The sequence below is a fragment of the Quercus robur genome, chromosome 7 (assembly GCF_932294415.1).
Source record: "Quercus robur chromosome 7, dhQueRobu3.1, whole genome shotgun sequence".
Classification (NCBI taxonomy): Eukaryota; Viridiplantae; Streptophyta; class Magnoliopsida; order Fagales; family Fagaceae; genus Quercus; species Quercus robur.
In genome coordinates, this window is record NC_065540.1 from 41,311,635 (window position 1) to 41,383,097 (window position 71,463).

The following is a 71,463-nucleotide window of genomic DNA, read 5'->3' on the forward strand; positions in this document are numbered from 1 at the left end:
GTCGGAAGTCAACCTGGAAATTTGGAAGGAATAGATACACCGAAAGGCTTTAGATGGTTGGGATACCAAAAAAAAAAAAAAATGTAATACCAACCAACAAATATCATATTAGATCGCAACCCATTATAGAAAATCCACAAAATCAACCATTTAAACCAGAGAAAAAGGAAGTCATGAAGTGAATTTCTTGCAGATTAAGTTCGACCAAAGAAAGAATACTCTAAATCTTTTGGGAATGAAGACCAAATATAAGTATAAAAGACCTCAACTCAGTTGAAGTGAATTCAGACAGAGGAACCTCTGAATCTTTTGGGCATGAAGAAGCATCAAATAGGAGCATTACTAATGAAAAAATGAGATACAAAACCCAACTACAAAAATAACTAGAACCCCAAACCCAAAAATAAACACATATTTCTATCTTCAACTAAACAAATCTCAAAAACCCAATGAAATTTTGAAACTGAGCCAATGTAATTGATAAAAGAAATAAAGCCTGGAAAAAAAAAAAAAGTACCTGAAAGCATTAATTAGATCTCAAATCGGTAAAAATAAAGCTCTAATTGCCAAGTAAGAATCAAACCTAATCATAAAAAATGAAAAATTAAATAATGCCTAAATCAATGAACAAAATTTAGAAGAAATCCCTGTGAAAATCAAAATGTAAACAAAGAAAAATGCAGATCAATAAGAGTGGTGGATTGGGTTCCAATAACTTTCTTTTTGGGGCTTTGAATTTGAAGCAAAGAAATAGAAAGAAAATGTGCAATGCAACTGTTAGAGAGAAAAGGGTAAGAGATATATTGTTTTCTACCAGAGATGGTGGCTAGAGATTAATAAGTGTTAGAGATAGTGAAATTGAATGTTACAATCTGAAGTGGATGTTGGCCAGAGATGGTGGCCAGATATTAAGTTGTGGGGAAATGTAATTCTATAATCACAAGTTTGAGAATTCTCTAATGCTATTTATGTCACTTTGATTCCAAAAAAAAACTAATAAAGTGGTGGTGTCAGTATTAATGATTTTTACCATATTACCTTGGTGCTTATGGCAAAGATGTTGGCTAATCTCTTTACTTAACCATAAAAAAAAGTGTTCATGGATCACTTAAATGTTGAAGATTGGCAAATCCCTTATTTGGTGTTTATTACCAATGAATGTCTTGATAGCAAACTTGATAGCAGCGTTTTTGGAGTAATTGCCTAATTGGTAAGCTAGGCACAGAAATGTTATATGATCATTTTAACCATGGATATTTCATATATCTATTAGAAAGACGTGATTTTGGTGAAAATGGAGGAAGTGGATTTGGATTTCTATTAGGAAAATATGGTACTCTATCAAGGTTAACAAAAGCAAGTTGAAGGAGGAAGGATCACTCTTATCAAAAATACATTATCTAGACTACCAATGTATTTCTTTAAAAAAATAAAAAATAAAAAATTATGTATTTCTTTCAAATTTTTTTATTATAAGTATATTTTATTTCAATTTTGATGATCCCTATTCATGTTGCTAATAGATCAAAAATTAATAAGACAACTTAAGGGGGCTTGGATGAACCTAACAACTTTCATTTAGTGGACTATGGATTGGTGTGTTCCTTATTAAACTTGGGAGGATTGTGCTGCATAAGTTTAGTACATTTAATCAACCTCTTCTAGGGAAATGATTGTAGGTTTTGAATATAGAGGGATTGAGGCATCTCATTAAGCAAAATATGGAAATCATTCAGAGGGGGCAATAGATGCAGCCAGGGAGTCACATTGGGTGGCAGAGTACTAATGGATGTTGGAATATTTTTCTCAATATAGCTATTTTTTTATCAGTATTGTATGTGCAATGGTAGCTTTTGAATTAGTTGACCATCTTATAATTCCGATTTCAGCACTTACAATCTCTTTTAACAGATTATTAAACAATCCAATACCCATACCACCCATGCACTTCCGAGCTTTAATAGGAATTCTATCAAACCACATAACTTTTCTGTTTTTCATCATCTTCCTTAACGTGTCCTTCAACTGTCCCAATTCTTCATTCGAACCTATGATTTCAATAGAATTAATAAGTTCTCCCTAATTTCTTGCATGAATTAAATAAAAAATATTGTCAAAATAGCTTCTTCAAAATAGTTTTCTTTAAGGAGGTGTTACCACATAGGAAAAAATGCCCATCTAACTTTTAGCCATGTTGTTCAAACATAGAACAAAATGAGATAAATCAAAAAAGAGGGAGATAGAAATCTGAAGGTCAGCCCCTCTGTCAAGCCAGCTTCCTGCCAACGTCTACCCTCCCACCACTGACTAGCCAAGACTACTAACAGTAAGTTGTCCTCTTTATTTTTAAATTTCTGCATTAAATATGATCTTTTTTTCCCCTATAATAGTTGGATAGATCTTTGGGTTATATGTAGCTTTGATAAGGTATTTGCATTATTTTTTTTTTGAGAAACCAAGGTATTTGCATTATGATGGTGGTATATTGGTTAAAACATATAGGAATAGAATTGAAGTCGGTGTTGTGACTAGCAAAAGAAACAAGATACGCTCCACACCCCTTAGCGGCAGCGCATCCCAAGTGGCAACTACATCAGGTCTCTTTGACTCACAGAATCCACCCCCTCATCAAAGCCCTGCTGACTGCAATGCTGAATGGAGAATGTTTTTGGCTGAAGTCCTGTATGTCTTCTTTCCTTGGTTTGGATGAAATCAGAATTTTTTTAATTTTTTAATTTTTTATAAATTTGATAGGAATTACAGACTCCTTTAGACAAAGATACATATATTTATTGAAGTTAGTACAATCTTCGGTTATGGTTATAACTCCTATTTTGGTTGTTAACTTGGGACTGTTTTCAATTGACAAGTAGGACATTAACAAATATGTTATTTGTTCTTTATGAGATGTATATGTGTTGATAGTGATTTTAATGTTGCAGAAGCCATTGAGAGTAGGAAATAATCCTTAAAATTGCTTCTAATATTGCTGCATTTGGATTATTTAAAAGTCATATAGGCATGGCTTTATGCATAAATTTGTGATGTTTCTTTTGCTGCTTTTACGTGTTTGAGCTTTTGACATCTTAATTTTAGATTAAATGATCTATGAGATTTTTCTCTTTCGTGTATGTGTGTGTTTTAATGTGCTATAATTCTTTCTAAGGATGCTTATCGCATGGTACAATTCAAGGGTTGTAGGCCTTTGACAAGGTAAGGGATTAATGTAGGCACCGGCAATTCTGAGCAACTGAAAGATTTCATTATCAAAATCTAACCCAATAAGAGATTTATCAATGAAATTGCACATCAAAGAAGAGCAAGTCAAAAGACAAGTAATCCAATCAATGTAACTCCCATCCAAATGGTTTGAATAATTATTTTTATTTGAATGGGTTCCTTTCCTGTAATTAGCTCAAGAAGCAGAATGTCAATATCATAGACATCCTTTTTGAAAAAATCCAACTCCGTAACTCCACTGCCATCAAGAAATCTATTGCTCAAGTCATTGTCACTTGAGTTCACAAACATTAGTCCTCCTGGTTCACATAATAGTTAAATCCATTACTCAAAACTCATCTACAGGCTTTAGTAATAATGGTCAAGATTTGTGTGATCCTCTCATTGGGTTGAGACTTGAGACCCTTTCTTGGGGTGGCTCCTTCTTTAGAACCTACAATTGTCCCTCTTCTTTGGGACCGTCCTTTATTAATTGGCACTTAGCTATATTAGTGAGTTATCTAATCACAAATGCCAAAGGGGGGTTTGAAAGGCATCAAAGTGTTAACTGTTAAACTATATTATTAATTTTTTGATGGAAAAAAAAAAAAAAAACTATATATATATTTATATAAAATTTCTATATTTTAGTCATTCTATTATTATTTTTTATATAAAAAATACGTTTGTATTAAATGTCAAACTCAACTATTCTCAAAATAAAGAATGAGTATATCCATCATAATTTTGTAATAAACAAACTTGAAAATGGAACTTTCCATGAAGCAATGGATATTTAAAATTATGATAAAGAGAGGGATTAAGCCTGATATATTTAATTACATACACCACCCTTTTGTTTGGATTTGACAAAGATGGGAAGGATAAGTCTGCTTTGAAGGTTTTTGAGGAGATGAGTATTGTTGGTTACAAAACAAATATTTGCACCTTTAATGCCCTAAGACGCATGGTAACTGTGGAAACCAAAAATCAGTCGAATAATTTCTTTTGCTGCACCATATATCACAGTAAAAGCTAAGCAAAACTTCATAAGAAAGTGCAAAAATAAAGCAATATCTCATATTCAAGCATATTAGAAATGAATTTTATTGATTATTCCATTGCATCTTGACAACATCTCAGAACGTTTTGTTTCAGATTACAATGCGTTGACAGCTATTTTCATGTTCTTTGCGCAATGCCCCGGAAAACCGCAAATGAAATAGTTTCCTCCTTGCACAAGCTTGATCTGATCACTTCCAGATTGAAATGTTTGCCCTGATGATGCCGTGCATGTATCATAACCATTTTTACCTACACCAACCACATTGTGGAATGCTGGGTTGTAGTTGAACACTGTAACATGAAAACAAGAAAAATAATAAACCTTAATAGAAAATCGTCAAACATTATGATAGAGAGTGGATACTGTTGGATGTGAAAACAATCTATACCCATAATTATAATGTTAAAGAAAATGATAAAAAAAAAACTGGTCAGAGATTTACCAAAAAAAAAATGGTGATTGAAAAAGATTGAAGTTATATATATATTCATATTTACCGAGTACATCCCCAGCCCTAAAGGTCTTTCCATTAGGCCAACCCACAACATTGAAGGTCCATCCACCAGCATCTCCAACAGTATAGGTTGCTGCCAAAACGTTACCACAGTGAAGGAGCATACCCAATAGCAGAATTGAGACAACAATTGCACTACCTCTTCCCTGGGGTGCCATCTTAATAAAAAAAAAATTCCCAACGAAGAGAAATACTCAAAGATAAGATAGAGTCAAGAATGGAGGATACCTTGACCCTATAGAAATGTGCGTTTTATAGAGTTTTTGCGATTAACTTTTTTGTTGTTTTAGGGATCAGTCACCAAATATGGTAATGAAGGTGACAATCAGAGTAACATAGAGATAAGGATGGATCTATAGAAATGTGCATTTCATTGAGTTTTAAAACTTTTTTAAGGGACCAATCACCAGATGTGGTAACAAATTGAAGGTTTACTTTATATTTGGTTGCTTATTGTATCATGTCACAAATGGATAGTTGAGATATGAGGGATTTGAACTGTGGATGATTGCTTTATAGAGTTTTTGCCACCAACTTTTTTGTTGTTTTAGGGATCAATCACCAAATATGATAATGAAGGTGACAATTAGAGTAACATATAGATAAGGATGGATCTATAGAAATGTGCATTTCATTGAGTTTTTTAAATTTTTTAAGGGACCAATCACCAAATGTGGTAACGAATTGAAGGTTTACTTTATATTTGGTTTTTTATTGTATCATGTCACAAATGGATAGTTGAGATATGAGGAATTTGAACTCTAGATGATTACATTGAAAAGGATGAGAAGTACCAACCATTTTAGCTATAAGACTTTTGGTTGATATCATATAATATGTAATCTAATAATAATAATAATAAATGATATAATAAAAGTTGAGTTACACATTGTATGACATGTTTCTATACATGGACAGTTTCAAAAAATCCTCCCTCCTTGTATTTTTTGTTAAAAAATAATAACAATTTTGGACAAATTTGATGCATCCATTATAGGTGTACCTATAACAATAGTTTTAAAACCGCCCCTACAGGGTATTTAGGAAAATAGAAATACATCCTATACTAGCGGTTTTAAACTATTGTAATACGTACTGTCTATGCCTGCGCTTTTAAAACCACCGATATAAGTCATTTAAGAATATAGAAATAAGCCCTATACCAACGTTTTTAAAACGCCGTAATAGGCCCTTCTTGTACCAGCAGTTTCTAAAACGCCACTACAGGGTATTTAGGGAAATGGAAATTCATCCTATACCAGTGGTTCTAAACCGTTGTAATAAGTGTTGCCCATGCCTGCACTTTCAAAACTGCCGATATAGGGCATTTAAGGATATAGAAATAAGCCATATACCAATGTTTTTAAAACGTCATAAAATACCTTACCTACAATTAATTCTTTAAAATACCGTACGGTGCGTTTGGAAGACTCACTTTCATCAAAGGTATTTCTATAAAAAACACCAAGCCGCTTATCCACACACACACACACACACACACACACACACACACAAAAAAAAAACACATACACACACACACACACAAACCCTAAAACGCAAACGCCATATTTCCCGATCGAAATTTCAGACTCACTCTGACTTCCACTTCTTCGCTGCAACTCCATAGACACACAAATCAGAATACCGTGTTCCAAACCAACAAGCATATGAAAAAAGGAAATCCAAAAGGAAGCAAAAAAAAAAAAAAAAAATTTGTTCGTCTTCTGTAACAATGAAAATTGAGAAACTTTGTTCATCCTCTGCAACAACAGGCGATTCAAAAGCAATTTAGAAAATAATTCAAAAGGTAGGGATTTTTTTCCTCTTTTTTTGTTTTCTATTCAATTACCATTTGTAGGGTTTTGAAAAGGCTACCTTTTTCCTTAATTTCCAATCTATTTTTACAATTCCTTGAGTTCTGTTTGTTCAATTGTTGTATTTTGTTTGGTAGTTTTTTGTTATGTTTGTGCTTTTTTTGGTTCACCCCTAAAATTTGAATTAATTTATGCTTTGTGCAAATCTATGTTTTGTTGAATCGTTCGAGAGAGAGAGAGAGAGAGAGAGAGAGAGAGAGAGAGAAACAAACAAAAACAAAAAAACATTGAACTATTAATTACCTTTCAAATGGAAACAACCCTTGATCTTAATAGTGATATTTCTAACATGGATGGTTTAAAATCTGAATGTTTGGAGAATACAATCGCCTTTGTTGGATTTAGTTAAATATTGTCTTGCCGCACTACTCAATTTAGGTTTAAGGTCTGACTACCTTTTTCCTTAATTTCCGATTTATTTTTACAATTTCTTGAGTTATGTTTGTTCGCTTGTTGTATTGATTAAATTTTATTTTTGTTTGGAAATTTTTTGTAATGTTTGTACTTTTTCTGGATCACCCCTAAAATTTGAATTAATTTATGTTTTGTGTAGATCTATGTTTACCCTTGACTTTAATAGTGATATTTCTAACATGGATGGTTTAAAATCTAGATGCTTGGAGAATACAATCGCCTTTATTGTTTTCCTTTTTGATATTTAATTTTATTATTATTTCTCTACTGATATATGTCTCTATTGATATTTATTTTCATCTTTTTATTTAAGAGAAAGTAGGAACTGCTTTAATTTTTTTAACCCTATTTCCAGTAGCCTTATAGAAGGTTGGAAATCTCCTCAAATTTTTGTTCACTATGCTTTCTAATCAATTTCACTTGTTTGTGTTTGTGTTTGTGTTGGTGGATTTTTGAGTCATTTTACTTTGTAATAGTGAGGGTTGTATAATTGCTGATTACAATTTCAAACCATATGTGCATGCACCCAACCTTTGGTGAGGGTCGTCCCTAGCATAAAGTGTTTCATGTATAGTAGCTGTTGATTTTTATAATTCACAAAATTTATCATATGTGCATGCACCCAACCTTTGGTGTTAGTTTTCGAGTTTTTATTGAAAATTTAGTTTTGCGATTCAATGAACTGCTCAAATGTATTTTTTTATTGAGAACCATCGAGGAGTGTACCAATTGTAGGTTTCACAATAGTAACTTTTTGTAATACAATTTCTAGAATTTCGAATCCTAACTAAATTTTAATGGTTGGTTATCTTTTAAACTTAATAATTACATTATAATTTTTGAGTTTTTTATTTTCTCTCTTACCAATTCTGTTATTTGTAAGGGGGAGTGAAATTTTGGAATTTTGAATATTTGCTCAAGGTCATTTTTTGTTTTCCATGAAGAGTTTGTTAATGACCATATTTATGAGACAGATTCTTTAAGTGACATGCATGGTTTGTGTGAAGGGAGTATTTTCCTGCAATTGCATTCTTCATATCTGCTTGGTTCTTTAATCTTCTTCTTCAACTATTTTTTTAAAATTATTATTATATTTAGGGATTCTAATCATAGTATACTTTTGACAGTTCTATTATTGTTATGAACTTTAGTATGTGTGTAACTAACTTTATCCTATTTTTTGGTTCCTAAGTTATTTGCTCTCATTTTTATTTTCTTTTTAAAAATTTTAATATGTAGTGTAGCCTATGTCCTACTTCTTTACATTTATTTTCCTCAACTTTCTATTCCAAATTTCTATAATCAAATATTTTCTTTTATCCCCTTCTGAGTCTAAATGGCCTTTTGTATTAAAAAGAAGGCAACTTCTAGTGTCTATTTACTTTTTTGAATCTATAATTTTTTTTTATGTCTCTGTTTCTCCATTGCTTTCTTTGGGGCTTGATTTAATTTTTATTTGATTTAAAGTTTGGTTGAGTGGGCTGTTAGGATATGAGTTGCATTACTACATAATGCTTATCAATTTAAACTCTGCTCCTGCAATATGCCTTAATGGCTATTCTTTTTTTCTTTTCTTTTTTTAAAGTAGAATTACTTCATGCTTCCTGAATTTCATACGAAGAAATTTAATGACTAATTGATATTACTTGAAATTGATTTACTTAATATTAGATTTCTTCCCTTTAAAATTCGTATGGTTTTTATTTTAGACTTGCTTGAATTAGTGTAGGATAATTGTGGCTATCAGTACATGAGGTGAGATTAGCCAAATAGGCAGTTTGCTTAGCTACAAGTTATTTGATTAGTATGAACTTTAAGAAAATTGGAATCATCACTGTAATGGATGGGCATTTGCATGGGAAATTATAGGTGAGACATCATCAATACTTCGAAGCATAATAGAAATTATTATACATGGGGGAATATTACTATAAAACTAGTGGAAGCAGATGGTAGATTAGTGTTATGTTTTATTTCAGTCTTCCTTTTTTACATTTTTTTCTCATAAACTATTTTTAAAAATACCATTTAGAGGAAAGAAAAGAAGAGTTCTCTTGCCGTTAGAGACCGAGAGGGAGATTGAAGAAGTTTGATATTTTTAATTTGATTTTGATTGTCAATTTGTCACTACTACAATTATTGTTTCTTTATGTCTTATTGTTATTTCCTTTTATGTATGTTTTGATCTCAAATTGGATTAAAATTATAGGAATAAATAATTGTGTTACCCGTGTTCGTAACATTCAACACCCATTGGCTCTTCTTGCACCGGCACGGAAAGCTTCTCGGTTTAGTTCTGCTGAGTCGGTATCTCCTCTGCCCTTGACTGAGAATCTTGTTCGGCCTTGTTGTTCACCTTCCTCGCGGAAAAGTACCCTGGCACCGTGACTGTTTTCTTCTTCGAAGCCATAGAGTTTGATTGAATTTCCACTACACAACCTATAAAAACAGTTTCCCAAAACCCTTGAACAAAAACCCCACAAGCCAAGGAATACACGTGGTATCCCCAGGAACCTAACATCACCTTCACAAGAAGGGACGAAACTAACAGCATAGACAAACTCTCCTTCAGACAGAAGGGACAAACACTTCTACTGTCCAAGGGAAGACCCGGCTTCCAGAGAGACAGAGGGACTTTTGTTCACTTAAACTTTTTGATATTTCTTAATTACTTGCATAGTGGATTCTTTTTTTTTTTTTTTTTTTTTTTGATAGTTACGACATATAAAAGATTTAAATTCTAAATATATTCATTGAATATAATAGAAGATGCTAATAAAAGGTGAATTTTATTTTTATGACATAGTGACTCAAAACTATGTAATGTTCACAAAATAAAACAATAATAATAAAGACACCATGATACTAATCATGAAAATAGAGAGAATTTTGATTGTATTAAATTTTCTTTCTTTTTGATATAATTGATTTGTAAGATAGAGAATGATTAAGTATCTTAAAACTGAAATAATAATAATAATGAAATGAAATGAAAACTCAATAGAAAAATAATGGAATAAAAAATTAAAAAATTAATTTTTATATAGGAGAAATCAAGAAATTATTTGAATTGTTATGTTGTTGTAAGTTGTAACATAATCCCTATAATTAAAATGACTTTTATTCGAATGGTAGATCATGGAAAATTCAACTATAATGTTTGATTTCTTCATAAGGAAAAAAAAAAAACAAGCTAATTTGTTCACAACCTCTAGTGTTTGATGCCCTGGTATCTGAAAATCCTCAAACAAAATTTTGAAAAATCACCACCAATGAAATTAGTATTTGTTAATTGTAGTGTGATCCCAGATTGTGTCCACGAATATGAGATTGTGGTGTTACTTAATGTGATGAAATTCAATGAGCTTAAATTAAACTTGGCCTATTCATGAAAAGAAAAGCTTGGCCCAGCCCCCATGTTGGAATCCTGGCTCCAGTCATCTTTGTCAATACCAATTCAAAGTGGTTTCTTTACTTTCATCCAATTTTCCATCACTTCCTCACATAAATAGGTAAAAAAATCCAATGGTCAAATTGATATATATACAAGTATACAAGTATAAAAGCAGCAACAAGTTTATTGACAAATTGTTTTACAACTATCGACATTGCATGTGATTGGTACACAACAAAAGAGGACTTCTATTTAAACCAGATTTAGAACAAAGTCCATCATAATACAAACCCAAGTTGTCATAGAAAAGCAAATTAAAGTCCTATTGCATTCCAGCCCTTTTCCTAGCCAGGGCGTTTGCACACTGGTTAACTGCTTGGAAGCAATGATTTTATTCTTCACCATAGTATCTGACTAAGGAGGTTCCTGCAATTCGCAGTAAGAGATACATGAGAAATACTATTGCAAGGAGGCCCACCAACACATTCCACAACCACTTTTAGCATCAATCTCAACTTCTATTAGCCAACAAATTTAAGTTAAGACCCATAACTCCATATCTACATTAGAAGCTACAACAATAGCTAGTGTGTACCCTACAATGAACAATGAACAATGAACAATCCATTTATCAAACAAGAAATTCAGAGAGCTATTAGATCCATCCATTTATTTAGTCCCCTTAATGAATACACTTTAACCCTTTCTTGATGGCAGTCCATGTTCCAGAAAAAGTTGATTGGGGTTCCTATAATTACCACTAAGAAGTAAGAACCATGGCCCAAAATTTATCCTTTTGAACCTTTAATTTCCAATTTAACTTTAGCTAACAAGGATAAATTTTTTGGTTTCAGTGCTTGGAGGCGTAAAATCCCCTCATTCTTAGGCCTAGTGATTTTTTTCTAAAAGACAAGATGTAACTTGAGTTTCTCCTCAGTTGATCACCAAACAAATTGCTACTAATTCTATCCAAGGAATCAAGATCCTCCGTTGGTGGTAGGACACATTATATCACATAGGTAGGCACAACATCAAGGTCTATTCTACTAGCAAAGGAAAGTAGATGACCTTTCCAACCAGTAAGTCTACCTTGAACTTTCTTGATCATAAAATAAAAATCTTACTTCATGGATCCCCAGAGTTTCAAGGGGAATCCTTTTCCCAGATTTGGTCTAGAATGAAAGTTTAGACAGCTTCAAAACTCTTCCCTCCTTATAACAAGAACATTTTTTTTATTTATTTTGATAAGATATAACAAGAACATTTTAAGAGGAATAAAATCTAGACTTCCCTTGATTCACCTTCTGCCCAGAGAGATCACAGAACACATCTAATACTTCTTTTAGACCCTGACAATTTTTCCGATAGGCTTTGGCGAACAAATCCAAATCACTTGCGAAGAATAAATAGCTTCAATCAAAATTTGCTACCTAGCAAGTTGTGAAAAAGGTTACTCAAATTTTTGACCTTATTATCATTTATGTAAAAGTCTGTCCGCAATCCAACAATCAATCAATCAATTCAATTCAATATCTAATTTAATACTATATATAAAAGCAAAAGCCTTTTCTTGCAATTAAGAAGGTGTTGCCACGTTAGGAAAAATGCCCACTTAAAAAACAACCACGTTTACAATTAAAAAGCAATAAATTATATTGGTTGGCAACGTTAACACACCGTGTGATAACCTCTCACTCTCTCAGTATAAAAATGAAAAATAACCAGTCAGAATACAATTAAGTGAGCGTTTCGATACTCCCTACATTTGGCGCTTTTTGCATTTCCAGTTTTTTTTTTTTACCAGCGCTTGGTGCATTGTTCATGTCCCATGAACAGTGCACCAAGGCATATGAATAGTAATCACAGAGTGAACAATAACTTTTTTTTTAATATTTTTTTCAGTTTTTAGTTTTCAGCAAAATAAGCAGTATCCAAATAGACCCTAAAAGGCTTGCAATACTCCCAAAAAATAAAAAACGCATATACATAGAGAGAAGGCGAGAGCTTGTAAGCCATCAACCGTTCCATCTCCAGACTTAGAGCACTGGAACTTCAACCACATGGAGAAAGAAAAATCTATACGCATCAACACCGTTAGGCTATATATCTACCACCATCAGATCGACGGAACGGGCTCTGATACGTTTTTCTCCATTTTTTAAGATTTGGGTATGGTATATTACTTTTTATTGAGTTTTTTTGTTGGATACGTTTAGATTTGATCTTCGTTTTGATTCTTTTTTGCTTTGGGTTTTTGGGTTCTCCATGAAAATGTTTGTTTTCTCAAAAAAATTTTTCCCTATTTTGGTTTGATTTTTGTTTTGTACTTACCATGCATACTCTCTCTTAGTCGGAAGTCAACCTGGAAATTTGGAAGGAATAGATACACCGATAGTCTTTAGATGGTTGGGATACACAAGAAGAAAAAAAAATAATTAAAAAAATAATTAAAAAACCTAAGTAATACCAACAAATATATTAGATCGCAACCCATTATAGAAAATCCACAAAATCAACCATTTAAACCAGAGAAAAAGGAAGTCATGAAGTGAATTTCTTGCAGATTAAATTCGACCAAAGAAAGAATACTCTAAATCTTTTGGGAATGAAGACCAAATATAAGTATAAAAGACCTCAATTCGGTTGAAGTGAATTCAGACAGAGGAACCTCTGAATCTTTTGGGCATGAAGAAGCATCAAATAGGAGCATTACTAATGAAAAAATGAGATACAAAACCCAAATACAAAAATAACTAGAACCCCAAACCCAAAAATAAACACATATTTCTATCTTCAACTAAACAAATCTCAAAAACCCAATGAAATTTTGAAACTGAGCCAATGTAATTGATAAAAGAAATAAAGCCTGGAAAAAAAAAAAAAAAAAGTACCTGAAAGCATTAATTAGATCTCAAATCGGTAAAAATAAAGCTCTAATTGCCAAGTAAGAATCAAACCTAATCATAAAAAATGAAAAATAAAATAATGCCTAAATCAATGAACAAAATTTAGAAGAAATCCCTGTGAAAATCAAAATGTAAACAAAGAAAAATGCAGATCAATAAGAGTGGTGGATTGGGTTCCAATAACTTTCTTTTTGGGGATTTGAATTTGAAGCAAAGAAATAGAAAGAAAATGTGCAATGCAACTGTTAGAGAGAAAAGGGTAAGAGATATATTGTTTTCTACCAGAGATGGTGGCTAGAGATTAATAAGTGTTAGAGATAGTGAAATTGAATGTTACAATACTGAAGTGGATGTTGGCCAGAGATGGTGGCCAGATATTAAGTTGTGGGGAAATGTAATTCTATAATCACAAGTTTGAGAACTCTCTAATGCTATTTATGTCACTTTGATTGCAAAAAAAAACTAAAAAAGTGGTGGTGTCAGTATTAATGATTTTTACCATATTACCTTGGTGCTTATGGCAAAGATGTTGGCTAATCTCTTTACTTAACCATAAAAAAAAGTGTTCATGGATCACTTAAATGTTGAAGATTGGCAAATCCCTTATTTGGTGTTTATTGCCAATGAATGTCTTGATAGCAAACTTGATAGCAGCGTTTTTGGAGTAATTGCCTAATTGGTAAGCTAGGCACAGAAATGTTATATGATCATTTTAACCATGGATATTTCATATATCTATTAGAAAGACGTGATTTTGGTGAAAATGGAGGAAGTGGATTTGGATTTCTATTAGGAAAATATGGTACTCTATCAAGGTTAACAAAAGCAAGTTGAAGGAGGAAGGATCACTCTTATCAAAAATACATTATCTAGACTACCAATGTATTTCTTAAAAAAAAAAATTATGTATTTCTTTCAAAATTTTTTATTATAAGTATATTTTATTTCAATTTTGATGATCCCTATTCATGTTGCTAATAGATCAAAAATTAATAAGACAACTTAAGGGGGCTTGGATGAACCTAACAACTTTCATTTAGTGGACTATGGATTGGTGTGTTCCTTATTAAACTTGGGAGGATTGTGCTGCATAAGTTTAGTACATTTAATCAAACACTTGAAGGGAAATGATTGTAGGTTTTGAATATAGAGAGATTGAGGCATCTCATTAAGCAAAATATGGAAATCATTCAGAGGGGGCAATAGATGCAGCCAGGGAGTCACATTGGGTGGCAGAGTACTAATGGATGTTGGAATATTTTTCTCAATATATCTATTTTTTTTATCAGTATTGTATGTGCAATGGTAGCTTTTGAATTAGTTGACCATCTTATAATTCCGATTTCAGCACTTACAATCTCTTTTAACAGATTATTAAACAATCCAATACCCATACCACCCATGCACTTCCGAGCTTTAATAGGAATTCTATCAAACCACATAACTTTTCTGTTTTTCATCATCTTCCTTAACGTGTCCTTCAACTGTCCCAATTCTTCATTCGAACCTATGATTTCAATAGAATTAATAAGTTCTCCCCAATTTCTTGCATGAATTAAATAAAAAATATTGTCAAAATAGCTTCTTCAAAATAGTTTTCTTTAAGGAGGTGTTACCACATAGGAAAAAATGCCCATCTAACTTTTAGCCATGTTGTTCAAACATAGAACAAAATGAGATAAATGAAGAGAGAGGGAGATAGAAATCTGTAGGTCAGCCCCTCTGTCAAGCCAGCTTCCTGCCAACGTCTACCCTTCCACCACTGACTCGCCAAGACTACTAACAGTAAGTTTTCCTCTTTATTTTTAAATTTCTGCATTAAATATGATCTTTTTTTCCCCTATAATAGTTGGATAGATCTTTGGGTTATATGTAGCTTTGATAAGGTATTTGCATTATTTTTTTTTTTGAGAAACCAAGGTATTTGCATTATGATGGTGGTATATTGGTTAAAACACATAGGAATGGAATTGAAGTCGGTGTTGTGACTAGCAAAAGAAACAAGATACGCTCCACACACCTTAGCGGCAGCGCATCCCAAGTGGCAACTACATCAGTTCTCTTTGACTCACAGAATCCACCCCTCATCAAAGCCCTGCTGACTGCAATGCTGAATGGAGAATGTTTTTGGCTGAAGTCCTGTATGTCTTCTTTCCTTGGTTTGGATGAAATCAGATTTTTTATTTTTTTTATAATTTGATAGGAATTACAGACTCCTTTAGACAAAGATTCATATATTTATTGAAGTTAGTACAATCTTCGGTTATGGTTATAACTCCTATTTTGGTTGTTAACTTGGGACTGTTTTCAATTGACAAGTAGAACATTAACAAATATGTTATTTGTTCTTTATGAGATGTATATGTGTTGATTGTGAATTTTATGTTGCAGAAGCCATTGAGAGTAGGAAATAATCCTTAAAATTGCTTCTAATATTGCTGCATTTGGATTATTTAAAAGTCATATAGGCATGACTTTATGCATAAATTTGTGAAGTTTCTTTTGCTGCTTTTACGTGTTTGAGCTTTTGACATCTTAATTTTAGATTAAATGATCTATGAGATTTTTCTCCTTCGTGTATGTGTGTTTTAATGTGCTATAATTCTTTCTAAGGATGCTTATCGCCTGGTACAGTTCAAGGGTTGTAGGCCTTTGACAAGGTAAGGGCTTAATGTAGGCACCGGCAATTCTGAGCAACTGAAAGATTTCATTATCAAAATCTAACCCAATAAGAGATTTATCAATGAAATTGCACATCAAAGAAGAGCAACTCAAAAGACAAGTAATCCAATCAATGTTACTCCCATCCAAATGGTTTGAATAATTATTTTTATTTGAATGGGTTCCTTTCCTGTAATTAGCTCAAGAAGCAGAATGTCAATATCATAGACATCCTTTTTGAAAAAATCCAACTCCGTAACTCCACTGCCATCAAGAAATCTATTGCTCAACTCATTGTCACTTGAGTTCACAAACATTAGTCCTCCTGGTTCACATAATAGTTAAATCCATTCCTCAAATAAAACTCATCTACAGGCTTTAGTAATAGTGGTCAAGATTTGTGTGATCCTCTCATTGGGTTGAGACTTGAGACCCTTTCTTGGTGTGGCTCCTTCTTTAGAACCTACAATTGTCCCTCTTCTTTGGGACCGTCCTTTATTAATTAGCACTTAGCTATAGTAGTGAGTTATCTAATCACAAATGCCAAAGGGGGTTTGAAATGCATCAAAGTGTTAACTGTTAAACTATATTATTAATTTTTTGATGGAAAAAAAAAAAATATATATATATATATATATTTATATAAAATTTCTATATTTTAGTCATTCTATTATTATTTTTTACATAAAAAATACGCTTGTATTAAATGTCAAACTCAACTATTCTCAAAATAAAGAATGAGTATATCCATCACAATTTTGTAATAAACAAACTTGAAAATGGAACTTTCCATGAAGCAATGGATATTTAAAATCATGATAAAGAGAGGGATTAAGCCTGATATATTTAATTACATACACCACCCTTTTGTTTGGATTTGACAAAGATGGGAAGGATAAATCTGCTTTGAAGGTTTTTGAGGAGATGAGAATTGTTGGTTACAAAACAAATATTTGCACCTTTAATGCCCTAAGACGCATGGTAACTGTGGAAACCAAAAATCAGTCGAAAAATTTCTTTTGCTGCACCATATATCACAGTAAAAGCTAAGCAAAACTTCATAAGAAAGTGCAAAAATAAAGCAATATCTCATATTCAAGCATATTAGAAATGAATTTTATTGATTATTCCATTGCATCTTGACAGCATCTCAGAACGTTTTGTTTCAGATTACAATGCGTTGACAGCTATTTTCATGTTCTTTGCGCAATGCCCCGGAAAACCGCAAATGAAATAGTTTCCTCCTTGCACAAGCTTGATCTGATCACTTCCAGATTGAAATGTTTGCCCTGATGATGCCGTGCATGTATCATAACCATTTTTACCTACACCAACCACATTGTGGAATGCTGGGTTGTAGTTGAACACTGTAACATGAAAACAAGAAAAATAATAAACCTTAATAGAAAATCGTCAAACATTATGATAGAGAGTAGATACTGTTGGATGTGAAAACAATCTATACCCATCATTATAATGTTAAAGAAAATGATAAAAAAAAACTGGTCAGAGATTTACCAAAAAAAAAAAAAATGGTGATTGAAAAAGAATGAAGTTATATATATATATATATATATATATATAGAAAATAATGATTCATATTTACCGAGTACATCCCCAGCCCTAAAGGTCTTTCCATTAGGCCAACCCACAACATTGAAGGTCCATCCACCAGCATCTCCAACAGTATAGGTTGCTGCCAAAACGTTACCACAGTCAAGGAGCATACCCAATAGCAGAATTGAGACAACAATTGCACTACCTCTTCCCTGGGGTGCCATCTTAGTAAAAAAAAATTCTCAACGAAGAGAAATACTTAAAGATAAGATAGAGTCAAGAATGGAGGATACCTTGACCCTATAGAAATGTGCGTTTTATAGAGTTTTTTCCATTAACTTTTTTGTTGTTTTAGGGATCAGTCACCAAATATGGTAATGAAGGTGACAATCAGAGTAACATAGAGATAAGGATGGATCTATAGAAATGTGCATTTCATTGAGTTTTAAAACTTTTTTAAGGGACCAATCACCAAATGTGGTAACAAATTGAAGGTTTACTTTATATTTGGTTTGCTTATTGTATCATGTCACAAATGGATAGTTGAGATATGAGGGATTTGAACTCTGGATGATTACTTTATAGAGTTTTTGCCACCAACTTTTTTGTTGTTTTAGGGACCAGTCACCAAATATGATAATGAAGGTGGCAATTAGAGTAACATATAGATAAGGATGGATCTATAGAAATGTGCATTTCATTGAGTTTTTGAAATTTTTTAAGGGACCAATCACCAAATGTGGTAACGAATTGAAGGTTTACTTTATATTTGGTTTTTTATTGTATCATGTCACAAATGGATAGTTGAGATATGAGGAATTTGAACTCTAGATGATTGCATTGAAAAAAATGAGAAGTACCAACCATTTTAGCTATAAGACTTTCAGTTAATATCATATAATATGTAATCTAATAATAATAAAACAAAAATGATATAATAAAAGTTGAGTTACACATTGTATGACATGTTTCTATACATGGACGGTTTCAAAAAATCCTCCCTCCTTCTCGTATTTTTTGTAAAAAAATAATAACAATAATAATTTTGGACAAATTTGATGCATCCATTATAGGTGTACCTATAACAGTAGTTTTAAAATCGCCCCTACAGGTTATTTAGGAAAATAGAAATACATCCTATACCAGCGGTTTTAAACTACTGTAATACGTACTATCTATGCTTGTGCTTTTAAAACCACCGATATAAGTCATTTAAGAATATATAAATAAGCCCTATACCAACGTTTTTAAAACGCCGTAATAGGTCCTTCTGATACCAGTAGTTTCTAAAATGCCACTATAGGGTATTTAGGGAAATGGAAATTCATCCTATACCAGTGGTTCTAAACCGCTGTAATAAGTGTTGCCTATGCCTGCGCTTTCAAAATTGCCGATATAGGGCATTTAAGGATATAGAAATAAGCCATATACCAATGTTTTTAAAACTTCGTAAAAGACCTTACCTACAATTAATTCTTTAAAATACTGTACAGTGTGTTTGGAAGACTCACTTTCATCAAAGGTATTTCTATAAAAAAACACCAAGCTGCTTATCCACACACACACACACACACACACACACACACATAAACCCTAAAACACAAACGCCATATTTCTCAATCGAAATTTCAGACTCACTCTGACTTCCACTTCTTCGCTGCAACTCCATAGACACACAAATCAGAATACCATGTTCCAGACCAACAAGCATACGAGAGAAAAAAAAAAAAAAAAAAAAAAAAAAAAAAAAAAAAAAAAAAAAAAAAACACTTTGTTCGTCTTCTGCAACAATGAAAACTGAGAAACTTTGTTCATACTCTGCAACAACAGGCGATTCAGAAGCAATTTAGAAAATGATTCAAATGGTAGGGATTTTTTCCTCTTTTTTTGTTTTCTATTCAATTACCATTTGTAGGGTTTTGAAAAGGCTACCTTTTTCCTTAATTTCCAATCTATTTTTACAATTCCTTGAGTTTTGTTTGTTCAATTGTTGTATTTTGTTTGGTAGTTTTTTGTTATGTTTGTGCTTTTTTTTGGTTCACCCCTAAAATTTGAATTAATTTATGCTTTGTGCAGATCTATGTTTTGTTGAATCGTTCTCAAGAGAGAGGAAAAAAAAAAAAAAAAACAAACAAAACAAAAAACATTGAACTGTTAATTACCTTTCAAATGGAAACAACCCTTGATCTTAATAGTGATATTTCTAACATGGATGGTTTAAAATCTGAATGTTTGGAGAATACAATCGCCTTTGTTGGATTTAGTTAAATATTGTCTTGCCGCACTACTCAATTTAGGTTTAAGGTCTGACTACCTTTTTCCTTAATTTCCGATTTATTTTTACAATTTCTTGAGTTATGTTTGTTCAATTGTTGTATTGATTAAATTTTGTTTTTGTTTGGAAATTTTTTGTAATGTTTGTGCTTTTTCTAGATCACCCCTAAAATTTGAATTAATTTATGTTTTGTGCAGATCTATGTTTACCCTTGATTTTAATAGTGATATTTCTAACATGGATGGTTTAAAATCTAGATGCTTGGAGAATACAATCACCTTTGTTGTTTTCCTTTTTTATATTTAATTTTATTATTATTTCTCTATTGATATATGTCTCTATTGATATTTATTTTCATCTTTTTATTTAAGAGAAAGTAGGAACTGCTTTAATTTTTTTAACCCTATTTCCAGTAGCCTTATAGAAGGTTGGAAATCTCCTCAAATTTTTGTTCACTATGCTTTCTAATCAATTTCACTTGTTTGTGTTTGTGTTGGTTGATTTTTGAGACATTTTACTTTGTAATAGTGAGGGTTGTATAATTGCTAATTACAATTTCAAGCCAATTTTGTATATTTAGTTTGTGATCCCTAGCATAAAGTGTTTCATGTACAGTAGCTATTGATTTTTATAATTCACAAAATTTATCATATGTGCATGCACCCATCCATTGGTGTTAGTTTTCGAGTTTTTATTGAAAATTTAGTTTTGCAATTCAATGAACTGCTCAAATGTTTTTTTTTTTTTTTATTTATTTATTTATTGAGAACCATTGAGGAGTGTACCAACTGTAGGTTTCACAATAGTAAATTTTTGTAATACAATTTCTAGAATTTCGAATCCTAACTAAATTTTAATGGTTGGTTATCTTTTAAAATTAATAATTACATTATAATTTTTGGGTTTTTTATTTTCTCTCTTACCAGTTCTGTTATTTGTAAGGGGGAGTGAAATTTTGAATATTTGCTCAAGTTCATTTTTTGTTTTCCATGAAGAGTTTGTTAAGGACCATATTTATGAGACAGATTCTTTAAGTGACATGCATGGTTTATGTTAAGGGAGTATTTTCATGCAATTGCATTCTTCATATCTGTTTGGTTCTTTAATCTTCTTCTTCAACTATTTTTTTTAAATTATTATTATATATAGGGATTCTAAACATAGTATACTTTTGACAGTTCTATTATTGTTATGAACTTTAGTATGTGTGTAACTAACTTGATCCTATTTTTTGGTTCCTAAGTTATTTAGTCTCATTTTTATTTTCTTTTAAAAATTTAAATATGCAGTGTAGCCTATGTCCTACTTCTTTAAATTTATTTTCCTCAACTTTCTATTCCAAATTTCTATAATCAAATATTTTCTTTTATCCCCTTCTGAATCTAAATGGCATTTTGTATTAAAAAGAAGGCAACTTCTAGTGTCTGTTTACTTTTTTGAATCTATAATTATTTTTATGTCTCTGTTTCTCCGTTGCTTTCTTTGGGGCTTGATTTAATTTTTATTTGATTTAAAGTTTGGTTGAGTGGGCTGTTAGGATATGAGTTGCATTACTACATAATGCTTATCAATTTAAACTCTGCTCCAGCAATATGCCTTAATGGCTATTCTTTTTTCTTTTTTTCTTTTTAAGTAGAATTACTTCATGCTTCCTAAATTTCATACGAAGAAATTTAATGACTAATTGATATTACTTGAAATTGATTTACTTAATATTAGATTTCTTCTCTTTAAAATTCGTATGGTTTTTATTTTAGACTTGCTTGAATTAGTGTAGGATAATTGTGGCTATCAATACATGAGGTGAGATTAGCCAAATAGGCAGTTTGCTTAGCTACAAGTTATTTGATTAGTATGAACTTTAAGAAAATTGGAATCATCACTGTAATGGATGGGCATTTGCATGGGAAATTATAGGTGAGACATCATCAATACTTCGAAGCATAATAGAAATGATTATACATGGGGGAATATTACTATAAAACTAGTAGAAGTATATGGTAGATTAGTGTTATGCTTTATTTCAGTCTTCCTTTTTTTACGTTTTTTTCTCATAAACTATTTTTTAAAATACCATTTAGAGGAAAGAAAAGCAGAGTTCTCTTGCCATTAGAGACCGAGAGGGAGATTGAAGAAGTTTGATATTTTTAATTTGATTTTGATTGTCAATTTGTCACTGCTACAATTATTGTTTCTTTATGTCTTATTGTTTTTTCCTTTTATGTATGTTTTGATCTCAAATTGGATTAAAATTATAGGAATAAATAATTGTGTTACCCATGTTCTTAAAATTTTCTATTGTATATGACTAATTGTTAACAATGTTCTATTCAATTTTTATTTATTTTAGATTAGTTTTATGACATTTTGTATGTTGTTTCTGAAATGATTTCAAATTGTAGAGTGAATATATTTTTGAAGTAAATTCGAAATTATTTTCTAGGATGTTTAAATTCTCATTGTAATTCTATTTTTGAAAAATAATTTCCTCAAACGAATTTTCAAACAGAATAACAACTGAAAACATCATCTTTTAAATAACCTTTCATAATTTTTTGAACTATTTAACTGCATTTTCTTTAACGAACAGAATAATAATAAAAATACTGCATTTACGTTTTTTATAAGAGAAATCCAAAGATGACCATGTGAATGAGAAAAAAAAATTTATGTTATAAATTTTATTTAATAAAACCATTTTGTATAATTGATACCTACATTTGTAATTAGTGTTTTGCAAAAACAGTCCTTCACTTCTTTTGTAATAAAGGCATTCTCTTTGTTGGTGTAAAAGCAAAGGCTTTTTGGTTGATGTGCTCATCCAAAAGTATGCATTTATAGGCTTTCAATTACTATTAAAAGTGTAACGAAAATTATTAAAATATAGCAAGATGCTAACTTCTGTTTTTTGCTTGACTTTGTGATTCATTAGATTGATTAGAAAAGCTTTTTTTGCTTCTTGAAGTGGTGCTTCAGTTTTATTTGTGTCTACATAATTTCAAAATTGTAAAGTTATAATTTACAACTATTTTGTGTTGGCTTTAATTCCGTTCCAAATTTGATTGTAATTTTGTACATTCTTTTGTACCCTGTATTTTATGTGGGTTTTCATTGTAAGGGTTGTGTGTGAGAGAGAGTGTGAAGACTCAAGGAAATTGAAGACCAAAGAAGTTTTCACCGGTATCTCACGAGTAGCCTTCCTGCGAAGTGAAGCATGTGCTCAGCACATAACTGGAATGCGAAGAGTTACGAAAGATGGTGATAGCTGGTTTTTGCGAGTGTTTCGTGGGTAAGGTCTTTCCGCGAGATACCCATGAAACATTCTATTTTTCCAATTTGTCATATTTGATACACTTATACCCACACTATATATACCCATATTACCCACATATGTTGAGGAGTGCTTTTTCAGGGAGAAAACCCTATCCACAACCTTTGAGAGTTAGAAATTGTTATATCCACAATCCTCTACACAATCCATTGTGGTTTTCCTCAACTCCTACCTCTCCATTTCCAAATCCTTGAGAGGTTGATAGTCCAAACACTTACCACACCCATTCTGAGTGTAAAGTGAGGTTTTGGTGTTGTTGGGAAGCATTGGAAGAAGCCATTTGTTTGATGGATGCAATTGGGCTGAATTGCGTGATTCGGAGAGCTAAAGAAAACATGGCTTGGCGAAGTCAGTCGATAGCAGGAGCTTGAAGGGCTCAAGTATATGGGGTAGATTAGGCTTGGAGGGTCTTTTGTTATTCGTGTACTCCAACTTATTCTCTAGTAGATCGATTTATCGCTTGGAGGGCGACGGAGAGGTTTTTCACCAAGTTCTTCGATTTCCTCTTCAATAACACATCGACATGTTATTTTGTGTTTGCATGAAAGTTAAAAGAGTAGGGAAGAAGAATGCAAACACAAGATAACACACCGATGTGTTATTGAAGAGGAAACTGAAGAACTTGGCAAAAAACCTCTCTGTCACCCTCTAAGCAGTAAATCGATCAACTAGAGAATAAGTTGGAGTACACGAATAACAAAAGACTTTCCAAGCCTAATCTACCCCATGTACTCGAGCCCTCCAAACTCCTACTACCAACTGACTTCGCCAAGCCTTATCTTTTCTAACTCTCTGGATCACGCAATTCAGCCCGATTGCATCCACCAAACAAATGGCTTCTTCCAATACTTCCCAATAGCACCAAAACCTCACTTTACACTCAGGATGGGTGTTGTAAGTGTTTGGGCTATCAACCTCTCATGGATTTGAAAATGGAGAGGTAGGAGTTAAGGAAAATCATAATGGATTGTGTAGAGAATTGTGGGTATAACAATCTCTCACTCTCAAGGGTAGTGGTTAGGGTTTTCTCTCTGAAAAGCACTCCTTAACATATGTGGGTAATGTGGGTATATATAATGTGGGTAGAGACTTAGTGTATCACATATGACAAATTGGCAAAACATAATGTTTCACGGGTATCTCGCGGGAAGGCCTTACCCGCGAGACACTCGTGAAAACCAGCTGTCACTGTCTATCATGACTCTTCACATTCCAGTCATGTGCTAAGCACATGCTTCACTTCACGGGAAGGCTTCTCGCGAGCTACTCGTGAAAACTTCTTTGGTCTTCAATTTGCCTTGAGTCTTCACACTCTCTCTTACACAACCCTTACAATAAAATCCCACATAAAAAACAGGGTACAAAAGATTGAACAAAATTACAATCAAATTTGGCACGGAAATAAAGCCAACACAAAATAGTTGTAAATCACAACTTTATAATAACCATTTGGAATAGCTTTTAACTTTCAACTTTAAGCTTTTTAACTATTTTAATTTTAAAATTTCTAATTTCTAATACATTAAGGTAGAAGTTAAAAAGCCAGTTATGGAAAGATAGGTTTTAGGAATTTCTTTTGTCAGTTTGGATTTTTTTTTTTTTAGAAGAAGTTTGGATGACATTTAAAGATTAAAAATTACAAAAATTACATTAGGCTATTGCATATTCCTAAATCAGACAATTGCCAAATACACATAAACCTCAAAATTAAAGTTCCAAATAAATTCTTATTGTGGGTTTATAACAATTCCCAATTTCCCATGTGGGTAGGCCCATACCTTAAGCTAAAAAAGCCCAATCCATTTCATCTAATATCCATGAGACCTATGGAGTTATGTGGAAAAATCATATATACAATAAAAGCCAATCCCAAGCCCAGCCTCACTCATGGGAAAAAAATGTCATTGATTGTATGATATAGTTTCTCTTACTGAAGTAAAGTAAGCCTTGGATGAGAACCATAATTGGGCCCGTCGGGATAAATTGATCAAGCCCAAAGTTGATGGATCACCCATGGTCATTATTATTATTTTTTATTTTGTTAAAAATAGATTTTTTTTTTTTTTTTTCTTTTGGAAAACCTAAAAATATACTTTAAAACCTGTGAAGCCTCCAGGAAAGAACGCGAAGAAAAAAAAAAAAAAAAAAACAAACAAAAAAACTTATAAACACCATTCAAGTGGTGCGATAACTTAAAATCTTCAAGCGGTACACTTATTCAGCCAAACACACAAACACAAATAGAGAATCCCTCCCTCAATTGTTTCAACTACCATTCCTTCACTACAACAGCAAACTATTTAGAAACCTTCTCTGCAACAACAAACTATTTAGAAGGTGAGCATGCTTTTTTTTCTATTCAATTACCATTCACATTTGTCTATAACTGCCCACAGATCATTTTCCCTCTATTGAATTTAATTTTCTAGGGTTCTTCTTTTATCTCTATTGAAAAAACATATGAGTTCTAATTTTCTCCTTTTTTTTTTCTTCATTTAGGAGATTTTTGTTAGGTTTTCACTTTCTTTTCCGATTTTTGTTAGGAGATTTTTGTTAGGTTTTCACTTTTCTTTTCTAAATAGTATAGATTTGTTGATCGTTTTCCTTAAACTAAAATTATGGTTTCCCTAGAATTATTTACTGCATATTAAATTCTATTTTGCTGCATTACTCAATAAGTATTAGGTTTGGCTACTTCTTTCACTAATTTTCCATTTATTTTTTCAATTTCATGAGATCTTTTTGTTCGATTGTTGTATTGATTAAATATTGTTTTTGTTTTACAGATTTTTATTATGTAAATCAAACTGAAACATTGAAATAGCCTTTTTTTTTTCTCTCTGTTTACGTCATCTTTATTTTTTTATTTTTTGATGCAAAAACCAAGATTTCATTCAGTATGTGAAAAAGCAATTACATCGTGGATAAGAGCTTGCTCAATGAAGCAAGGGTTCTCTTCAATCCATGTACTAAAATCAGCAATTCCTTTAGCATGTTTGGCTAATAAGTGTGTTGGACTATTTCCTTGTCACCTTACATGGGAGAATTCGACTCGCCTAAAATCACTACACAGTGTGTTCACACCTACAATAATGGGTTCCACAGAGGATGGTGGGCTTGATATTTCATAGAGTGCATTGTAGCTAGTAATGGAGTCCCATTCCAAGACCAGCTCTTGAATTCCAATGTCTCTTGCGAATAGAAGTCCTGCCTCAAAAGCTTTAGCTTCTGCCTCTAATGCTCCCAAAGGTGCCATAATCTTCTTACTTAGAGCTGCCTCCACCCGTCCTTCCTCATCTCGAATAATTACGTCGATACCCACTACACCCTGTGGTGAGAAAACGGCTTCATCGACATTAACCTTAAACATCGGAGTTCATGGTGGTGTCCAGAAGCTCCTCAACTACGGCCTTGGCCTTGGTTCGCTTGGTAACACTGTTGCAGCTGTAAACTCCGCCAGGTACGTTGCTGCCCATCGGATTATTTTGCTCCCTGTTTTCCATTTCCCTCCATTCCTTACCTCATTTCCATTACACCAAAGTGCCCAAGCTATGGTGACAATCCGAGCAAGTTTGTCTTCCTCCACCTTATCGACCATTACCAACTGCCATAAAAAATCATGGAAAGACACGCACTCCTCTCCACCCGTTGGTGCAACAACCTTTGAATATGCCCAAGTGTCCTTTGCTTTTTTACAACTCCACAATACATGCCCCATCGTCTCCACCTCAATGCAACACTCTTCACAGATGCCATGTTGTACTACTTTTCTTTTCATGAGATTTGCCTTTGTGGGCAAAATCTCCTTGCAAACTCTCCACACAAAGTGCCTCAGTTTGTGCGGCACTGATAGGCTCCATATTCTCCTCCAAAATTGTCGCACTTGACTATTGTCTGAGCTGGTCCCCACGGTCTCAGGTTTGTTGAGGTTTACAACTAGGGAGTAGGCGCTGCGCACACTAAAGAGTCCATTTGAAGATGCTGCCCAAATTATCTTGTCACTTGGGCACCAAGCACTTAATGGCAAACCCTTGATTACCTCTGCCTCATGTGGATAAAACAAAGCATCAATAACCTCAGAATTCCAACTATCAGATTCAGGCTTTATCAATTCACACACCTTGTGTACGGGTCCAAGAATAACCTTCGTGAGCAGACTTTATGTGTGGGTGCCGTAGGTAGCCATTTATCCTCCCAAATCTTTATGTCCCTACCATTACCCACTCTCCACCTCAAACCCTCACGTACGATTGGTTGAGAAGCCAAAATACTCCGCCAAGTATATGATGGATTGTTGCCAATAGTAGCATGGATGAAGTCAGAGTGTGGAAAGTATCTAGCCTTGAGTACTTGGTAGACAAGGGAATTGGGCTTAGTTTGGAGTCTCCATCCTTGTTTTGCAAGAAGAGCCATGTTGAATTGCTGAATTTTCTTGAAACCCATACCACCACAAGACTTAGGCTCGCATAACTTGTCCCAACTTAACCACGCTATTTTATTTTCGTCATTCTTTTGCCCCCACCAGAAGTTCCGGATCATGCTTGTCAAATCTTCACAAAGGGAGTCGGGTAATTTGAAACAGCTCATTGTATAGGTCGGAATAGCTTGCACCACTGCTTTGATAAGGATTTCTTTTCCAGCTTTGGATAGCATCTTCTCTTTCCACCTCGCCAATTTCTTTCCAAGTTTCTCCTTGATGCTTCTGAAAGTGTTCTGTTTGTTTCTCCCTACCAGAGAGGGTAAGCCAAGGTACCGCTCATGTTGTTTGATGACTTGTGCCCCAAACCTGATTTTAATCTCCTCTTGGACCTCACTAGGAGTGCTCTTGCTAAAAAATAGTGAAGTTTTTGCCTGATTCAACCGTTGGCCAGAAGCTTGCTCATATATATGTAGAATACGTTGAAGTGAGTTGCATTCTGATAAAGAGGTCTTGCAGAATATCAAGCTGTCATCTGCAAAAAACAAGTGGGAGAGTTTTGGTCCTCCCCTACAAATAGCTATTCCCTCCATGTTTCCATCTGCTACTGCCTTTTTTATCAATGCTGACAAACTTTCTACACACAAGAGAAAGAGATAAGGTGATAGAGGGTCTCCTTGACGGATCCCCCTAGTTGGTATAATATGTCCTCTTGGACTCCCATTGATCCTTATAGCATAGGTTATAGTTGTTACACATTTCATAATTAACCTCCTCCATTTTCCATCAAAACCCAAATTTTCTATTATTTTATCTAGACACTCCTACTCCACCCTATCATAAGCCTTGCTCATATCAAGCTTAAGTGCCATCTCCCCCACTCTCCCTCCTTTTTTCTGACTAATATGGTGCATGGCCTCAAAAGTAACAATAACATTATCAGTGATAAGCCTACCATTTACAAAGGCACTTTGAGTATTACTAATTATTGTAGGGAGAATCTTTTTTAGTCTATTAGCTATTGCCTTTGAAGCAATTTTATATACTACGTTACATAAGCTAATAGGTCTAAAATCAATCACTAGTTTAGGATCATTAATCGTTGGGATCAAGACAATGTGTGTTTCATTAAAATTGGGAGGAAAAACACCAAGATTAAGGAAGTCAAGTACCGTTTTTGTCACCACATCACCACTTATTGGCCAAAAGTGCTGGAAAAATAGAGGAGGCATGCCATCCGGGCCTGGGGCTTTTTGTGGGTGCATTTGCTTTAATGCTTGCTCCACCTCCCTTGTTGTGAAATCACTTGTGAGCATATGGTTCATTGATGGTGATACTTTCGTCTCCACTACCTCTAGTATTTCATTGAAATTTGTCGGGCTGCTAGTGGTGAATAAATTTTTGTAGTAATCCACCACAGTTTCTTCAATAATCTGCTCCTCTTCTTGCCACACTCCATTTGAATCCATCAAACCTTCAATCAAGTTTTTCTTGTACCTTGCCGAAGCTTTGGTGTGAAAAAACCTTGTGTTCCTATCCCCTTCTTGGAACCATGTAAGTCTAGATCTTTGGCGCCACATTGCATCCTCCTTATCAAGCCAACCATTCAGCTCTATTCTTGTATTTCGCATAAGCTATACAATGTCCGGTGTTGTGGGTTGAAGTTCTATCCACTCAAGGTGCTTTTGCAAGTTAGAAATCTTCCTATTAACATGACCAAAATCTGTTTTATTCCATCCCTCCAATCTGGTCTAGCATATCTCCATGCATTTTCCAAGTGTGTACTCTGCTCCCAAAGATAGACCCTCCTCCCAAGCAGCTTGCACCACCCCTTCACACCGTTGATCCTTTAGCCACATCGCTTCAAACCTAAACATTTTCTTTTGCCTTCTTTTATGGGATTTTTTCACCATTCGTAGAGCCAACGGGGAGTGGTTAGAAGCCGAAGAAGTGAGGTGAAACAATTGGCTGTAGGGAAGAGAGCCAACCACTCTGGAGTTGCCAAAGCCCTATCCAGCCGTTCTCGAATCTGTGAGCCATCCACCTTCTGGTATATCCATGTGAATTTTGGACCAATGTAGTCAACTTCTCTGAAACCACAGAAAATGATTGTATCTAAGAAATTCTGCATCTGTTGTCTCGGCCTAGTGCTGCCTCCCTCCCTTTCCGACCAGCTAGTCAACTCATTAAAATCTCCTATTGTTAGCCACGGCAAGTTTGATGTTCCTTTCAGGTGCTTTAGCTTGGACCAAGATTCGGGTCTCTTCCTTGTATCTGGATTGCCATAGAATCCAATGAGGTGCCACTTCCCTACTCCAACTCCTCCATCTACCACAGCATCAATATGTGTTTGAGAGAAAGTTTGGACATCCACAATTGTATCTTCCTTCCACAACAAAGCTAATCCGCCACTCTTACCATTACTTGGCACGATAAAACCATGCTTGAGCTTGCATCTTTCTTGAACATTCTTCATCCAATCAGTGTTCGATTTTGTCTCCATTAAGAAGACGATTGTGGGCTCTTCTTTTTTAACAACCTTTTCCAAGGCTTTAATTGTCTGGAGGTTCCCAAGCCCCCGGCAATTCCAACTTAAGAGCGTCATTGAGCCCGGCGAGGTTGTTCAACAACCTCCGCCACTTCAAGTTGGGTGATCGTGACATCACAAAGAGTTTCTGTTTCCATCTCCATTCTTCTCTTTTTACCCGAGTCCTCTGTTTCATCATGTTGGAGAGAACTACATTTACGTTTAGGACCATAGGGCTGATTTGGATACTTCCTCACGTCAGCATTTACCTCTATTTGCCTCTGTAATTTTTGTTTGGTGGTACGTGCCAGACTTTTTGTATTTTTACTCCTACCTCGTGCCTTGTTTGTCGTAGTATTACCATTACCCACATGCGGCTGCTCTCCACTGCCAGCTGTGAAATTAATAATTGGGTTGAACGTTGCATCAATTGCGCCTGTGATAATTCCCTCCTCAATTCTAGCCTTCTCCCCAACGTCTGTATTATTAGGCTTAACTACAGGTGCTTTATACTCCAAATTAATTCTTTCCATCTCTGAATATTGTCCTGGTTGGCTTGTATTATGGTCCATTGTAACCGCTTCAGAGTTGATAGTGCAATCAATGCCCCCATTTAATGCGCCATGATTCTGAGATTGGCTGAGCGAAATATCACTGCCAACGTGGTCCACGCCGTCAGCAACTCCGCCACCATGTTCCTCAGTTTCCATGTGTGTTTGCTCCGGACTGTCCACCAGCTCCACCATGTTTATGGTTCCTATCACATCTCTTACTGCTTCAGGCCTGCCCCTTAATGACTCAATATTGTATTGCGTGGCTGTCATCTTTATTTTGATTCAATTAAAACTTTATTTTGGATTAAATTGACAATTATAATTATTATGACCCAAATAATTTATTCCCCTTTTTTTCCAGTGGCCAAATAGATGGTCACAGAATGTTAACATTGTTTTTATTGTTGAACCTGCCATATTAATATTATACATAAAGAAATATTGAATGGTTTGTGCAGATGTAATACATACTGTTCATTATTTTGAAGCTGTCAATAATATAAGTTAGATTGTCACTTATGTTGCAAATGATAGATTTTACTCCATAATTATATATAAATTTTTCTGATGTTTAAATTGTGCAGATAATACAAATTCAAATGAATATGGAGTACACAACTTTGAAGCAGATATCGAGGGACAAAGATAAAACAAAAGTGAAAGTTAGAGTTTTACGAATGTGGGATGCAATTAATATAGCAAACAACCATGATTTGATTAGCCTCGATATGATATTGGTTGACAAAGAGGTAAATTCATAATTGATTTCCTTTTAGAATAATTTTTACTAATATTATTTTACTAAAACTTGCAGCCAGTTAATGTAAATTGGTTGTTATTTACTGCTCCTATTGATTTAGGGATAATTCATTTGAAATGTTTGTAGGGAACATTGATACATGCAAGCATCAGAAAGAACCTTGCTCAAAGTTATCATCCACAACTAAATGAAGGGAGCATATATACAATTACAAATTTCTTAGTTGAAGAAAATAGAGGGAACTATTGTCCAGTACATAACAAACTCAAAATACTTTTCAATTCAACAACTTCAGTCTCAAAATTCAGCGGATTTGATCATTCAATACCTCAATCCCAATTTGAATTTGCTGATTATGGAACAATAGCTTCCCGTTGCTATGACACTACTTACTTGACTGGTAATTTTAATTGTTTTACAAGTCAAGCATCTACTTTTACAGAGCTAAAAAAATAATGCAATTCATAACTTAATACTAACTCTTATCTAAAAAAATATATATATGTTCTTACCAGATGTGATAGGCATATTGGACTACATTGGAGCCATCGAGGAGATCAAAACAACAGGGCGTCCAACAAAGATGAGAAACATTCAACTATTGTTAGAAGAGTAAGATATATATACATTTTTTAAAACTTATATGTTATAATTTTAAAATAACTCAAACTTACATATAAACAACTTTAGGAACAAATCAGTTCAAACAACTTTGTGGGGAAATACTACACAACAAATAGATGATGATTTCTACAAAACAAATAAAAGGCCATTCATTGTAATAGTCACTTCAACTATTATGAAAACTTTAAGAGGTAACAATTGATTGAATCATTATTCAAATACATAACATTTATGTATCAATAATGCTAATAAATTTTTACAACTTTTGTGTAGGTGACTATCAACTATCACCCACTTTTGCAACAAAGTTGTATGTCAATTTAGACATTCCAGAAGTTGTAGAAATTAGAAACAAGTAACTACTATTACACTTTTTCTTTTCGAGTGTGTACCTACTTTGTGATACTTCTTAAATAATAGATAGCATAAAGAGTTCTCTTCAAGAGTTCTCTTCACCCAAGAGACCACAACAGAATGGAATAGTGGAATGGAAAAATAGGGTTGTTCAAGAGATGGCTGGTGTCATGCTACATAATTAAAAGATGCTCAAATCCTTTTGGGGAGAAGCGGTTAACACTACTTGTCATACACTCAAACAGGTGTATTTCAGACCTAATTCCAAGAAAACTCCTTATGAACTCTGGAGAGGAAAGAAGTCTGTTGTCAAATACTTCCAGATATTTGGCAGTGATTGTTGCAATCTACGTGATAGGAAGAACCTAGAAAAGTTTGATGCAAAGATTGACAAGGGATACTTTCTGGGATACTCTTCCACTAGTAGAGCATATAGAGTATACAACCTAAGAACTAAAACAATCATGGAGTCTTCAAATGCGGTAATCAATGATGAACTGTGTTGAGAAACTCATTCAGAAAACACTCCTCCGATTCAAGAAAAGACTATGGAGGTTAATGATCCTATTCCTGATGATTATGTTGGGAAGCATAGTGATGAAGAGCTACTGTTGTTGAATGATGCTATTTCAGTACCATCAAGTTTAGAACCATCCACACCGGTTCATGAAACTCAACAAGAACAAAGTGAGCCTAGTCCTTCATCAGAACAAAAAGGTACCTCCACATCTCTGGTCAAAGGTCCATCTTCTACAGTAAAGTTAAATCACCCTGCCACAAACATATTGGGTAATTTGAATGATAACATGAGATTGAAATCCAAAGCCTTGAATGTTGATGAAGCACTTCAAGATGTTGATTGGGTTAATTCTATGCATGAAAAACTTCGTCAATTTGTTCGGAATGATGTGTGGGAATTAGTTCCTAGACCAAAGGGAGTAAATGTGATTGGAACTAAGTGGATTTTCAAGAAAAAGTCAAATGAACATGGTACTGTTATTAGAAACAAATCAAGACTTGTTGCTCAAGGATACAAACAAGTGGAAAAAATTTATTTTGATGAGACTTTTGCACCGGTAGCAAGAGTGGAATCCATTAGGATACTTTTGGCCATAGCAAGTCTTTTGAATTTTAAGTTGTATCAAATGGATGTCAAGAGTGCCTTCTTGAATGGGATGTTGTAAGAAGAGGTGCATGTTGAACAATCAAAGGGTTTTGTTGATCCTCATAGACTGGATGATGTCTACAAGTTGAAGAGAGCCCTCTATGATTTGAAACAAGCTCCCAATCATGGTATGATAAGTTAACTGCATATCTCATTGAGCATGGATTCAAAAGAGGATTTGCAGGTACTATTCTCTTCATATGAAATGATAAGAATTATTTTGTAGTTGCTCAAATTTATGTTGATGATATTGTTTTTGGTGCTACTAATGATTCTCTTGCTCAATCTTTTGCAAATGAAATGAAGAAGATGTTTGAAATGAGTATGGTTGGTGAACTGACTTATTTCTTAGAATTGCAAGTGAAGCAAATGGATTCTGGAATTTACATCAACCAAGCAAAGTATGCTAGAAATCTAGTCAAGAGATTTGGACTTAACAAGGTTGCACATGCTAGAACACCAATGGCTACTAATGCAAAGTTAACCAATGATCCATCAGATAAGTCTGTAGTTGTTACTTTATATAGAAGCATGATTGGTTGTCTTTTATATTTAACTGCAAATTGTCCTAATATTGCCTTCAGTGTTGGTGTATATTCTAGGTTTCAATCTAATTCTAAGATTTCACATTTGAATGCTATTAAAAGAATTATAAAATATGTTAGTGGAACTTGTGATTATAGATTGTTTTATAGCAAAGAGTCAAATTTGTCTCTTGTTGGATTTTCAGACTCAGATTGGACCGACAATGCTGATGATAAGAAAAGCACCACTGGCGGGTGTTTTTATGTAGGAGCCAATCTTGTTGCTTGGATGAGTAAAAAGTAAAATTTTGTCTCTCTGTCTACTGTAGAAGTAGAGTATATTGCTGCTGGAAGTTGTTGTTCATAGCTTCTTTGGATGAAAAAGCTTTTGAGTGATTTTGGAATATCACAAGATACCATGGTTGTCTATTGTGATAATTCTAGTGCTATCAATAACTCTAAGAACCCTGTTAAACACTCTAAAACTAAGCACATAGAGATTAGATATCATTTTATTAAGGATTTGGTTGAAAGAAAGATTATGGCTCTTGAATATATCTTTACTGAACGTCAGAATGCTGGCATCTTCACCAAACCTCTTGATAGAAGTAAGTTTAAAACACTTCATCAAGCAATTGGTGTGATTTTGTGTCCTTAGTCATCTTTGGCTCTCATGGTCCTTGTGCTTCATCTCTCTACTCTTTGTGACCATTCATTTTTCTTTTCTTTTTTTTCTTTGTCTTTAGAATTTGCATTGCATAACATTCATGCATTTCATGATAGGGTGGTTTTTTTTTTTTTTTTTTTAATTTAAAAAAAAGGAGGAAAAGGAAGGGAAAATGTGTTTTGCATTATTTTCTAGGATTTATAATCAAGACTAGTCATATTATCTTTACATAACATGTTTATGTACCTTGTTTAGCATGAATGAGCTTATTTTACTGCATTTTGCTAGTTTTAGCTTTGTAGTACATGTTATGTTGGAGTTGTTTATAATTTTTGATCACATGATCTTGATTTTGAAGTCACATGCTTTTAATTGTAAGGACTAAAAAATCTTAAGAGAAAGACATAAATAACTATCTTACCACTATTTACTAGCCAATCCTGAACATCTTAGTGCATATCATATGATTTTGTACTTGATAAAGTGTAGCACATGCACAAAAAGAACATAAGGTGTAGCCTCAATTTAAATAATAAAATTGGTGTGTACATTATTGGGCTATAATGAATTCAAATTGAAATAAAATTGGTGTGTACATTATGAGGCAATTCAAGAAAATTACACGATTGCAAGCTTGTTTTCTAAGAGATGTGAGAGTTAAATGATATAACTCTTTAGGTGATAGTCACTTTCAAACTTATGTGATGAATTTTGTAGAAATTGTGATTGATCACTATTTACTTATCACCTCACATGTATCTCATACTTTTACTAGTTGCACAAACTACACAAATTATTCTTTGCTAAACTTCGTACATTATATTGTGTGTGATCTTGTTGTGACCATCTAAGATTATAAGTTCCTTGATTTTGATGCAAAACATGTTTTAATGTTTTAATCTTTGAGGACAAATTGATTGAAAATCTTGTTTTTGGAAGATATAGGTTGAATTCAAGTGTTTTTGAAAAACTTTTCATCTCATACTCATGCATTTTATTCATAAAACAATGTGCTTTAAGGAGTTTTTGCATTAAAATGCTTTTTTTTTTTTTCAAAAATCTATTTTTTCTAGATTTTCGATCAATCAAACTTGTTGCTCGACCGATTGAAAATGTGATAAAAATTTTGATTACAATCTGCCTGGCTCGATCAGTGCTCGATTGGTGCTGGATGGATTGAAATTGATTTTCGATTGATCGAATCTAATTTTCAACTGATCGAAAATCAGTCAGAGAGTTTTTTTTTAAAAAAAAGCTTTTCTCACGTGTTCATCACACTGTTCATACTTTTTCAAAAAGTTTTCTCTCTCTTCTTCTTCAACCGATCCCCTTCAAGTTGATTTTTGTCGTTTTCTTCCTAATTTTTCTCAAGGTTTTTTTCTTCAAGTGCCGGTAAGACATTTTTACCCCTTCTTTTTCATTGTATTCACAATTTTCATGCATTTTAGGTGAAATTTTCTGACCTATAGATTTTTGGGGTTTTTGATTTTTGAGTTGGTTTCTTTCAAATTTGATCACTGGGTTTTTGTTCTTAGATGTTGTAAACATGTTTCCCATGCATTAATTTGATTAATTTGGTGATTTGAGGACAATTTGAAATTCTAGGGCTTGAAACTACATGAAGTTGGGGATTTTGTTCAATTGGGCTGTAATGGGTAAAATTGACTTGTATAATTGACTGATTAATTCATTATATGATATTTCCTAACTAGTATGATGGTTAATTGCTTAATTTGGGTTACTTTTTGAAATTGGGTTTTTCAAAATTTGGGGTTTTTGTTCTAAAACTCTATGTTCAAGTCAATTGTTAGTTTCTAAAGTATAATTGAATAGTTTTCATTGCATTAGAGCATGTATCATTTGTTCATTCAGTTCATGCATCATATAGATTGATATTTTCTATTGTGTTTGCTTTCTAACCCTGTCTGATGTAGTCTGCCCTTGTTTTTCTCTCTCTCTCTCTCTCTCTCTCTCTCTCTCTTTCTCTCTCTCTCTCTCTCTCTCTCTCTTTGTTTTTTTGCCATTCTTTCCAACCCTTAACATCATGGTTAGGAAGTCTAGAGCCCATAAAAAAATCTCCACCTCTTCTACCCCTGTTTTCCAGAATGATAGGTTTCTTAGTCCAAAAAATCAGGAAACCTTTGAGAAACTGAATATCTATAAGAAGGTGTGGGCTGAGCGAAAAATGATTTTAGATGAGTTCGATCCTAAGATTCGTAGGAGTTTTGATTGTAGGAGTTGGTTGCCTCTTTTAGATGTAGATCATCCTCCTCAGACTGTTTTGATCAAAGAGTTCTATTTGAACCTCTCTGTTCACTCCACTTCATCCAACATTCAGTTTATGAAGAGTTGGATAAGGGGAGAAGAGTATGTCATTACTCCTCAAGTAGTGGCTTCTGCTCTTGGTGTACCTTTGGTACTACAACCTGTTTATCCTTATGATGAGACCCCTCCTCTTGACGACATCATGTCACTCATCATCGGTACTACCATTCAGTGGGGTACTGATCCTCGTATCATCTCTTATGAGCTTACTGAGCTCAATTTTTTTCGGATTTCATGTCATTCCATTTGGCCTATCTCTCATTTACACACTATTCCCATTGAGAGATGTGCTTTTTTATATGCTCTTGTCACCGATGATTCTATTTGTTTTCCCTCTCTGTTTATTAGCACTTTAGTTGAGGTTTATAGGAGTAGCTTGAAAAGGCATGGTCTTTTCTTTTCGATTTTTATTCATAGGATTTTGTTAGATTTGGGTTTAGAGGATTTTCCTGCATCCGAGCCTGTTCATATCATCACCGCCATAGGTACCACCTTTCTTAAGCAAAGAGCAGCTCAGATGAAAGCTAGCTCTAAACGCCCCAAAGTTGAGTCTTCCACAGGTGATGACTTTCGGCCTCCTCCATCTAGTGATCCATCTGCTGAGGAGATGTTGATCCCATTGCCGCAATTGATCCTCCACATTTTGCTTCAGGTGATGCTTCCATTCGGAGTATGTTGGAATCTGTCATGACCATTTAGGTGGCGCATGGACAAATTTTGGTGGATGTGCTTGCTTAGCTTCAGGCTTTATGTGCGGATTTGGTGAGTGTTCGGCATTCTACTCCGCCTCCACCTTTTGATGATGAGTCTTGATTGTCCTTTGGCAATTCGTCACAAAAAGGGGGAGTATTTATGCATGTTGTGAGGGGGAGATTTTGTGTTTTTCTTGATAGGGGGAGATTTAGATTGTATTTAGGAGATTCATGATGTATTCATTTTTTTTTTTTTTTGGCTCATGATGTATTTGTTTTATTGGTTGTATATGTTAGGGGGAGACATTTATGCTTTATGTTTAGTATTCTTATTGTTTCTTGTTTCACATATGGTACAGTTGATTATTGATTTATATCTATGAGGTTATTCATGATATATTTTTTTGTTGTTGTGTGAAATCAAGAATTTATTTATTTTACTTGTATTTTCCACACATGCATTTATGTGTTTGTTGAGTGTTTCAGGAATATATAGGTTTATTCAATCGTGTTGCTGTCTACACTGGTAACTAATAGATAGTAGTTAGGTTGAATTGTTTTTGGGCATTTTGTTATAATGGGCTGTTTTGTAACTTTGAGCATTTTTGTTTTGTTATGTGTTTTGTCACAGATTGCCAAAGGGGGAGTTTGTTAGGTTCTAAGACTTTAAGATTTAAATGTATTAGAACTTCAATGTGTAATGCTGGCAAACCATGATGAAAACATTTAGTCTAGATTTAGGTTACTCAAAGTGTGGTTATGTGTAAAGTTGGAATCGAGTAATTGCAGGAAATTACTATTCAATTTCTGCAAGGCTCGATCAATCAAAAATTAGACTCGAATTTCCAACTCAGCCCAAGCCCATATGACATGCAGGGTTTTATGTTTTGCTTCAAGTATAAAAGGAAAAACCCTAACCAAGTTTTAGAGGTTGTTGATATGCTGTGTGTGTGAATATCTTGTGAGATCTAGAGGTGTTTACCTTCATACACACTTAGGGTTATCATGGTCAAGATTAATATCCAGAGCTTGGTGATCTCTTCAGTCGCTGTTTCAAAAGTTTAAAGAAAACACAAGTAGGAGTACTTGTGGTTGCTATGGATCAAGGAAAGAAGTAGTTCGTGGACTCGGAGCTGTCACGTGGTCGTGATAGTAAGTTTTCTACTTGAGGTAACAATAGGATGTTAGTGGCTAAGTCGCTATTGTAAAAACTTCAATTCTTTCATGGTGGATTTGTTTTACCTTGAGGATAGCTAGGTTAAATCCCCTCCAAGTTTTTTATCGGTTTGGTTTTCCTAGGTTATCATATCGTTGTGTTCTTTATTTTCCACATTGTTTACATAATATGATTTATTTGTGTTAACCTAGATTTGAATAATTTACCTCAGTAATCACTTGGTTAAATAACTAGGTTAAACAACTTGTGTTCTAAGGGATCTAAAAAGTACAAATTTATTAATCCTTGATAAGGAGGGTATAAAAAAACCTTGAACCAATTAGTTAGAACTTGTGAGATTTCAATTAACATTTTCTCTAGATCATGTGTTGATGCTAAGTTATGTCTGTCTTTTAGAAGAACACCTATACATTAACATCATTATATGAACAACTAACCATCCACCCCCTTCCCTATTTTAAGTTGATTGTTTTCTAATTTATAAAATGATCATGTGCATTGCGCAGGTTAAACACTAGCATATATAAAAGCAGAGACCTCATGTGCGAAAGCATAAGGTTCTACCAAGTGGCGCATTGTATGACTTTTTTTTTTTTTTCATTTGGACTTCCTCCTCATCTAAATTTAGTATTTATATCAAATGGTTAAGTAATGACATATGCATTTATTTTGATGCATTAATAAAATTCAAAGAATTTGTATACATTCATTATTTGAAATATTTTTGATAAATACGGATGGATCTAAAAAGTCATGGGAAAAATAGGAATTAAGAAAACTTTTCAATTTTATGCATAAGACTAACTTCAATGCAAAATCACAAGAGTCAGATTCAATAAATATTGAGTAATATGATTATTTGTCTCTACATTTGTCAAATATAAATCCCCATTTCTTTTGGACTTAAAAATCAAACTTCCATAATTTCTCTCACAATATCTTTGGTTCCCTTCTTGAGAGGTATGTTAACTTCCTAAATAATATGTTCGTCTTTAATATTTTGTTTAGATTTTATGTATTTGTTTTTACTGATGTAGCTTTGTAATGTGGTTAGGATGGTTTTTCAATATTATGTGCCAATTTAGATTTTGGGTTTTCTGTATGATGCATATACTTGGTAAGGATTTGTAGTATATTTGGTGTTTTGGTTGCTTTTAGTTTAATAAAAATTTGGAGGTTAAATTATGATATTATTGCGTCACTATGGCATTATTGTTTCTATTGTTGTATTCTAGCAATTTTTATAGCTAATTGATTAAGATATCATTCTTTCAATTTTCACCCTTTTATAATTAAGGTCTTAGAATTCATACTTTTGTTTAATTAAAATATTAATGGGCCTTAATTTTATCTCATATCAATTATGAAACTAAAGAAAAACTACTTTCACTGACATAAAAATTATAGGTGTTGATATAGTAGAGATAGAGACTTTAGCGGCGTGAGAAATATAGAAATTAATATTATAAAATCTATATATAAAGCATAAATCATACAAGAAAGACACCTATGAACCACTAGGTTTGTAGGTGACAATGTGAACATAATATGGTAACATTTGTTGGTTGCATGAACTACAAGAATTTTTCTCCAATTTATTTAGTTTCAATTTTGTTTTACTAGAAAACTTCATAGTTTAATTATGACAAACAATAATAGTATTCATGAAATCAATGGATTATAAATAATTTTTTACTAAATTTATTAAAATGCACCCGTGGGATATCCACTAGTTGCTACCAATTTTAAAGACCAAGAAGAGGATCTCAATCAACTATATAGAATATTATTTTTCTTTTCTTTTTTCTTGAACAAACCGTGTTTTTATTGTAGGGAATTTAACCAAAAATCCCAACCTGTGAGAAACAAAACAAATAGAGAAAACACACGTCAAAGAAAATAATCACACGCACAAGACAATATTTACGTGGTTCGGCAATTTGCCTACGTCCACGGAGTTGCAGGGATTTCACTATTATCAGGGAAAATACAATAGTGCACAAGAACACTCTCAAGAAACCCAAATCCCAATTACACCCTAGCACTCTCTCACAGAAAAATAAGAATAGAAGCTGACTGCCTCTCTTTTCTCTATTTTTCTCTCATGCGGCTTGCTCACTAGGTTAATTAGGATTTCTCTCTCTTTTTAATCTCACGGCTGCATATAATAAAGCACATATATATATATATATATATATATGTTACTTTATGAAAGTCGGCTGAGTAAACTTTCCTATTACAAATAGGATTTGGTCAATAGTGACCGACGTGGGCTTGTGGCAATTCAAGCCACACGGCCCACTTCAACAAATCTCCACCTTGACTTGAATTAATCAAGCTACACGAGCAAACTCCTCCATCAGCTCCACCTTAGCCCTTAAGGGCTCACAAGCTGCAAACATCAGCCACAATCCTCCATAACACAATCCCTCATCCCTGTAACTCATCCTCCTGTCCTCAAGCTAGAAGACCAATTGAAGCTGCGCACAGCTTCAACTTCTCAATAGTGACACCCTTAGTCAACATGTCTGCCGGGTTCTTAGATCCACAAATCTTCTCAAGCATTACCAGTTTATCTTCAACAAGGTAACGGATAAAGTGGTATTTTGTTTGTATGTGCTTCGACTTTGAATGAAAAGCTGAATTTTTGGCAAGAAAGATTGCACTCTGACTGTCACTGTGTAGAATGCCCATCTTCTGCTTCTTACCCAATTCATCTAAGAAACCATGTAACCAAATCATCTCCTTTCCAGCTTCAGTTGCTGCAACATACTCAGCTTCTGTAGTAGACAAAGTAACAATCTTCTGTAGATTTGAAGCCCATGATATAGCTGTACCACCCAGAGTGAAAACAAACCCAGTAGTACTCTTTCTACTATCAATATCACCAGCAAAATCAGCATCTACATAACCCTGCAGTTTCAAACTTGCACCTGTGAAGCAAAGACATGTATCTGATGAACCCTTCAGATATCTCAGAATCCACTTGACTGCCTCCCAATGCTGCTTTCCAGGCCTACTCATGAATCTACTCACAACTCCCACTGCATGTGCAATGTCTGGCCTTGTACACACCATAGCATACATCAAGCTGCCAATAGCTGAGGCATAGGGCACCTTGCTCATGTGGTCCCTTTCTTCTTCTGTCTTCGGTGATTGTTCTTTGCTTAGTTTGAAATGACTACCCAAGGGTGTGCTCACTGGTTTGGCTTCATTCATGTTGAACCTGCTGAGAACTTTCTTCACATACTCTGACTGTGAAAGCTTCAATGTACCATTAGCCTTGTCTCTAATGATTCTCATACCAAGGATTTGCTTTGCAGCTCCCAAATCCTTCATTGCAAACTGTTTGGACAATTGCTTCTTCAGATTATTAATCTCCTCAATGCTAGACCCTGCAATAAGCATATCATCCACATACAACAGTAATATGATGTAAGAATTGTCAAAAAACTTAACATAGCAACAGTGATCAGCTTCACATCTCTTGAACCCAATTCTGTGCATAAAACTGTCAAATTTCTTGTACCACTGTCTAGGAGCTTGTTTTAGGCCATACAAGCTCTTTCTCAGTTTGCAGACTAGATTCTCTTGTCCTTGAGTAATGAACCCTTCTGGCTGAATCATGTAAAGGTCTTCCTCTAAGTCACCATGAAGGAATGCTGTCTTCATATCTAACTGCTCAAGATGTAAGTTTTCTGCAGCCACCATTCCCAGTATTAGTCTGATTGTTGACATCTTCACAACTGGAGAAAATATCTCTGTGTAGTCAATGCCTTCCTTCTGCTGGAACCCTTTAACAACTAATCTGGCCTTGTAACGTTTGCTACCATCATGTTCATTCTTTATTCAGTATACCCACTTGTTGTGCAAAGCCTTCTTTCCTACTGGCAATTCAGTCAGTTCCCATGTTTGATTCCCCAACAAGGAATCCATCTCATCCTTCATGGCTAACTCCCACTTGCTTGAGTTTTCATCTTGCAAGGCTTCATCATAACACTCTGGCTCACCACCATCAGTCAACAGGAGATAATTTAAAGTGGGTGAATAACGCTGTGGAGGTCTAATGTTCCTGGAAGATCTGCGGACTTCAGCTACAGGTGTACTCAGATCTACCTGTGAATTTACATTCTCTTTATCTTCTTCACCCCTTTTCTGGACAGTACCTTCAGTCAATTCATCTAAGTTGACAAACTCAGATTTCTTTTGATCTATCCCTGTAATATCTGACACTACAGTTGACCTGTCCTTGTACATAACCTGTTCATTAAATATCACATTTCTACTTCTGATGATTTTCCTGTTTTGTTCATCCCAAAACCTATAGCCAAATTTCTCATCACCATAGCCAATGAAAAAACATATTTTAGACTTTGCATCAAGTTTACTACGAGCATCAGAATCAATATGAACATAAGAAACACAACCAAAAACTTTTAAGTGTGAAAACTTTACCTCTTTACCGCTCCAAACCTCCTCAGGAAGTCTGAATTCCATGGGAACTGAAGGTCCTCGGTTTATCAGGTAAGCTGCAGTGCTAACAGCATCAGCCCAAAAAGTTTTTGGTAGTCCAGCATGCAACCTCATACTCCTAGCACGCTCATTGAGAGTTCTATTCATGCGCTCAGCCACACCATTCTGCTGTGGTGTCCCAGGAATGGTTTTCTCCATCTTAATTCCCTGTGCAGCACAATACTCACTGAACCCTCCATCTATGTACTCTCCTCCATTATCTGACCTCAAACATTTTACTTTTAAACCTGTTTCTGTCTCAACCATGACCTTCCACTTCTTAAAGGTTTCAAATACATCTGATTTATTTTTCAGAAAATAAACCCATACCTTTCTACTTGAGTCATCAATGAAAGTGATGTAGTACCTTGAACCTCCAAGGGATGCAACCGGAGAAGGTCCCCACAAATCAGTGTGTACTAACTCCAATTTTTCAGCCTTCGGTGTCCTGCCAGTTTTCAAGAAGCTCACCTTTTTCTGCTTTCTTAAGATGCAACTTTCACACATGTCAAAATCAATGGACTTCAATTCTGGTAGTTTTCCTTTTGACAACAGCATCTTCATCCCTTTCTCACTCATATGACCAAGTCTGCGGTGCCATAGGCTTGTATTAGTACTTGCATCAGCAACTGCAATTGTGTCTCTTGGACTTGAGGTCATGTACAGAGTACCAGTCTTCTTTCCACGAGCCAATACCCTAGCTCCCTTTGTAACCTTCCAAGTACCACCAACAAATAGTATGGCATGTCCTTCATCATCAAGTTGTCCAACAGAAATCAGATTCCTCCTCAGGTCAGGAATATGTCGAATCTTCTCCAGTAACCAAACAGGCCCATTGGGCAACAATATTCGAACATCTCCCATACCCACAACATCCAAGGCTGAACCATCAGCCAAATACACCTTACCAAAATCACCTGCAACATAATTATGTATGATTTCTCGGTGTGGAATGGTATGAAACGAAGCTCCTGAATCCAAAACCCAATCATCAAGTGGACTGTCTACTGCAAGAAGTAATGCATCCTGTACCTCTTCTGTTACAGCATTAGCTGAATCATCTTCATTCTTCTTCTTAGGACTTTTGCATTGATTCCTAAAGTGACCTGTTTTCCCACAATTCCAGCATTGTACTTGTTGGCCTGATCTAGATTTACTTCTGTTCCGATTAGAATTTCTGGATTTTGATCTGCCCCGATTTGAATTTCTGTTATTACCTCTGCCTCTTGTCTCAAGGTTTAGGGCAGAACCAGATCCTGAGGATTCACCTGCATCTCTTCTGTGAATCTCCTCAGCCAGAATTAAATCTCGTATATCATTGTACTTGAGTTTTTCCTTTCCTGTAGAATTGCTTACTGCCATCCTCATTGCCTCCCAACTGTTTGGCAAAGAAGCCAAGACGATCAGAGCACGAATCTCATCATCAAAATCAATTTCTACAGACGACAATTGATTTGTGATAGTATTAAATTCATTCAGATGTTGTGCTACTGATGCATTCTCTGCCATCTTCAGATTGAACAGTTTCTTCATCAAGTGCACCTTATTGTTTGCTGACGGCTTTTCATACATACCAGACAAAGCTTTCATTAGATCTGCTGTGGTCTTCTCCTTTACAACATTGTGTGCAACAGACCTAGACAGAGTTAACCTGATAACTCCTAGTACCTGTCTGTCAAGAAGAGCCCATTCCTCAGCCTTCATAGCCTCAGGTTTTTCCCCTAGAAGCGGTTGATGCAATTTCCTCCCATAAAGGTAATCCTCAATCTGCATCCTCCAATACGCGAAGTCTATGCCATCAAACTTTTCTATTCCAGACGCCTTTCCTGCTTCCTCTGCCATTGCTCTCACTTAAACCTAACCCTAGGCTCTGATACCAGTTGTAGGGAATTTAACCAAAAATCCCAACCTGTGAGAAACAAAACAAATAGAGAAAACACACGTCAAAGAAAATAATCACACACACAAGACAATATTTACGTGGTTCGGCAATTTGCCTACGTCCACGGAGTTGCAGGGATTTCACTATTATCAGGGAAAATACAATAGTGCACAAGAACACTCTCAAGAAACCCAAATCCCAATTACACCTTAGCACTCTCTCACAGAAAAATAAGAATAGAAGCTGACTGCCTCTCTTTTCTCTATTTTTCTCTCATGCGGCTTGCTCACTAGGTTAATTAGGATTTCTCTCTTTTTAATCTCACGGCTGCATATAATAAAGCACATATATATATATATATATATATGTTACTTTATGAAAGTCGGCTGAGTAAACTTTCCTATTACAAATAGGATTTGGTCAATAGTGACCGACGTGGGCTTGTGGCAATTCAAGCCACACGGCCCACTTCAACATTTATGTCCTTTTTTTTCCTTCCTAACACTCAGGTTGTAGCCAAAGAGCTTACGCTAATCTAGTTGTGCATGACTTTGAGTCACATTCTAGCATGTGCATAGCAATATTAACACAAGGGAATGGGAAAGAAAGGACAGCAATGAAGATAAAAAAATTGTTCTAAACTTGATTTGCATAGAATGACAAAATCCCCAATAGCACCCATGTTCAACCCGAGATGATTTTTAAAAAAGATTGTAACTTAGCCATCATCTGCGTTTTCTTATTCTAATTAATTCAGAGAATCTGGACTTGTCCCACTTTGTAAAAGTAAGCTCTTTAGAGCATCCATAGCAGTGGAGTCAAATTTTTAGCTTTTTAGCACCACAAAAAGTCACTTTATCTATTTTACTTTCTTACATCCAACAGTAGCGGTTTTATTTTAGCTTTTAACACAATAAAATAATATAAATATTACAACAAAATCATATTTCATTCAACCACCAAAACATAACCACAATCAAAAGTAGTGTGAACATATGGTGGACATTGGGAGAGACACGGAGAGGTAGGGAGGAGAGAGACAAAGTAGTGGGAACGCAAAAAAAAAAAAAAAAAAAAAAAAAAAAAAAAAAAAAAAAAAACCACTAAAAAATTTACCTTTCAACTACAATGCACAGGTAGATGTGGAGCCAAAAAATATAGCTTTGGCTCCACTATTGCAGGGTACATTTTGATATTTAGTGGTGTTAAAAATAGCTATATAGCTATTTAACACCACTATTGCTAGTGCTCTTAGGTAAGTAGTTGTATATGGCATCATGATGGGCATAAAATTACCAAGATTGAAACTCATAAAAACGCTAAGAGTTTTTTATAGCATGTGCAGAGGAATATTAACACAAGGCAATTAATAGGAAAGAAAGAACAACAATTAAGATAACAATTTGGTACTAAGCATATGATTTGCATAGAATGACCAAATCCCTCAATAGCTCTGATATAATGCTAAGAGTTTTTTATTTTTGGATAACGTGGAATCTCCCCATGGCAGGGCCATTTGGACCCACCTCAAGGGAGTAAACCACATATACATGATCCCACCCACCAGAACTGTGTATCAGATAAGCGGAACTCCTAGTGGGGATTATAAATGCTTAGAGTTACACAAAATGAGCCAGCAAACCAATCAATTAGAGGTTGATCATTGCCAGTGAAGCCAAAAAAACATGAAACTTGATGCAGTGGTAGTACAATTTGTTAAGTACAAGACTCAACGCAACCATTCTCCTTTATCACCCTATATTCAGCATACCACACACCCTATAATTCTTTCAGCTTCACTGAAATTAATCAAACCCGGCAATCCCTTGAATACTATGGTCATTGCAAATCCTTCAACAGATTCCAAGCAAATAAAAGCAGAAAGGCTCAGAATCTTCCACGTGTAGGATCCCTTAGTAAGAAATGCCATCCAATGGCAGTGACTGTGATTCATAGAAAGTATGTTCCTAAATTCAGATCCTACCTCATAAATTCATAATCCCTTGGTTGCCAGCCTAAAGAAAATTGATTCATAATCATTTACACTTGTGGACAGCGCTATGATACCTGTTAAAACTGCAGATGCTTTCTACGTGCTATAAAGTGACTAACAGATTCTGGAAATTTTGAAGTATCATAGTATGGCCTTATCAATATTATTTAAAAAAGCATGATAAAAATGGTAGATTTGGACAACCCACAAGCCACTAGGTTGATTGCTGGAGCTAAGGGTGTCAAACAATTACATGTTAGCGGAAGGCTATTAGTGTTGATTTTAGTACATTTAGTAGTAACTCTTTTGGAATTCAGTGGGTGACACAGATACATCATACATGTGAGAAGGGGCAATTCAATTTATTTTGAAGGTTTATATACATGACATCCAATATGGTTTGTTAAAAAAATTACAATTAAGGGTACCACCAAGTAATAGCCATAGTTCACAAAGATTTAGATTCTACATTAATAGCTTTTCTCAACCAAAAAATAAATAAATAAATAAATAAAAAAAGATTCTACATTAATAGCAATACTGCCAACACTAGTATGCCTGGAAAAAAAGGAAAGAAAACACAATATAATGCCAAATTCATTTATTCAAAAAGTACAACATAAATAAATAAATAAATTTCTGACAGCATAATGAGTTGTCAATATGAATTTCAAAAAGATGATTACCTTGCTAGAATTTCAACCTTGCTAATATTATTGATGATGCCGAAAATATGCCCACCAGTGAGTCACACGTTCCTCGTACGACCGCGAATGGCACCTGCACAATGAAAGGGAATAACCTAGCGGGGGGTACCGGTGTGGTACCGGCCAAACACCCTCCGAAGGTCAAGTTAGAATTATTCTTACTACTCTAGAGTGCTAGAGAGGGTAAATTATGCGTACCTCCGTTTGTGAGGGTGCTTGGGTTTTTATAGTAGAGAGGGCTGACCCTCTTTTCCTTGGAGTAGAAGTCTTTTCCTTATCGGAGTCTTCTTGGGCGTATTTTACGGGATTCTTTCCATATAGGAGTCCTTAGGTTTCATGAAACGTGGGGAACAAGTTAATGCTACACGTAAACGTGCATAATAGACATTCCATAGACTGACGCCGCCAGTTTATGTTATCCCGTCAGTATACGCTCATCCCGTCAACTTCAGGATGTTCGGCCCTATGTGGAGTTCTTTTACCTTAGGTCACCGTCAGCCTCGAAGGAATGCTAATGGCAAAACCATCTCGTCACCCTTGTTAAGCCTGCATCTTCACCCTTGTCAGATATGCACCGTCGCCCTTGTCAGGTATGTATCGTCGCCCTTGTCAGGTCTGTACCGTCACCCTTGCCATCATAATTTTATCCTCATCATTTGCCCCCTACTCCATACCTCCGTCAGCTTCTGTACTGACGGATTATGGAGTTTGTTTTCAAAAGAGGCAGAAATATCGTTTGCGTGGATCTGAGCATTTAATGCCCTGAACAGGTGACTCGTTCCTATTGGCTTCACTTCTGACAAGACGTCGCTTCGTCTTCCGCGCCATTTTTTCCATATATAAACAGCGTTTCCAGTCATTTTTCACTATTTCAATCTTGCTGAACTTGTGGAGAGACAGACCGTCGCTCAACTTTCGTCAGCTTTACTTCCGTCAGTTCATCCGCTTCTGTCTCTAGAGCCGTCCAGAAGGCTTCCATACCGGTAAGTTTTCATCCTCTCTCCTTCCTTCTTTTTCTTTTTATTTTTGCCTCATTAGTGAGGCCGTCAGCCTAGGTACTTAGTTTGAACCCGTCACTTGTAGGTAGTCAGATGTCGAGTGACGCGTCTTGTGACGAGTCATCAGTCCGCGAAGGAGCGGGCTACGACGAAACCTTTGGTTCTGGAAACGAGTCAGACTTCTCCCTCCCGTCAGAGAGAGAGTCGTCAGCCCAATCTCCTGACGGCGATGAGAGTTTTGCTGAGGGAGATGAGGATGAGGGAAGAGGGGATAAAAATGACGGGGGTGGAATGGATATTGACGGAGAGGATAGTGACGGGGAGGAGAGATCCAGTGAAGGAACCTCGGAGGGTACCGTAGATAACCGTCCCTTCATTCTTCCTGAGGATTGGGCCGTCAACAGATTTTTGCCTGGGATGAGTGGTAAAGTTTTTAGGGAGTTACGGGTTCGTTATCAAATCCCAGATCACATCCCCCTCCGTCTCCCTAGAGAGGGTGAGAGGTGTTACTCCGGGCGGACAGCGGACGTCGGCATGTATGACGCCATGTTTGCTGCGGGCCTGAGGTTACCGTTGACGGCTCTGCACCGTCAACTAGCTGACTTCCTTGGAATATCCGTCACCCAGGTTGCCCCAAATGCCTGGAGGACTTTTATAGGAGCTGAAATCCTGTGGGGCAGCTTTAGTGGAGGGCACCGTCAGCTTACACTAGGAGAATTTTTTTATTGCTATAGGCCTCATCACATTGCCTCGTCTAAGGGGACTTATCATTTTAATGCCCGAGAGAAAGGGCTACGGTTAGTGTCAGATATGCCTGACTCAAATAGGAACTGGAAGAGTAGGTATTTTTTCGTTGAAGGGACGGACTGGGTATGCCGTCAGGAGGAGTGGGCGACGATGCCCAGTGGTTACTTTGACAATACCTGGGCCTTTGTCAAGGATTCAGGTTAATCCCGTCACCCATGAGGCTCGTGCGTTTTTTGAAGTGACGGTACTAACACTTGTTATTTTTTCTTTTTTCAGCTTATTCCCGTCTGCATATAACTGACGAGCAGGAGGAGTTCATCCAACGGATTCTAGAGATTCCTTTGGAAAACCGTAAGTGCAGGGATTTGATCACCCTTGACACCCTCCATTTATACTGTGGGGGCCCAGATCCGTCAGCGGAAGCTCGTAGGTTGGAAGAGTTTGCGCGACGACGTGAGTAGACTTTTATTTTGCCGTCAGTTTCATTCTTTCCGTCACTTTTCCTAAAGTGTTTTCTTTGTGTTGTAGAGATGGAATCTGCGAAGCAAAGGATACGGGCTGCCACAGCTCGTCAGAAGGAGGAGAGGAAGGCCAAGGAAGCAGGGGGGGAAGCCTCGTCAACCCCCACAGTCGTCGCCAAAGTGGCGAAGAGGAAACCCGACGGGAGTGACGGCCGTCCATCAAAAAAGACCGCCGTCACTCCGTCAGACGAACCATTGAAGGAGAAGTCCCCTCCTACGTCTGGCCATGGCGCGGGAAAGGGGGTGATGACTTCCACTGGTCCCGTCAGCGAGGGTCCGTGCCATCTCCTAACCCACAAGGATTATGCCGTCGGGGAGGTTGAATCTCTGATAAAACCGACGGACATGGAGCCCTGTGATCAAGTGGGGACGGAGGATTTAGGGGCGTCGGCCCTCTTTGATCTCTCCAGGGTAAGTTTCTCACATTTTTGTGTTGAACATGCCGTATCTTGTTTTGGTGTACTTTTTATCTGACGGATACGCTCTCTCAGGCCTTGGTTCGTGTCAAAGCCCTACGTGACCGTTGTGTGGCGAAGGAGGGGGTCGTCAGTCGAGTTCGCAGCCACAACAAGAACCTGTTGAATCAGCAGGCTCAGTATAAGGAAGTCGTCCGTATCCTTAACCAGGAGCTGCAGGAGGTTAAGGATAAACTGACGGCGGTCAGTGGCGAGAACGTCAAGCTCCAAGGAGAGGTGACGGCTCTGGAGGAGAAGTTACAGACGGCGGGGGCTGACGCGATTAGAGACTTCAAAACGTCGCAGTCTTTTATCGACTCATGTGGTCAGTATTACGGCACTGGGTTCGATGACTGCCTTCGACAGGTCGCGTCGGCCTTCCCGGAGCTGGACTTGTCTGGGATTTCAATGGATGATGGAGACGACGTCTCTCTTCAGCCTGAACCTACTCCGGAGCATGACGGCTTTGTAGTCCTGGCTCAGCCTGCTGCTAATCCTACAGCTTCAGATTCTCCAACCGTTATCATGGATGTCGAAGACCATCATGCTGACGGAAACCCTGCTGACGTTCCTGCTGCTTAATTATAGCTACGTAAAATTTTTTTGGAAATAGTTGTAATCTTTAGACGGTTTTTTTTTTTTTTTAAGAACAGTTGTAATTTTTAAACAGTTGTAGTTTTAAACAGTTGTAATGTTTAAGTGCCTTCGTCGTTTATGTACGTATTTCATTTCCGTCGCTTTTATCTCTTTATTTTATACAAAATTGTTGGAAATTCCCGTCTGCTTGGAATACGTCAGCTCTTTAAACTGTTGAAAACCCCATCGGTTTTATGACCGTCGGTTTACAGCTTTTGATTGGTCGCGCCTTTCTTAAGGCCGTCAACCTCTTCTGACCGTTAGCCTTTTTTGACCGTCGGTTTATAAGTGTTGTCTTTTGACTTCTTTGTCGGTCCGTCGGTTTTGAGGATCTTGTCCCTATGATGGTTATTCCATCTTGTTGCATCGTTAGCCCTTTAGCTTTTGGCGTTTTCAGGCCGTCAGCCTTTTGGCCTTGGCCTTGGATGTTTTTTTTTTGACATCGTTTTAGCCCGTCAGTTTAATTGATGTCTTTTGACATCTTTGTCGATCCGTCAGTTTTGAGGATCTTGTCCCTATGATGGTTACTCCATCTTATTGGACCATCAGTCCTTTAGCTTTTAGCCTTTTGGGCCGTCAGCTTCTTGGCCTTGGCCTTTGATGTCTTTTGACATCGTATTATCCCGTCGGTTTTGTTGATGTCCTAACATCTTTGTCGATCCGTCAGTTTTGAGGATCTTGTCCCTATGATGGTTACTCCATCTTATTGGACCGTCAGTCCTTTAGCTTTTAGCCTTTTGGGCCGTCAGCTTTTAGGACCTTGTGTTGTGGACTTAGTCGTCCTAGAATATGAAATTAGTGAACCATAGAAAGAATAAATCCTCCAGCAATTTCTGAATAAACTCCTCTTATTGGCATGCATTTAAATAAAGGTAATTAAAACCGAATCCTGCCCTTCGGGCTAAAAAGTATTTGTTGCAAGAAAAGAAAAAAAAACTGAAGTAAATGATAAATCCGAGGAGTAAAACTGAAGTTTGTTGGAATAACAAAAATAGGTCGGTCTTCGGGCTGCCGCTCCTATTGGTAATACTTCCGTAGGTGTTCGGCGTTCCATGGGTGTGGTAGCTTCTGTCCTTCCAATGTCTCTAGGTGGTAAGTGCTTTTTCTCTGCCACGATGTAACTTGGTAAGGTCCCTCCCAGTTGGGGCCGAGTTTCCCTTGAGTAGGGTCCCTAGCGGCACCCATGACCTTTCTAAGAACAAGGTCTCCAACTTGGAAGTCTCTATGTCGGACTCGAGAGTTGTAGTGTTTGGCCATGCGGTCCTGGTACCTGGCGAGCCTTTGTTCTGCTGCTGCTCTGATCTCGTCCACCAAGTTGAGCTGTAGTCGCATAGCTTCGTCGTTTTTGTTCTCATCATGGTTGTGCACCCTGTAGCTTGTGAGTCCAACTTCGGCTGGGATAACTGCTTCGCCACCGTACGTCAGTCGGAACGGTGTCTCTCCTGTGGGCGTCCTTGTCGTTGTCCTATATGCCCATAGTATACTTGGCAATTCTTCGGGCCATATATCCTTTGTCCCCTCGAGTCGAGTCTTGATGATTCTGAGCAAGGATCGGTTCGTGATTTCGACCTATCCGTTAGCTTGGGGGTGGGCGGGGGAGGAGTAGTGGTTTTTTATCCCCAACTGCGAGCAAAAATCCCGAAAGGGATCGTTGTCGAATTGTCTTCCGTTGTCCGAGACAAAGACTCTAGGAATGCCAAACCTGCATATGATACATCTCCAGACAAAGCTCCTCACGTTCTTTTCTGTAATGGTTGCCAAAGCTTCAACTTCCACCCATTTCGTGAAATAGTCGATACCTACTACCAGGAATTTCAGCTGTCGCACGGCTGTAGGGAATGGTCCCATAATATCTAACCCCCACTGTGCGAACGGCCATGGGGCTGTCATTGGGGTCAGCTATTCGGTTGGTTGTCTAATAATATTGCTGAACCGTTGGCATTTGTCGCAGGCCCTGACATAGGCTTCGGCGTCCTTCTGCATGGTGGGCCAATAATACCCTGCTCGTACAAGCTTGTGTACCAACGATCTGGACCCTGAGTGGTTTCCGCAGATTCCTTCATGTACTTCTCTTATGACGTAGTCTGCCTCTTCCGCACCCAAGCATCTCAGATACGGTCGGGAGAAACCTCTCTTGTACAGGACGTCTTTTATCAGGACGAACCTCGCCGCCTGGACTTTAAGTTTCCTTGCGGCTTCCTTCTCGTCCGGTAAGACCCCGTTTTTTAAGTACGAAACCAACGGCGCTGCCCAGCCGCAGTCGGAGCATATTTCCTGCATATTGCTGAGATCTATTAGCGGGGAAAGCTGTACAAAGGAGAGTACATTACCAGGGATGACCATTTTCTCAGCTGAAGCGGCCTTCGCGAGACGGTCGGCTCTCTCGTTCTCTTCTCTGGGAATCTGGACGATTTTGGCTTCTAGGTCTCCTACCCTTGTCTTTACTTCGTCAAGGTACCTTTTCATCTTTTCGCCCTTGCAATCGTATTCTCCGTTTATTTGGTTAGTGATAACCTGTGAATCGCAGTAGATGACTACCCTTGTGGCTCCTGCTGCTTTGGCAAGGTCAAGCCCTGCTATTAGAGCCTCATACTCCGATTCATTGTTGGTGGCAGGGAAGTCGAGACGGACCATACATTCGATGGTGTCTCCTTCGGGCGATAGTAGCACGATGCCGGCCCCTGCGGCTTGCCTGTTGGACGATCCGTCCGTATATATGCTCCATTGAGGGGACTCTGCTGCCCCCTTGTCTTCCCCATGAGTGAACTCAGCTATGAAGTCGGCGACGATCTGTCCCTTAATGGCGGTTCACGGGCAGTACTGAATGTCAAATTCGCTCAGCTCTATGGCCCACAGCGCCAATCGTCCCGCTGCCTCAGGGCTGCTCATCGCCCGTCGCAAGGGCTTGTCAGTTAGGACGTTTACAGTATGAGCTTGGAAGTATGGTTTGAGCTTTCGGGCTGCCGTAACTAATGCGAAGGCAAGTTTCTCCATGGGGGGGTATCTCTCTTCGGCACCGTGAAGCGCTCGGCTTGCGTAGTACACGGGTTTTTGCACCTTCTCTTCTTCTCTGACTAGGGCCGCGCTAACGGCTGCGGGGGAGACGGCTAGATAGAGAAAAAGTTCTTCTCCTGGCTGTGACGGGCTTAGCAATGGCGGGGAGGAGAGGTAAACCTTCAATCTTTCGAATGCTTGTTGACATTCGTCAGTCCACTCGAAGGATTTCTTCAATGTTCGGAAGAAGGGCAAGCATTTGTCCGTCGCCCTTGACACGAACCTATTCAGCGCCGCTATCTTTCCATTGAGGTTTTGCATCTCCTTCACATTTCTTGGTGGTGCCATATCCATAATGGCCCGGATCTTGTCCGGGTTTGCCACGATTCCCCTTTGAGACACCATGAATCCCAAGAATTTTCCTGCTGTTACTCCAAAGGCACATTTCCCCGGATTGAGCTTCATGTTGTAGGAGCGAAGAGTGTCGAATGTTTCTTTGAGATCTCCTAGATGATCTTCCTCCCTTCGGCTTTTGACTAGCATGTCGTCTACGTAGACCTGGACATTCCTCCCAATCTGTTGCGCGAACATTTTGTTCATGAGCCTTTGGTACGTTGCGCCCGCGTTCTTCAAGCCGAAGGGCATGACCTTGTAGCAGAATAGGCCTTGGCTGGTCACGAACGACGTTTTTTCCTGGTCGGCTTCGTGCATTCGGATTTGGTTGTATCCCGAGAATGCGTCCATGAAGCTCAGCAACTGGTGTCGGGCCGTAGAGTCTACTAGGACATCAACCCTGGGAGGGGGTAGCTATCCTTGGGGCAGGCCTTGTTAAGGTCAGTGAAGTCCACACACATCCGCCATTTCCCGCTCGCTTTCTTCACCATTACTACATTTGCTAACCAGTCGGGATAGTACACTTCCCTGATAAAGCTTGCTTCCCGTAGCTTTCTGACTTCCTCTGCTATGGGTCGGTCTCGCTCGGGGGCAAACACCCTCTTCTTTTGTCTGACGGGTGAAAAGGCGGGCGACACATTCAACTTGTGCACCATGATTGAAGGATCTATTCCTGGCATATCTTCATGACCCCATGCAAATACGTCTCGATTGCGTCTAAGGAAAGTTATGAGCTCCTGACGGACTGTGGGGTTAGCGAGCGTTCCAATTTTGGTCGTTCAGCCAGGATCGGAACTGTCAAGGGGTATTTCTTCTAACTTCTCAACCGGCTCTGTTACCGTCCGGTGCTCTTCTATACTTAAAGTCTGAACCTGATCCTCCATTTCCATCATGGCTATGTAACATTCGCGCGCGGCCATCTGACTTCCGCGCAGCTCCCCTACTCCGTAGTCAGTTGGGAACTTAATCATCAGGTGGTAGGTGGAGGTTACTGCCTTCCATGAGTTGAGTGTGGGTCGCCCGAGGATAGCGTTGTAGGCCGATGAGCAATCAACAACCAAGAATGTCACGTCCCTGGCTATCTGTTGGGGGTAATCACCTACAATTACGGATAAGGTGACCGCGCCCAGTGGGAATACTCGGCTCCCGCCGAAGCCGACAAGCGGGGCATTTGTTGGGATCAGTCGCCCCCTGTCGATCCTCATCTGCTGGAACGTGGTGTAGTATAAGATATCTGCTGAACTGCCATTGTCGACGAGCACCCGGTGCATATTGTAATCCCCTACACGCAAGCTGACGACGAGTGCGTCGTCATGTGGATGGTGAAGGCGTCGTGCGTCTTCTTCCGAGAATCCGATTACGGGACCTTCTCTTCTTGTTATCTTCGGCACTGCTCCCGTCAGTTGAACATTTTGTATCATCCGAAGATAGGTCTTACGGGCCTTCTTGGATGACCCGGCGGCGGTCATTCCTCCTACGATCATCCTTATATCCCCAATCGGGGGCCTCGGTCGCTCATTATCCCGTCAGGGGTGTTGGTCTTGCGTGGGGGGATCCGCTCTCTCCTTGCTAACGAACCTCTGCAGCTTTCCTTGTCTGATAAGGGCTTCAATCTGCTGCTTGAGGTCATAGCAATCAGCTGTGTCGTGACCGTGGTCACGGTGGAACCGGCAGTATTTATCTCGGGAGCGTTTGTTGGGGTCACTCTTCAGCTTTCCTGGGAATGTCAGCGACTCCTCGTCCTTGATCTGCATAAGGACTTGATCTATCGGGGCTGTTAGCGGGGTGAAGCTCGTGAACCTTCCTCCCAGGGGCTTAGGGCGTCTTTCGTCTCTTCGGTCTGCGGTTCTTGCCTTCTTTCGGCTTTGGTCCTGCCGATTATCTTCCTGCCGTTCTCTTTTCCGAGGCCTCTCTTCCCGAGCTAACAGTGCATCTTCAGCGTTCATATACTTTGTGGCGCGATAAAGTACTTCTGACATGGTTTTTGGGTCGTTTTTGTATAGGGAAAACAAAAACTTGCCCTTCTTCAAGCCATTTGTAAATGCCGCGACCAGTATCTTGTCGTCAGCCTCGTCGATCGAGAGTGCCTCTTTGTTGAAGCGGGAGATGTAGGCTCTTAGAGTTTCGTCTTCTCGCTGCTTCATACTCATCAAGCAAGCCGTAGACTTCTTGTACCGATGGCCTCCAATAAAGTGTGCGGTAAACTGAGCGCTGAGCTCTTTGAAGGTGCTGATGGAGTTTGGGGCCAGTCGACTAAACCAAATTCTTGCTGCGCCCTTCAGCGTTATAGGGAAGGCCCTACACATGATGGCGTCCGCTACTCCTTGAAGGTGCATTAGGGTTTTGAAGGTCTCCAGGTGGTCCAGTGGGTCCTTGACCCCGTCATAACTGTCTATCTGCGGCATGCGGAACTTACTTGGTAAGGGGTAGGAGTTGACGGTAGCGGTGAACGGTGAGTCCGTTCGGTTGACAAAGTCGTCAAGGTCGCTTGATACTCGTCCCTTGAGAGCATTCATCATAACCTCCATTTGTTCCTTCATGGCTTGCATCTCCGCGAGAACGAGTGGCGGAGTGGTTTCCGAGAGGGAGGGGATGCTCGTGTTCTGTCGTTCAGGTTTGCTCGGGGCGTTGCTGGCCTGGGGTCCTTCCTGGTTTCTCCTGTCAGCGCTGGTTCCTTCTTGCTCTGCTCCTTGGTTGTTGGGAGCTGCATTCTTCTGTCTCAGTTGCTCTTCTAGGTCGTGATTTTGTTTTGTGAGGCGCTCCACGGCGGCGGCGAGCGTCCTCACCTGTCTTTCAAGCGCAGTTGTAGGAGTTTCTTCTTCTTGAATGTCGTTGGTGGTCGCCATTGAGCGAGTGAGTACCATGTAACTCTTTTGTCTTGGAAGCGAGAACGTGTTAAAACGGTTCCCACAGACGGCGCCAACTGATGATGCCGGAAATATGCCCACCAGTGAGTCACACGTTCCTCGTACGATCGCGAATGGCACCTGCACAATGAAAGGGAATAACCTAGCGGGGGGTACCGGTGTGGTACCAGCCAAACACCCTCCGAAGGTCAAGTTAGAATTATTCTCACTGCTCTAGAGTGCTAGAGAGGGTAAATTATGCGTACCTCCGTTTGTGAGGGTGCTTGGGTTTTTATAGTAGAGAGGGCTGACCCTCTTTTCCTTGGAGTAGAAGTCTTTTCCTTATCGGAGTCTTCTTGGGCGTATTTTACGGGATTCTTTCCATATAGGAGTCCTTAGGTTTCATGAAACGTGGGGAGCAAGTTAATGCTACACGTAAACGTGCAGAATAGACATTCCATAGACTGACGCCGCCAGTTTATGTTATCCCGTCAGTATACGCTCATCCCGTCAACTTCAGGATGTTCGGCCCTATGTGGAGTTCTTTTACCTTAGGTCACCGTCAGCCTCGAGGGAATGCTGACGGCAAAACCATCTCGTCACCCTTGTTAAGCCTGCATCTTCACCCTTGTCAGATATGCGCCGTCGCCCTTGTCAGGTATGTATCGTCGCCCTTGTCAGGTCTGTACCGTCACCCTTGCCATCATAATTTTATCCTCATCAATTATCATTCCTGTGAGATGTTTATCCCATCAAGTAAAACTAAGCTTTCCACAAAATTAGTTGCATTGATTATACATCCAGCATTTGGAATTCTAAAAATTTCCTTGTTTAAACTCTCAGGGTCAAATGAAAGCTTCCAAAAGGGCCAAAACGTATAACGTTCCCCTTTGACTGTGCCGTCAACGATGCAGTCAAAGAATTCTGCAGCTTCTTTCCTTTGTATAGTTTTTTTAGTCCAGGACTCAACCACACCATACTCCTTCATTACCCATAGGTGGCATAGATTACTCTTGTCAGCTAGAGCTTCACCAAAAACAAACAATGTGAGTGATCCCTTGAACACTGCAAGAGCTTCAAAAAGTAGAGAAAAACCATCTAAGTAATTTTGAGGAAGCAATATCTCCCGGAATCTCTCATCATTGACGTCAAAGGACAAAATAAATTTGTAGTCCTCAGAACATGCTATAGAGTGTAGAGCTCCATTAAAAAATAAAAGGTGGGACTCATTTAGATAATCAACAGATCCAAGGGGTCTAGACCCACTTGAGGACTCCACAGATATTACAAACCTTCTCCATGAATCTGTTCTCAATGTGTAAACCTCGGCCTCAGCTGGCGGCACTTTTTCTCCAGGAGAGTATTCATAAATAAGTTTTAGAATCTTGTAGTCATTGTTTTGGTAATGATAGGCAAGTCCAAATGTGAAACAATAATCTGAGGGACCAAAAGAATGAATGAAGTGACTAGGTGGAAGCTTTTTATACTTTCTAATGCTTGGGTTCCACAAATATACTACGTGACCATGGTCATAGTCATCATCAGCACTGAGGAACATGCCTGAAGATGATAAAATATTGGGCATGATGGGCTTACCTTAATGGGCCTGACGGATTGGGTCTCTTGGGCCTGCGTAAGTATGGTCCCAGCTTTGAAGGCCCATCACTACTGACGCAGCAAGGGCCCATGGTCCGGTAATGAGAATCCTTGCTCACCACGTTTGGAAGAATTGGGAATAGAGTCCCACATTGAAAAGATGTGGGAACCAAAAAGGGAAAGTCAACCCCTTATCACTATAAAAGGCGTAATACCCACAGAAATCGAGGTATGCTTTTATGAACCCTCTCTAACGCACTAAGTAAAACAAAGGAATTCTAACTTGACCGTCGGAGAGCCTTCGGCCGGCACCACACCGGTGCTTCTCTGAAGGATTCTTTTGTTTGTTTCGTCGTGCAGGTTCGATTCGAGTCGCGAGTACGGTGTGACCCATTGGTGACGGTTTTCGACGAACTGAAGATGATAAAATATTGGGCATGATGGGCTTACCTTAATGGGCCTGACGGATTGGGTCTCTTGGGCCTGCGTAAGTATGGTCCCAGCTTTGAAGGCCCATCACTACTGACGCAGCAAGGGCCCATGGTCCGGTAATGAGAATCCTTGCTCACCACGTTTGGAAGAATTGGGAATAGAGTCCCACATTGAAAAGATGTGGGAACCAAAAAGGGAAAATCAACCCCTTATCACTATAAAAGGCGTAATACCCACAGAAATCGAGGTATGCTTTTATGAACCCTCTCTAACGCACTAAGTAAAACAAAGGAATTCTAACTTGACCGTCGGAGAGCCTTCGGCCGGCACCACACCGGTGCTTCTCTGAAGGATTCTTTTGTTTGTTTCGTCGTGCAGGTTCGATTCGAGTCGCGAGTACGGTGTGACCCATTGGTGACGGTTTTCGACGTCATCAGTTGGCGCCGTCTGTGGGAAGAACGACCGGGTACGGTAACATTTCCTAGATAAAGGAGTTACATGGTACTCACGCGCTCGATGGCAACCACAAATGACGTCCAAAAAGAAGCTCCTACGACTGCCCTTGAGAGACAGGTCAAGACGCTCGCCGCAGCTGTGGAGCGCCTCACCAAACAAAATCACGACCTGACGGAACAGCTGAATCAAAAGAGTGCAGCCGTGAATAGCCAAGGAGAAGATCAAGAAGGGAATAGTGAGGAAAAGAGAAATAATGACGGACCACAGGAGAGCAACGCCCCGAGCAAACAAGTGCGACGGGACGCTAGCATCCCCTCAGTGACGGACACAGCTCCACAACCCATCATCGCAGAGATGCAGGCGATGAAGGAACAGATGGAAGTCCTGATGAACGCTCTCAAGGGGCGAGTGTCCAGCGATCTTGACGACCTTGTCAACCGGACTGACTCGCCATTTACGGCGTCCGTCAACTCCTTCCCCCTGCCGAGTAAGTTCCGCATGCCGAGCATGGACAGTTATGACGGAGTCAAGGACCCCCTCGATCACCTAGAGACCTTCAAGACCCTGATGCACCTCCAGGGAGTGGCGGACGCAATTATGTGTAGGGCATTCCCTACAACTCTGAAGGGCGCGGCAAGGATTTGGTTCAGCCGGCTGACACCAAACTCCATCGGCACCTTCAGGGAGCTGAGCGCTCAGTTCACTACACACTTCATTGGAGGACATCGGTACAAGAAATCCACGGCTTGTCTGATGAACATCAAGCAGAGAGAGGAGGAGACGTTACGGGCCTACATATCACGCTTCAATAAAGAAGCGCTCACGATCGACGAAGCCGACGACAAGATATTGGTGGCAGCATTCACAAACGGGCTGAAGGGGGGTAAGTTTTTGTTCTCCCTATATAAAAACGACCCAAAGACCATGTCAGAGGTGCTTTACAGGGCCACCAAGTACATGAACGCTGAAGACGCATTGTTAGCCCGAGAAGACAGACCCAAGAAAAGGGACAGACAAGAGGACCCCCGACAGGACCAGGGGCGAAAGAGAGGACGGATGGGAGATCGAAGGGAGGAGAGACGCCCAAAACCAATGGGCGGAAGGTTCACAAGTTTCACTCCGTTGACCGCCTCGATAGACCAAGTCCTAATGCAGATTAAGGACGAAGGATCCTTGACGTTTCCGGGAAAGCTGAAGAGTGATCCCAACAAAAGGTCCAGAGACAAATACTGCCGCTTCCACCGTGACCATGGTCACGACACGGCCGACTGCTATGATTTGAAGCAACAAATCGAAACCCTTATCCGACAAGGGAAATTGAAGAAGTTCGTCAGTAAGGAGAGAACGGATCAACCCCCACAAGAACAACACCCCCGCCGAGAGAACGAGCGACCAAGGCCCCCATTGGGGGACATAAGGATGATAATTGGAGGAACAGGTGCGGCCGGATCGTCAAAAAAGGCTCGCAAAACATATCTTCGGATGGTACAGAATGTCCAATTAGCAGGCACAGTGCCAAAGATGGCAAGAAGGGAAGGCCCTATTATCGGGTTCTCGGAAGAGGATGCAAGGCGCCTACACCATCCACACGACGATGCCCTCGTCGTCACCTTGCGGGCAGGCGATTACAACATCCACCGAGTGTTGGTCGACAACGGTAGTTCGGCCGACATCTTGTATTATCCAGCGTTCCAACAAATGAGGATTGATAGGGAGCTGCTGATACCAACAAACGCCCCGCTCGTTGGTTTCGGAGGGAGTAGAATCTTCCCTTTGGGCGCAGTCACGTTATCGGTGACGGTAGGAGATTACCCACAACAAATCACCAAGAACGTAACATTCTTGGTGGTCGATTGCTCGTCAGCCTACAATGCTATTATTGGGCGACCCACGCTCAACTCGTGGAAGGCGGCAACATCAACTTACCACCTGATGATCAAGTTCCCAACAGAGTATGGGGTAGGAGAGCTACGCGGAAGTCAAATTGCCGCACGAGAATGCTACGTAGCTATGATGGAGGTGGAAGACCAGATCCAGGCTTTGAACATAGAAGAGCACCGAACGACGACAGAACCTACAGAGAAGCTAGAGGAGATAACTCTCGACGGTTCCAATCCAGACCGAACCACCAGGATCGGAACGCTTGCAAAACCCGCAATCCGTCAAGAGCTCGTGGCTTTCTTGAGAAGCAATAAGGATGTGTTCGCCTGGAGCCATGACGATATGCCAGGAATCGATCCCTCGGTCATGGTACATAAGTTGAACGTGTTGCCCTCGTTTCCACCCGTCCGACAAAAGAAGAGAGTATTCGCCCCGGAACGAGACCAAGCAATAGCGGAAGAGGTCCGCAAACTCCAAGATGCAAGCTTCATCAGGGAAGTCTACTACCCCGATTGGCTGGCGAATGTGGTAATGGTGAAGAAAACGAGTGGCAAATGGCGGATGTGCGTGGACTTCACCGATCTTAACAAAGCATGCCCCAAAGATAGCTATCCCCTTCCAAGGGTCGACACCCTAGTGGACTCGACGGCTCAACACCAATTGCTAAGCTTCATGGATGCTTTCTCGGGTTATAACCAGATCCGCATGCACGAGGACGACCAGGAGAAGACTTCGTTTGTAACCAGTCAAGGTCTCTTCTGTTACAAAGTAATGCCATTCGGTCTGAAGAATGCAGGGGCAACATACCAGAGACTAATGAACAAGATGTTCGCACAGCAAATCGGGAGGAACGTCCAAGTTTATGTCGACGACATGCTGGTGAAGAGCCGGAAGGAGGAAGACCATTTGGAAGATCTCAAGGAAACATTCGGCACACTCCGATCCTACAACATGAAGCTCAATCCAGGAAAGTGCGCGTTTGGTGTAACGGCAGGAAAATTCCTAGGATTCATGGTATCTCAAAGGGGGATTGAAGCTAACCCGGACAAAATCCGAGCCATAATGGAGATGGCCCCCCCGAGAAACGTGAAGGAAGTACAGAGCCTTAACGGCAAGGTAGCGGCATTGAATAGATTCGTGTCGAGAGCGACGGACAAATGTTTACCTTTCTTCCGAACATTGAAAAAGTCATTCGAGTGGACGGACGAGTGTCAACGAGCATTCGAGGAGTTAAAAACCTATCTATCTTCACCACCTCTACTGAGCCCCTCGCAACCAGGTGAAGAGCTCTTCCTCTATTTGGCCGTCTCCACTGTGGCCGTCAGCGCGGCCTTAATCAGAGAGGAGGACAGGGCACAGAAGCCCGTGTACTACGCCAGCCGGGCGCTCCGCGGTGCCGAGGAAAGATACCAACCTATGGAGAAACTCGCTTTTGCGTTGGTCACGGCGGCTCGCAAGCTCAAGCCCTACTTTCAAGCCCATACCGTGAACGTAATGACCGACAAGCCCTTGCGAAGGGCACTAAGTAATCCTGAGGCCGCAGGTCGACTGACGCTGTGGGCAATAGAATTGAGTGAGTTTGACATCAAATACCGTCCACGTGTGGCCATTAAAGGACAAGCTGTAGCCGACTTCATAGCAGAGTTTACGCATGACGCGGACAAGGGGGCAGAAGAACCCCCCCAGTGGAACATCTACACCGACGGATCATCCAATAAGCGAGTTGGAGGAGCCGGCATAATATTGCTGTCACCTGAAGGAGACGAGATTGAATCTATGGTCCGTCTCGACTTCCCCATTACCAACAACAAAGCAGAATACGAAGCGGTAGCAGCAGGACTCGACCTAGTCAAAGCCGCCGGAGCTGAAAGTGTGGTCGTACATTGCGACTCTCAAGTCATGACCAATCAAGTAAACGGAGATTATGAATGCAAAGGGGAAAGGTTGAAGAGATATCTTGATCAAGTGAGGGCTAGAGTCGACGGGCTGAAAGCAATATTCGTCCAGATCCCCAGGGGAGACAATGAGCCCGCTGATCGGCTAGCCAAAGCCGCTTCAGCAGAACATATGATAACACCGGGTAATGTGCTTTCCTTTGTTCAAATCTTTCCGCTAATAGACCCCGACAACATGCAGGAGATACGCTCCGAAAGAAACTGGACTACGCAGATAACTTCATACCTAAAGGACGGGATATTGCCTGAAGAGAAGGAGGCAGCGAGAAAGTTAAAAGTCCGAGCGGCAAGGTTCGTCTTGATAAAAGACATTCTTTACAAGAGAGGTTTCTCCCGTCCTTACCTAAGATGTCTCGGGGTTGAAGAGGCAGACTACGTGATGAGGGAAGTACACGAAGGAATATGCGGGAATCATTCTGGATCGCGGTCGTTGGTGCACAAACTGCTACGAGCTGGGTATTACTGGCCGACCATGCAAAAGGATGCTGAGTCCTACGTTAAAAGATGCGACAAATGCCAGAGGTTCAGCCATTTGATCGGACAGCCAGCTGTAGAGCTAACCCCCATAACGGCTCCATGGCCGTTCGCTCAGTGGGGACTGGACATCATGGGACCTTTCCCAACGGCGATAAGGCAGTTAAAGTTCTTGGTAGTGGGTATTGACTACTTCACGAAATGGGTAGAAGCAGAAGCCTTGGCCACCATTACAGAAAAGAACATTAGAAGTTTTGTATGGCGGAACATAGTATGTAGGTTTGGTATTCCTAGAGTCCTTGTCTCAGATAACGGGAGGCAGTTCGATAATGGCCCCTTCCGTGATTTCTGCACACAGCTAGGAATAAAAAACCACTACTCATCACCCGCCCATCCTCAGGCTAACGGTCAGGTTGAGGTCACAAACCGATCCCTGCTAAAGATTATCAAGACTCGGCTCGAGGGGGCAAAGGGCATTTGGCCAGAAGAATTGCCAAGCATACTGTGGGCGTATAGGACAACGGCGAGGACTCCGACAGGAGAGACACCGTTTCGACTGACCTACGGGAGCGAGGCAGTCATCCCAGCGGAAGTTGGGCTCACAAGCTACAGGGTTCACAACCACGACGAGGGAAGGAATGACGAATCCATGAGGCTACAACTGGACCTTATAGATGAGGTCAGGTCGGCAGCAGAACAGAGGATCGCTAGATACCAGGATCGCATGTCCAGACATTTCAACTCCCGGGTCCGACAAAGAAGCTTCCAAGTTGGAGACCTCGTACTCAGGAGGGTCATGGGTACAACTAGAGACCCTACACAGGGAAAACTCGGCCCCAACTGGGAAGGACCCTACAGAATTACGTCGTGGAAAAGGAAAGGGACATACCACCTGGAGACAATAGACGGAGAAAAGCTACCACATCCGTGGAATGCCGAGCACTTGAGGAAATACTACCAGTGATAGCGACACGACAACCAGTTTCTCTTTTAAGACTTTTTGGCATTATTAACTTTTATTGGCACTGTTTAACTATTTTTGCTACAATATTGTCGTGCCTTTTTTAAGCCCAAGGGGGCAGGCACTTTTCCTTTACGCATTTTATAATCAGATGCAATTTTGATCTTCTACTCGAATGTCTGTCATTGCAATTGTCTACAAAGATAACGGAAACAATAGAAGTCCACAAGATGGACGGATTATCCTACAGGGACGATCACCCTAAGTCCATAAGGTGGACGGATCATCCTACCGGGATGATAACCTTAAGTCCACAAGATGGACGGATACAATATGAAGTCCACAAAGTGGACGGATCATCCCACCAGGATGATAATCTTAAGTCCACAAGATGGATGGATACAATATGAAGTCCACAAAGTGGACGGATCATCCTACAGGGATGATAATCTTAAGTCCACAAGATGGACGGATACAATATGAAGTCCACAAAGTGGACGGATCATCCTACAGGGATGATAACCTTAAGTCCACAAGAGGGACGGATACAATATGAAGTCCACAAAGTGGACGGATCATCCTACGGGGATGATAACCTTAAGTCCACAAGATGGACGGATGCAATATGAAGTCCACAAAGTGGACGGATCATTCTACCGGGATGATAACCTTAAGTCCACAAGATGGACGGATACAATATGAGGTCCACAAGATGGACGGATCATCCCACAGAGGCGATCACCCTAAGTCCACAAGGTGGACGGATCACCCTACACGGATGAATACCTTAAGTCCACAGGATGGACGGACGCAAAATCTGAGCCCACATAGTGGACGGATCACTAAGGTGATTGAAATTGAGTCCACAAGGTGGACGGATCACTAAGGTGATGAAATTAGTGCACAAAGTGGACAGATCACTAAGGTGTTGAAAAAATAGACGAGCGTGCTCGCAAAGTGGACGGAAGTTAACTACGTTAAAATTTTTTACAAGTCCATCAAATACGCGATATATTTGAAATTGATGTACAACGCCACAAAGTGGACGGTTCTACTAATAAACCTCTCAAAACAGACGGAAAAGGAAAATTCTAAACGATGTAAATGCTCAATCAACACAAGATAAATAAGTCTACAATGCGGACGGATTGTCACAGAAATATTCTCACAAAAAAATCCTTCCTCAAGAAGGGAGACGGAGCTTTAGACAAAATACCAAACAATTGTAAAAAGCATATCTGAACATTAAGCAAAAAGCCCCCAAAGGCAAATGTTTAATACAATTAAAAAGGACGGATTGTCTTAAAAAATGAATAAAAAAGAAGGACGGATTGTTCACAAAATAAAGTACATATGCATCAATCTTTCTTTTCTTCAGTAACCGGGACATCCTTCGACGGGGCGGAATCTCCGTCTCCTTGAGCAGCACCGTCGCCAAAAAGGTCCTCCGTATTTTCTGAGGCGACGGGGAGGGCAGAAGTCTGGGCTTGATCTTCAAGTTTGACCATCGTCAAATCCAGCTCTGGATAAGCCTTCTTGACTTGACGGAGAGAGTCATCAAAGCCTTGAAGGAAGGAGTCCGACAGCTCGCCCAAACAGGTTTCCGAGCATCGATACTCCTCGACGGCTGCCTCTTTCGCCTGACGGATCTCAACTTTGAGTTGTTTGATCTCCGCCTCTTTATTCTCTATGGCCGTCAGCGCAGTGGCCGTCTTCTCCTCCAGCTCCTTCCTCACCTTCTCAGAAAGCTCCAGCTTCCTCTCCATCTTGGACCTCCATTGATGGAGTTGTCCGAGCTCCTCCTCCGTCTGCTCTGCCTTTGCGCGAACCCGGTCCAAGGCACTCTCACGGTTGAGACACCGGTCCAGTAGACCCTTCATCATGACCAAGGACTGCGAGTAGAAAAGAGACCGTCACATAATGTAAATAAAAAAAAAAGAGAAAAAAGAAAAGTGTAAAAACTTATTTGACATAGCCAACCTGAGCGACGGCAAAGAGGCCCGTCTCCCCCATGGCCTCCGTCGAATGGTTTCCCAGATCTTCGTAGTCTTCTGCCGTGATGATGGACGACAGCTTCTCCAATGCGTACTTGGAGTCGTCGCGGAGAAGGGAAGGAGGTCTCTCTTGCTTACCCTCTGGGGCCGTCATCAGTCCTTTACCCGTCCCCTTCTTAGCTGGAGTGACGGTCTTGATACCCTCAGCCATTAAACCAACCACAGGTTCAAGTGAGACCTTTGGTTGCTTGAATGGACGGTCAGATTTTGATGTTGGTTTCCTCTTAGGTGCTGAAGCCGACACCTTAGGAACCACCTCGCCGGATTCCCTCTTCTTGACGGCTTGGGATTTGATCAGAGCTCTCCTTTTTGAGTCCTCCATCTCTGCAAATAATGACGGATGAAATTAAAACAAAATAAAGCTAAGTAAATGGCAAAGTAAAGTCGACGGGCTTACGTTTATGAACGCGCTCGTCGTATCTTATTGCTTCTTGGGTGGGCTCAGGACCGTCGCAGTACCAATGTATGGTCCTCGGATTCACCAACTTAGCCCAAGTCCTTTCCTCCGGCGTAGTCTTCTTGCAAACCTTTTCAAGAAAGCTAAACTCCTCGAGGCTGACTTAAGGGCGCCGTCTACTTGCAAAGAAAAAATGATCAAGATATACACATATAACTGGACGGATGTGAAAGGCAGTACAAAATTTAGACGGAGGCATACGTGTCTGATTTATAACTGCCCAAGTTGTGTCGACGGGCATGTAATCCGTCTCCCCTGGATGGTTCATCCATCTGTCACCCTCCAGGAAAAAGTACCGACTCTTCCAGTCTCTATTTGAGTCTGGGGTCTCAAAGATCACCTTCAACAAGGGGCTCCGACTGGCAAAACTGTACATCCCCCTTGATCCCGAGATCTCGTCTGGACGGTAACAGTGAAGAAATTCACGGACCGTCAACTTCCTTTCCCCGTTTGACATTGCACCGTAAAGGATCTCCATGGCTATGAAGACCCTCCAGGCGTTAGGGGATATCTGGGTGACGGACAACCCCAGATACTGCAAGAGTTCCCTATGAAGTGTAGAAAGCGGGAATCGAAGTCCAGCCTTCAATGCCTGCTCGTACACTCCTACACCGTCTACCCCTTCGTAATAACACTTCTCCGACCCATATGGTAGACGGATGGAGACATAGTCTGGGATTTGGAAGTTGGTCCTGAAGGTGCTGAAATGTTTCTCCCTGATGACGGATGTAAACCTATGCACAGTCCACTCTGGCAACATGATGAACTGCCTTAGTCCATCAGCGCCTACGACGGACTCCAGTGGTCGATCCCCGTCATCATCGGAACCCTCTACTTCGACTATCTCCACATCCTCATTTGTTGAGGACGAAGAGGAGGCAGACGGACTCCTATCTTCGCCGGGGCTCTCTTGGTCTTTATGACCGGACGGGTATACATCCTCGTATTCCGTCCCATCACGAACCACCGACTGGTTACTTGACGCACTAGACATTTCCTACAGTTGACAATAAAACCTAAGACCGACGGGTTTGAAAGTGTTGACGGGTATGGAAAGCCTAACAACAATGCATGAACGAAAATGTAACTTGACTATAGTAAAATAGAAGCACTTACCGAACTTAGCAGAGGATAGGTGACGGTTGGTGTAATCAGCAAGTATTCGTCCTCGACGGATTGCACTGATAAGGTTGACGGCTTTGCTCTGACAGGGTTGACGACTTCGCTCTGACAAGTGTTTTCTGAGTGAAAATTGAAAAATGAAAGAGTAAGGCGCCTTATATATATAGGAAGTGCACGGAAGACGAAGCGACGCTTCGATCCTATACAACGACCATTCAGAGAGTGACACGTGGCATGCTTAATAAATGCTGACAACCTGTCAGTACGTACCAACAGATTTGTACCCGCCATGTATCCGTCAACTTGATGATTCTTCCTTTGACGGGTTGATCCAGCTGGGACCGTCGTTCTATTTTGCATGAATCCGTCATAGCCATATGTAAGGACCGTCACCCCACTGATCCTTTGACCTTAAAGGTGACGGATCATTGGGGTGAAGGGGGCAACTGAAGATGATAAAATATTGGGCATGATGGGCTTACCTTAATGGGCCTGACGGATTGGGTCTCTTGGGCCTGCGTAAGTATGGTCCCAGCTTTGAAGGCCCATCACTACTGACGCAGCAAGGGCCCATGGTCCGGTAATGAGAATCCTTGCTCACCACGTTTGGAAGAATTGGGAATAGAGTCCCACATTGAAAAGATGTGGGAACCAAAAAGGGAAAGTCAACCCCTTATCACTATAAAAGGCGTAATACCCACAGAAATCGAGGTATGCTTTTATGAACCCTCTCTAACGCACTAAGTAAAACAAAGGAATTCTAACTTGACCGTCGGAGAGCCTTCGGCCGGCACCACACCGGTGCTTCTCTGAAGGATTCTTTTGTTTGTTTCGTCGTGCAGGTTCGATTCGAGTCGCGAGTACGGTGTGACCCATTGGTGACGGTTTTCGACGTCATCAATGCCGTTACAGAAGCCAACTATATAATCAAAATAATCGGGGATTTGAAACCTAGAAATCTCAGACAAAGTGCGGTCACTATTGTGAACAACCGTACACAATTCATTGAGGGATGATGACATTCTTTGTGATTTATATAACAAATAGTCATTGTTGTTATTTGATGAAGATTTAGCTCGGTCAAGGTGAGTCTTAATGAATTTGTGGCTGGTGATTGTGGAGTACCAAGATTTGGAAACACGCCTAAATCGGATCAAGGATTTCACTGGTACCCAAGTGAGGATCTCGTATACAAGGTCGTCCAGTAGAAGCTGGAATAACAGTGATTGAGACATCAGTGTTTCTGATATGATACAGTAACAATTTTTCGAAGGTCTGATCTTCAACGTCTGAGGCAGATTTTGATTTCTGAATTCTGATATGAGTTGTTAAGGTTAGGTTTGAGTTTGCGGCAAAGAATGTAAACACAGAACCTAATTCTAAATTTATTTAAAGCTTGCGGGAACAAACCGACCCTTTTTTTTGTTTTTTGTTTTTTTTTTTTTTTTTTTTTGGGCTCGGCAAAACACAAGGATAGATTCAGCAATTTTGTCATTAACCCAAGTTCAAGCTATGGCCCAATTAGGGATAATTACAAATTACCCGCAGCTAAATTTCACTTTGTTATCTGCCTTTTAACCTTTGTTATTTTACCCGCCTAAGGTTAAACTCTTTAAACAACCATTACCCATCTCATCAGTTTCACTATTAAAAACACAAAATACCTAGCGAAAATTGTGAAGTTTTGGCTCAATAAGACTCTTCCTCTTTGTCAGAATGTTCTTGACCCAATCAATCCAAACCAAATTGTCATATTCCCACAAACTCAGGGAGAAAGAAAAGGAAAAGAAACCTGAACATTACAAATTCAAATGCAAAACACATATTCAACCTCTGTAAAACAACATGTTCCTCCACACAAGCATAACCCAGAACACATTGGAAATTTACTCCAATGAGATGGTGACTCAAATATTCTAATGTTCTTCACCAGTTTCTTGAAGAAACTTCGAAACTTCTTTAAATTTCGGTGACTGTAGCTAAATTCCTCATTTACTATGGAATAGTAATCTTGGAATTGAAATATGTCAACAATTTACTAGGTAGTGACAAAATTGTAAGATTCATGCTTAGTCTGTTTGAGTTTGATTAACTTGCTTATTGGAAATATGAGTTCTGTTGTTTCTTTGTCCTTATTTTTCCCCCCTTCCTGTAATTCAAAATATCATATTTGTTTCTACTTTCTAAGGGGTGCTGGAAATAAACACCCATGGTAACTGAACCAGCATCAGTAACCTTTGTTTCCTACCATTTATTATTGATACCGAGTTTTGATTATTGTGTGTAGCCTAGTTTTGATTTCTTAATACGAAAAGGAGATGATCCTCTCAGGACTCTTGTGACAATGCTATTTTACGTCAAAGAGCGCCACCTGGGGTCCTGGGGAAGAGGAAG

At 38.8% G+C, this 71,463-nt stretch overlaps 6 protein-coding genes across 6 annotated transcripts; 2 read left to right on the forward strand and 4 right to left on the reverse strand.

The window, feature by feature from the left end:
• Positions 1 to 4,378: 4,378 nt before the first annotated feature.
• On the reverse strand, positions 4,379 to 6,127 carry LOC126691419 (basic blue protein-like). The gene is made up of 3 exons (XM_050386467.1): positions 6,059 to 6,127; positions 4,783 to 4,957; positions 4,379 to 4,575 (listed from the first exon to the last, which is right to left on the reverse strand). The coding sequence occupies exons 1-3, from the start codon at positions 6,125 to 6,127 to the stop codon at positions 4,379 to 4,381; spliced, it is 441 nt and encodes a 146-aa protein (XP_050242424.1).
• Positions 6,128 to 17,218: 11,091 nt separating this feature from the next.
• On the reverse strand, positions 17,219 to 17,829 carry LOC126693472 (basic blue protein-like). The gene is made up of 2 exons (XM_050389460.1): positions 17,655 to 17,829; positions 17,219 to 17,415 (listed from the first exon to the last, which is right to left on the reverse strand). The coding sequence occupies exons 1-2, from the start codon at positions 17,827 to 17,829 to the stop codon at positions 17,219 to 17,221; spliced, it is 372 nt and encodes a 123-aa protein (XP_050245417.1).
• A 7,538-nt stretch (positions 17,830 to 25,367) lies between these two features.
• LOC126693471 (uncharacterized) lies at positions 25,368 to 32,248 on the forward strand. Its single transcript, XM_050389459.1, has 4 exons — positions 25,368 to 25,548; positions 31,294 to 31,458; positions 31,596 to 31,869; positions 31,985 to 32,248. Exons 2-4 carry the CDS (start codon positions 31,309 to 31,311, stop codon positions 32,083 to 32,085), a joined length of 525 nt encoding a protein of 174 aa, XP_050245416.1. The 5' UTR covers positions 25,368 to 25,548; positions 31,294 to 31,308; the 3' UTR covers positions 32,086 to 32,248.
• A 126-nt stretch (positions 32,249 to 32,374) lies between these two features.
• On the forward strand, positions 32,375 to 39,179 carry LOC126693473 (uncharacterized). Its single transcript, XM_050389461.1, has 2 exons — positions 32,375 to 38,346; positions 38,452 to 39,179. The coding sequence occupies exon 1, from the start codon at positions 36,848 to 36,850 to the stop codon at positions 37,817 to 37,819; it is 972 nt and encodes a 323-aa protein (XP_050245418.1). The 5' UTR covers positions 32,375 to 36,847; the 3' UTR covers positions 37,820 to 38,346; positions 38,452 to 39,179.
• A 19,229-nt stretch (positions 39,180 to 58,408) lies between these two features.
• Positions 58,409 to 59,266, reverse strand: LOC126691420 (F-box protein At3g07870-like). The gene has a single exon (XM_050386468.1). It carries the CDS (start codon positions 59,264 to 59,266, stop codon positions 58,409 to 58,411), a length of 858 nt encoding a protein of 285 aa, XP_050242425.1.
• Positions 59,267 to 66,653: 7,387 nt separating this feature from the next.
• On the reverse strand, positions 66,654 to 67,514 carry LOC126693474 (uncharacterized). The gene is made up of 2 exons (XM_050389462.1): positions 67,417 to 67,514; positions 66,654 to 67,328 (listed from the first exon to the last, which is right to left on the reverse strand). Exons 1-2 carry the CDS (start codon positions 67,447 to 67,449, stop codon positions 66,795 to 66,797), a joined length of 567 nt encoding a protein of 188 aa, XP_050245419.1. The 5' UTR covers positions 67,450 to 67,514; the 3' UTR covers positions 66,654 to 66,794.
• Positions 67,515 to 71,463: the final 3,949 nt, after the last annotated feature.

What these genes read in the sequence shown, in the direction of transcription:
- LOC126693471 (XM_050389459.1), top strand. Translation starts at nt 31,309, where the DNA reads ATGAATATGGAGTACACAACTTTGAAGCAGATATCGAGGGACAAAGAT. An exon ending in TGATATTGGTTGACAAAGAG is followed by an intron (nt 31,459 to 31,595) that starts GTAAATTCATAA and finishes AAATGTTTGTAG; the next exon opens with GGAACATTGATACATGCAAG. An exon ending in TGACACTACTTACTTGACTG is followed by an intron (nt 31,870 to 31,984) that starts GTAATTTTAATT and finishes TGTTCTTACCAG; the next exon opens with ATGTGATAGGCATATTGGAC.
- LOC126691419 (XM_050386467.1), bottom strand. Translation starts at nt 6,127, where the DNA reads ATGCCCTATATCGGCAGTTTTGAAAGTGCAGGCATGGGCAACACTTAT. An exon ending in ACAACGGTTTAGAACCACTG is followed by an intron (nt 4,958 to 6,058) that starts GTATAGGATGAA and finishes TTTTTTATTAAG; the next exon opens with ATGGCACCCCAGGGAAGAGG. An exon ending in TAGGGCTGGGGATGTACTCG is followed by an intron (nt 4,576 to 4,782) that starts GTAAATATGAAT and finishes TTCATGTTACAG; the next exon opens with TGTTCAACTACAACCCAGCA.
- LOC126693473 (XM_050389461.1), top strand. Translation starts at nt 36,848, where the DNA reads ATGGTTAGGAAGTCTAGAGCCCATAAAAAAATCTCCACCTCTTCTACC.
- LOC126693472 (XM_050389460.1), bottom strand. Translation starts at nt 17,829, where the DNA reads ATGGCACCCCAGGGAAGAGGTAGTGCAATTGTTGTCTCAATTCTGCTA. An exon ending in TAGGGCTGGGGATGTACTCG is followed by an intron (nt 17,416 to 17,654) that starts GTAAATATGAAT and finishes TTCATGTTACAG; the next exon opens with TGTTCAACTACAACCCAGCA.
- LOC126693474 (XM_050389462.1), bottom strand. Translation starts at nt 67,449, where the DNA reads ATGGGGGAGACGGGCCTCTTTGCCGTCGCTCAG. An exon ending in GCCTCTTTGCCGTCGCTCAG is followed by an intron (nt 67,329 to 67,416) that starts GTTGGCTATGTC and finishes TTCTACTCGCAG; the next exon opens with TCCTTGGTCATGATGAAGGG.
- LOC126691420 (XM_050386468.1), bottom strand. Translation starts at nt 59,266, where the DNA reads ATGCCCAATATTTTATCATCTTCAGGCATGTTCCTCAGTGCTGATGAT.